Consider the following 66,198-nt stretch of genomic DNA (forward strand, 5'->3'; position numbering starts at 1 on the left):
GTGGCCTGTGTTATCAGTTTGTGCTTGACAGATGAGCTCATGGTATTGAAGTGTTTTTAAGTAGATTGAGTAAAGAATAGTTCACTGCAGTGTAGTACAGAATATACATGTGGTAATGTCATTAAAAGTTTGAATCAGTAAAACAGAAAAAAAAGTAGTTTTGAGATTTTAGACTATGATAATGTAATTTAAATATCTAAACGGTATAAACCCAAATGACTATGATAACTAATAAATGCGTCTACTGTCTAAAAATGCAAATCTAAAATTATAAAAATGTAAAATGGCAGTAAAAGCATAATGAAAGGAACACAAACAAGCTCAATAAACAATAAAAAGGGGGTTAAGAAACACTGTATTAGGGCTTTGATTGTTTTAAAAACAGAATACAGATATTTTATTTGCAGATTGATTGAAAAAAATCCAAATCAAACTAAGAATTATTATTTAATGAATTATTATATGCATATAATGAAGCTAGTTTGTATGCATGCAGCACATTACTTAGCATGTCACTTATTTTGTTAGTAATATTTGGCTGTGTTCAGGGTCATGTATGGGTGCAAGCAGAGCTGCTACACAACAATAAAAAATGTGTTAAAAAATGGAGAATGCAGCTTTGTTGCCTATTTCTGCATTTAAAATCTGCACTTGTTCTCACACTTTTCCATAACCACAATCTAAAACATAAATGTTGTCTCATTGTGAAGTTGCAATATCCAGTGTTGATTAACAGAAATCATTATATCATTAAATGTGCAAGCCATTATCCAGTTGTGCACCAAAGGTTAGCCCAAACATTCAAATACTGTAATGGCCAAAGCCGTGCCCCTATTCCTCTCTTTTGTCCCCACTCCTCCTGTGTCTTCCATGTCCCCAGTTTACTGCTCTTTGTGCGTGCGTGTGTGTGTATGTATTGTTTCTGTCTACCTGCTCACCTGAACCCTGCCTACCTGCACACCTGACTACAATCAGCTCATCAGCTCTACTGCATATCAACCATGGTTCTTCTCCCATTTGTAGCCAGTTGTCTTTACTACCCTACTACTGTGGAAGCAATGCTCAGGCCTCTAGCTTAGGAGTACTTTTTCTCATTTTCTGGTAACCTGAATTATTGTTTGTGTGCAAGGGTGTAGGTTTTGTGTCCACATTAAGGGGGAATCATATGAAATGAAGAGTCACTCTGAGCATCGAACGTTTAATTTCCTGCATTCTGGTGAATTTTATGCACCGTGTTCCTGTTCTGTATCAATTTTTGGTGTAAATGCCTTTATTTATTTATGTCTGTTAAAAATAAAAGTCCTCTCCTACTTTGACTTTTTTGTTTTTTGGGGAGACAAATGCGCATGTTTCAAATATTGAATGGGGCATGTCCCCTGTGTCTCCCCTGAAATCTACACCTATGGTTTATATGCTTGTAGTGGTCAGTACTGTTGCCTCACTGTAAGAGGGTTCTGGGTTTGAACCTGCTGGTCTAGGCCTGCTCTCCCCGTGCTAGCATGTTTGTCAGGCTTCCTTTCACAGCTAACTGTGACCTCTAAATGGTCCTGTATGTGAATGTAAGCATGAATGGTGTTTTAGGCCTCACCTTCACCCAATGCCAACCCAAATGTAAGCCGGGCACTGGCTCCAGCCCTCAGTGACCCTGAATAGGATAATAGGTCATAGATAGTACAATAAACCTATTACAACTTAATCTACCTCTGTGTTAGTGTCCTGCCATTGGGTTCTCCAAACTACGTTACAACAAATATTAGAACCTTTTGTTGCTTGAAATGTCTTTTGGACTACACTGGACAGCATACTGTTTTCTGATGCATTTGTTAAAGTTTTTTTGTCTATCCATAATAAGGATAGGCATATTTGTAACACTGATATTTTGGGGTTTGCAAAAGAATGAAAATTCTTACATCAAATTTTTCACTCAAACTCTTAATAATAATAATTTGTCAGACTTACATACGTGCTTTTCATAGTCCTCAAAGATGCTAAGATGTTAAAAACTAAAAAACAAAACAGTTAATACTTTGATAAAGACAACAGAATAAACTGCAAGATTAAAATCAATGTAAATCTACTGAAATTTAATAATAATCATGTATTTGTCCTTTTAATTCCCTTTTATTAGTTCTTCCTGTTTTGCCCTTTTACATCCGTGGACTTTTTGGTATTGTATATAATATATATTTTTCATTTACAATTACCTTCAATAGCTCTTGTTTTTCTATAGACACCACATCTGTGTATGTTTTGTAATTGATATCAAGAAATGAGTGCATAAAATATAACATGAAAACAACAACAATATTTTGAAAATCTCAACTCTATGAAACAAATAGAGCTTTATTGGCCAGTAATTGGATTTTAATTGCAGTAGACAATGGATGTATGAAGTGCCATTCCACAAAGTCATTATTTTAAACAATTACTCTTCTAAATATTTAAACAATGGTTATCAGATCATACCATTGCCAAGAAGATGTAACACAAGTGTGGTGGTGGTGGGGGGGGGGGGGTTGTTAAAGGGTTTAATCAAATCGAAACAAAACAGAGAGATAGCAAGTGGATTAAGGTCACCTGGCTAGAATGCCCTCTTCACATCAATGTTATTTCGATAATTAACAACTTTGGAGCGAAGCATATTCAACTGTCTGTGCACTGGTCACCATTGGCATGAGAGACTGCCAACTCTCATGGCGTTGCGAGCTGAGAGTATCACCTCACAGTTGTCTTGCCATGCGTTGGGCTTCCTCGTGCTCTCTGTGCAGCAGTGGTGGAGCTGACTTTGTGTTCGATTAAATGTGTTGAAGCCATCGCTGCCTGCGCTCAGTCTCAGAACAGCCTCCCCTCTCTCATTGTGTTTGTTTCGGTGCTGGTCTGAGAGCCCTGATTTCTGGAGCAGAGATTTGGCAGTCACAGCAAGTGATGACAGAGGCAGTGGTGAGATCGCACCCGGAACCCCAAAGGAGGCTCACATTTCAGGCGGATGAGGGGCTCGTTCAATACACAGAAGCACTGATCAGAGGAGCCCGATTATGCCATTGTTCTGAAAATCACATTGTTCTGCCGCCACAGCAAAGCTACTTTTATATGTTTACTTGCAGAGGGTGGGTGTGTTGGAGATTTGTAAACTTCTGAACTTTTTGAAGACACTTGGCTGCCAATTTGAAATAACTGTATGCCTGAAAAGTCTGGCTCTCAAGATGTCATCCTCCTGCTATCTTATTGTCACTGTTAAATCAGTGTAGGTTGTTTCTTCCTCTTGACACATGGGGGTGGGATGGAGCATGGCGATGTTTGCGCGAATGGTAACTCGCAATTCAAGGGTTAAGGCAGCATGAAAGAATCCATTCTCGGTTTAATGACCCAGCCTTGCTGGGCGAGGACGACAGGGAACATGCTCTTGACTTGTACTGAATTTGCCAATTAACACCTCCAATAACAGGCTGCCTCTGAACATCACCAATGTAGAGAGAGGAGGAGCAACTCTCATGCACTTTGTTTTTCAGCCTCTGATCCTGTAATGATAAGGTCTGTGATTTCTCCATGCACTGAAAATCATTTTTGCCTTATACACTGCTTGTAAAAGAAATTTCCTGTCCTTCTGCATGAGCTCAATTCTCACTTCATGAGCAGTGCAGCCAGCGACTGGCAATGATGTTGGAAATATTTTATTTTTCCACGTGCTGTACAAATCCTTATGTAGTTGTTGGACATTCTATTTTTCGCACATGTCCATATGGCCGTGCGCAGCTTCAATTAGACACATGGCTGGTAGCTAAGATACACCGTGCTTGATTGGCTTTGTCCCTTATTATTGTTATACATGAAAATACAAAACAACAGTCCTCGATAGATGTATCTGAAAAGATCTGTCCCCTCAAATAAGGTTCCTTGTCACCCCTCTGGTTTCACACATGCTTATCAGACTCCCAAACAACACCTAGTGCAGGTGTGAATATCAAAATCCCCAGTGAAAATCACAGTGGGTCCTCGTGTGTTGTCCTCGGAGTCCTCTTACATGCAGCAGTGGCTTTTGCATCGGAGGCTGAGATGCTGCTGGCTAACGGCAACTGCAGAAACACCTTTGGCTAAGTGTAAGGTGGACATCCTTACACCAAATGTGCTTAATGACTGAAAAACTGCCACCCAGATCTAATTGAAAAAGGCGCCTGAGTGTACAGTAGCTGCTTTTTGCCCGGTACAATTACACATTACACAGTAGTTTCACAATTCATTAGCAGGTACTTTAAGAATATACAATAACTGAAAGATGGCTGTGTAATTGATAGTGGTTCACACCAAAGTGAAAGTGCAGTGATCCATCTAATGATAGCAATAAAGTAGAGCAGGTTACAACGACGAAGTTAACACTCGAGGTGTGAGCTGTGTACAGTTATGACGACAAAGGCCTCATCCTAGCACTTTGTCAACATAACACATACAAACACTTCGAATATGTTAGTCATATTCATATCGGTTGAGCTGATTCACAATCCTCGAGGTTAGCGGATCATAGCTCTTGTATTCTCATGCTGACCACCTTTGTGTCAGGAGCAGTCAGACGTGAACCTTGTTAGAGATGCTACATACAAATCAATTCATTTATGCAGTGTTAAGAAACCATCTGGCTTGATTAAGAGCTGAAAGTCATCCTGGCAGGCCAGTTTCCTGACTGACACCTCGTAGAATTGGTGGGAGGATGGCTTCATTTACCGTCCGTGCTCGACTCAGCGACATCATCTCACTGTAAGCTCAGATATGAACCGAAAGTCTTCCGCAAGCTCCGTTCACCTTCGAGTCTTTGTTACAGCATTAAACAGATTCAGCATATCTGGGTTGTTGTTTATTAGTCTTAGATAGTGAGATATAACACTTTTTGTGTTCTCTTTGTGGAAGCTGTGAAAATGGCACGCCATATGTAATACACTTGCTTGCTGTTGGTCTTGCCAATTCCCCCAAGATCAGTCATTCCTGTGCCAACGCTCACACTCTCTCTTTGTCCTTGTGATTCGATTGAGCTTTGTGGATTGGACGGCTTTCTTTTTCCGATGCTGTGTCTGGTGTTTAGTTGTTGATTTGATGTCACTCTGCGGCTCAGTTAAAATAACCATTTGAACCAGAACATATGGACATATACCTCCAAGCACATTTGTAATAATCAGTCAAAGATAGTTAGATAAAACAGGAGAAAAAAAAGAAGTACGCACAGTAAACCGGAAAGCAAATGTGAGACAGGTAAACCAAAGCATGCTCCTGCAGTGTTTCCCCCCTTCTAATTCTGCACAAAACAAATTGGCTGCATATTTTGTTCACACCTTTTGTAACCTGGGGATAGTGAGCGCAATTCTCCCCCGTCATACCTGTGACAACAACCTGCAAAGTGCTCCCAGTGCCCTAATCTGCGAGGTAGAGACCTGCTGCTGCTGCATGTAGGTGTTTTTTTCTTCTTCCTTATCTGCTTGTCCTTGTGTTTTTTTTGTGTGTTTTTTTTTTTTTTACATTTACACACCCACCACAATCATACAAGGTAAAAGAGAATATGCGAATGTCTCACAAGCTACCAATTTTTTTTTTCTAGGAAACATGGTAGTGCTCAGTGGAAGGCAATAAAGGCATACTGATGGTGTTTGATTTAGAAATGGCAGTCAGACCATGATTTTAGCATCAACAGATGGCCAGTAGATTGGTTTAAATGAGTAACACCACTGCCTGCTTTAGAGTTGGCTCAAGTAGTAGAGTAGTGTACTACTGTCTTATCATATCTCCTTGTGTGAATGATGATGTCACCGTGATAGATGCTACTCAAGTGGGATCAGACCTACTCAGTGATGCCTGTAGAGACCAGCTCTGGGAGATCCCTGTCTGGCTGCATTATTCAACAATACTCCTTACCTCTCCCAGGGAGAAGGGACTGTTGAATATTTGAAAGATAGAATTTGATTTTTTATTTAAGTGTATACATGTGGATGGAAGCGAGGTGGGGGAAGAAAATAGAGATAGTGCCAGTCGGTGCAGCCTGGATGGTCACCAAGGCAACTTGCCGAGTTTTTCTAACTGATCTACGGGACTTCTTGGCCATCTCACTTGGGGGACGTTTTGGAAAAGTGGGCTTTTTCGAGCGCCTTTTGACTGCAACTACGAGTTGACAGATCATTGATCATTTTAGTCTTATGGCCACCAGTTAGTTTTTAAATTTGATCATACCATCTCACACAGAGCTTTTCAGTCACCTATTTCTTTATAAGGCTGTACCTGCTGTTACGCCCATTACACCTTGCTGAATATTTCTTCAGCTCAAACTATGCCTTAAAGGGATACTTTACCCATTTTCAGCCAGCTTTGTATCATTACTGTGTGGGTAGTATGTGTAAATTAACGGTGGTAAACTTCCCTACATCTTTTGGCCAGATCTCCTTGCTTATCTTAAATTTGCTAAATGGATATGAATTTCACTGGCTCTAGGGCTGTTACTCAAACTATAGATACTACTAGTATATTATAGTACTTCTGCATTATTGTTTGCCCGCCACCACAGACACAGAGAATATAGAAGTGGACCCTGTATTATAAAAACAGAGGCCGAAGATACTTCAAACAGTAAAACTAAGCAGTGTTGAAAAAATATAAATCAGGATTCTTTTACTGTATTGCCTATTTCTCACCAAAAATGTTTTCAGAAACATATTTTAGTGCACTATTTGGCTGTAATACAAATTTGCTTGTCACCAGCTGGCTGCCATATTGTTTCCTGTGAAAAGAAGGCCAAGCTTTCATTGCTTCACCAACCAGTGGGAGTTTTTACCAGTCCGGTGTGTTGCAGTGCCTTCTAGTAGTTGTGGATTTTGTACTTTTTGAGCAGAAGGAAATGTCATAGCCCTTTATTTCTGTTTTCTTCGGTCATATAGCACTGATTTCAAAAGTATTTGCATTTCTCTGCTGCACAGACAACTTCGTTTTATGAAAAGATTGTCTTTCCAGCAGTGAAATACTTCTATAAGTAAGACTTTAGCACTATAAGGGTTTTCTAAAATCAAAAATTATTCTAAGGTTCAGAGTCTCCTCTGGACTCTTGGACTGTTTTGTTAAATTGAATGTATCAATATTTCAGTTGTAACATAAGAAATGAAATCTGCTCATTGATAATGTACCAGACATTGTGCCAGACAGTGATAGCCTATTTGCAGAACGACAGCGTAAAAAAAAAAAAAAAACCACAAACATGGTGGCAGAACCACTGCTCAGATCCTGACGAGCCAAGCTGAGTATCGATCCATCTGGCTCTGAAGACACTGTCATGTCACCTTTGCATTTAAGTGTTATCTTGTCAGCTTCAAATGATCTAGCTGTCAGATCTGGAAAAAGCCGGCCTGTGTGATGTTGCTTTGTCTCTAATGTCCAGCTGTTGCTACAACAGCCTGCACCGACACGATATTTGAATCCAGTGTTTACACTGTGATTTGCATATGTCTAATATCTGATGATGTAGATATATATGTCTTGATTGTATGCTTTTTTAACCAAATGCTGTTCAATTCCACATAACACATGACAGTTGTTTCTTAACTCCACACTCAGTTTTCATCTGTCCTTGGAGTCACCCACTCCCTCAGATAATTAAAAATACAACTTACAGTGAATGTTATCGGAAGCTCAAACCGAGTGCAAATTGCTTCAAAATTGATTCCTTCTTTACTGCACATGTTACAGATAGTAAAAGGTTGGGAATCCAGCTATGTGGTGAAAGGGCACAAAGTCTCTCAACCAAGGTGTGGTAACAGGGTGAAAATTTGAAAACAAATTTGCTCCCTGCTAATGTAGCCCACATCGCCCCTAATGATAACACACCCACTGCATTGCACTCACAGTACTAATTTTCATGTTTTCACTCACACTCACTGCAAACGTTTTTAGGTGGTTCTATGATTTATCTTCTCCTTTTCTTTCTTTTTTTTTTTCTCACACACGAATCAGCGTCCAACGTCTAATTTTGTCCCATTTCAGCGGCTTCATGGTCATTTAAAGAGTGGATCACTTCCTATAAAGGCTGCTGGAGACGTTGCAGGCCGGAGAGCGTGTCAGGCATAGGGCAACAGTAGGACACCGGCCAGTAGTTCACACTTGTTGGAGCATACTGGAGAGGCTGTGGAGATGGATTCTTTCTTGATTTTACGGTACTGTTTGAATTTCTCATCTTTCTAAATCAGTGTGAAATGGTGACACTGTGTGATATATTCTTCCTCTCTATGTTGTTTCTGAAAGATGTCCTGTATGGATTAAACATTCATTTCACCCCCTCCCTCTAAAAAATAAAAAAAAAAAAAAGAAAAGAAAAGCAAAGCAAATGGAACACTACATTTATTACCATTGGTAAAGTTTGTCAAGAAAAATAAACTGGTGTTTGTTTGTGACAGCCTGGATGTGAGCGGCGGAGACATAAATCATGTCACATTTATTTTTCCTCTCAACTTGGAACATGGTTCTCTTCCCTGTAGAATTCAGAACTGATCATTAACCTTTCCTTTAGTTCCTTCCCTTGCCTGGTCACATTTCCTCTCTATTTGGTTCCTGGCCCCATATGCCACTTTCCTATTGCCTGCCTGCAGACAGCAGGGAGTAGCTCTATTATCACCTTCCTAGAGCTGTCTTTGAATGTGAGAGGCAATTCCATTTCACTCAGCCATGGGGAGGAGGAGGAGGAGGAGGAGGAGGAGGAGGAGGAGGAGGAGGGGGAGGGAAAAACACACACAAAAATTGGTTTAAGGTTACTTCTTACAGTTGAATGTAAGACTATGCTGCTTTTCTGCCCGTATTTCCTGGATTTAAGGCGTCTGTTGCAAAGGTTTTTTTGTGGAATACTTCCAAATCAGTACAAAGGTTAAGTGCCGTGTATCATGTCTGGTTGTTGTGTGAACACTTTATCGTCAGGTCCATTTTGAAAGTCATCTTTTGAAATATTAACAATCCTAAAGCAGCTATATTACACTGCTGTGAAGCTGTGCTAAACATATCAAAGATATGCCTCCACTCTCAAGTGTGTTCTCTCCATTTTGCGACATTTTACTCAAAGCCTGTGTTATTTTTGGGCTTCCCTAAGTCTTCATCCCAGCTTTTATCAGCCTCTAGTTCTTTGGAATGGTAGGGCTCTTGACAATATTGCTCCTGGATAAATTAAACATGAGTTACGTAGAGTGATAATCTGTGGGCCTCTCTTTTCACACTGCATTCCCAATGAGCTGTGTGTTGGCCTGGTGTTGTTGCCTGTGATTTTAATGAAGATTATTCTTGTAACACGACAGTCGCCTGTTTGCTCCTATTCTCCCCCAAAATATTTTCTCTTCAGACAGAAAATTTGGTGCTCTTTAGAGGAGGATCTTTGCAGCATTTGTGTTTTATTTGAAAAGTATCCCTGTTGCAGGTTAATCACCAGTTTATTCATAATTAAAGATATTTAGGTACCACGCTTTGGATGTTGATTAATCAGATAACAGATTTCTGCGTTGTTGTTTTTATAGAGCACACATTCATCATCATGTCTGACGTAGTTATCGATTAAACAATACGCTGGCAGACACAGCTGTGACTGGGTAATTAGTACTTATTTTCATCCTGTCTAAGCAATGCAGGATCACAAAAAAAGGGAAAAAAAAGCTTCAGTTCCTCCACTGGAGCCTTCTTGTTTTCTATTGTTCAGCTTTATAGGCTGATAGTGCTCGAGGAAAACCTCAGAGGATCCTCAAAGGAGTAAGTGCACACTTCATGGCCACTCTTAAAATGGAACTGATGTTTTATAAATAATTTCAAAGTTACAAACATCAGCCTCACAATCACAGCAATTCAATGATATTCATTTGGCATAAGTCAGTTTCATTTCTGTGTGCTTTTCATCAGAAATGGCTTAAAAAGTAGAGTTAGTGGTGAATTTTTCATGCCGTAGGCTTACTGGGGACAGTGGCCATGTTCTTCACTTGCAGACGTCTGACAGTGCATGGCAGCAGAAATAACAAAATGGTCACAAACCCCAGCTGCACTCCCCGGGTCACACAGGCTCTTTAAAATTTAAAGAGACTAGCAACAAACCAAACAGTTGATAACGGGTCAGTAGCAGGTGATAAAAGAAGTTTTCATAGGCACATTAGCTCTTCCACTAACTTTGTGATTCTTGACATTATATCCTCACCATTTGTTAAGCCATATAATACACATCAGAGAGCACGAGGCAGCTACTCTCTAAGAGGGTGTGTAGTACCCAGAGGAGTCAAATATTTCACAAGTGTTACTTTGCCACAGAATTGGTATGAGACTAAATTCACACATTTATAATTATGCATTAATTTTACATTACCGTCATCTGTATTAACATTAGTTCCTTGAAAAGGGGAGCGCTCATGTGAGCAGTGTGGGATGCTCATGGTGTATTCTCCCTTAGAGTCATACTATTATTTCCATAGGAGTGTGCTAATTACCACACTGACATTGTCCTGTGATGTAGAAACAACTGACAGGGATAGAAAGACGGAAGATAAAAATATCTACATCTGCTTTATCCTCTGCCTATTAAAGAGATAAATAAATGTGGCACAAGAATATTAAATAGCATACTGATGATTTCTTACACAGGAAGGTGGTTACGACCTTGTGAGAAATGCATACTGAATAATAAAAAACAATTAAATAGATTGAAATTGAGTGCGAGATCATAAAACAATAACTGAAAATAACATACAAATAATACAGTTCTGTCATTTATATTTCTGCAAACTATAATAAAAGCCAAATTGCAGTGTGACTTTAATCACCTACAATAAAGTCATTGGAGAATGTATTTAATAGAGGCCCCACGATACAATATTATCATGATATATATGTCACGATATGTGTAAATAATGTTGTGTGTATTTTGATGTAGTTTGTGACATATTCAAACTGTCTTTGAGTACCATGAAAAGTGCTCTATAAATAAAATGTATTATTAGTATTTTTACAACATAGCTGTAACATAACATACATATGTAACATAAAATACATTGTGATATGTTACGATTTATTACCCGTCTTCAACTCCAAATTTTGCCCCCAAAGGAAAACTTAATCAACATATGTTTTTTAGAAATTTTTTATATGGTTATGTTTTCAGTCTGTAGATCTCACTTCAGTCATTTTTACTGCAGCAAAATGTATCTAGTGGATAGAGAAAGCAATTGATTATATTATTCTAGCAGGTTACCAAAAGCATAATTTGTATTTGCAATTTGTATAATTTATGTATTTTAAAAAAATCTATATTTAGTGTCCGTGTAACAATACAATACTGTCACACAAAAATATTGCGATACTATGCAGCATTGAGTTTATCCTCACCTGTAGTATCTAATGAAAATACTGCAGGAATAAAGAGATAGCTTTAATTAATCAATTAATGGCTTTTTAAATAAATCTCTTTTGTATTATTCTTTTCTCCAGATATACAATCACATGTAGAAATATTTGGGTGAATAATCTCCAGAGTGCAGGCTGCAGGTATGGTATATTAGCTCTGGGGCTGCGTCACATGTTTTGCCACTGAACATCACAATCACCTGTCCTCAGGTTAATTTGCTGTGAGCTTTGTGGTAAAGAATCATGGTTGGGTCTGGACATCAATAATGAGCAGGTGTAGGAGTGCACTTCTGCGTACGACGCGTGTCTCTATGTGTCCAGGGAGGACGGCTAATAAGGGTTTAAAAGCCACAACTGTCCACTCCGCCCCTTAGCAGGCCTCCAGCTGTCTTCCCTGTCAGAGAGCACCCTGATTCCCTCTGACAGAGGATGGCAAGAAACCACAGGGGGGAAGAGTTATATGAGCAAAGCACAAAGCAGCACCACACTTGATCAGATTAGTCATGCTGGTTAATTAAAGACTTAAGGTAAATACAGGTTTTGTCTTTTTCTTTAAATCAAAAGAGCCTCGAAGAAAGGAAGAAATTCTTCACTTTGATTTATTGATGTAAATTGCAATGTGGCATCTGGCAAACAACATATAAATAACTTAAAGGCCATCTTAAATGCATTCCCATGAAATTTTTAGTGCCGCTGTAATATAAGCCACTACCTGTCATGAATCCCAAATAACCTTGGCTCTATCCTCTTAGTTCAGCGCAGTGTGCCTCATTCCTTATTACTGGCCTGACAAGGAAATGTTTACCCATCCGACAAGAGACAAGCCATTTCATAGTCGGAAAAAGCAATTTCACCTGACTGGAGTAGCACACTATGTCCCCATATCCTTGCTGGCTATAATTTTGTTGTCATTTTGTGTGCTGTGATCATATCATTGAAGTGACAGTGCTGGGCATTAGGTAAAGTCCCTAAGCCGGTGCTCACTTTCAGGCTTTTTCTCTCCTTGTCATTCACATTGATTAGATTAGACCCAGGTGGCAAGCAGATTCCTTTTGGCACAACAATAAAAAATGGTGATGCAGCGGCTTGAAAAAAAAAGCACATTGTTTTATGCTCAACTGAACATCGAACTGGTTTCATGAAAAATGTTTATTTAATAATATTTTTGTATTTTTTCATAGATTATTGATGGCTATCTCTAATGGTGATCCTTCATATAGGTTTGTTGCAATTTTATTTATAATATTTTTCGATTCTTAGCCTGCACTGACAAATTGTATATGCATTTATTAGCATTTAAGTCAAAACTTGGAGTATAAAAAAAAATTGAAGTATAAATTGCTTAAATACAGCTCACAGGGAGGGACCCAGTGCATTAAACTCAGCTGGTCAATGGAGGGTTTATACAAGGCAGGAGGAAGAGATCCTAATCTGCACTATGCTATCTCCCCCGAGGGATAAGGCTGGCCACGGGCATAACAAATCAGCCCCCCCCCCCCTCCTCTCTGGTTATGTCCACTAACTGGCTGAGCCAATAGAAAGAAAGGACTCCTTCTGATAAATAAGGCACTGGATCACCTGGGGAAACAACCTGAGCTGCTGCACGGGTGATTCAACAATTGGTTTGATCAGGTGAGAAGAAAAAAAAATCCCATTTTGCTTATTAAAGATCAGTGATGGAAGTGAACCATAATCCTGTAATGAGGAGAGCAGAGAGTGGCCTCCTTCGCTTGGGCACAGACAAGCCTGTGCTTGCATTTTTCACAGGAATAGATTGCTGGACCCTATAGTCCTACTGTAATGACCCCTCTTGTTAGCTTCAGAGATTCATGGCAGTTCCTTGGAGATACAAACTCGTGGATGTACCCGCCAGTGAATCAGGCCTTGATTGGTCTTCTCTTAACCCTGTCTGCTTCAGAATGCACTGTGCACATGTGCAGGTTAATGACACTGCGGTAAACAACGAAGAGGAAATCAGTTTTTGAATCAGTGATGTTGCACAGCTTTACACTGAAAGGTGCCTCAGATTTTTTAGCAACCAAAAACACTAGGACTGATAGGACTTATTAATAAAAATGCAGCTCCATGATAGAAACCACTGTTTTAAAAAAGACCATAGTGTTGAATCAACACTGTGGGGACCAAATTCCCCTAAAAAGCATCGAAATTTGACTAATAACAATAATAATTTGACTAACTAATTTCCTACTGTATTATAGTTTTTATATGCAAGTACAGCCACATACAGCTGCATTACTGAAAAAATGATCAGTTAGTCCCTAAGGAGCAGGTTAATTAAGAAGTAGGTGCTTTAGTTTGCACTACATACTCACAATCACATGTTTTTGTTTGGGGTTTTTAAAAAAACACCAACATTTTTTTAGCTTTTTATGGTATTTTTGGTCTTATAGTTAATTTATTTTGGGGTATGCGCAATACTTCGCCTTAATTTTTGTGTCCAAATCATGTGATACCATGCTGTCTAATGTACATTGGTTGCCCTAATGTGTTGTTAGACCTATATATTAAATGTTATGCAGGTGTGTCTAGCACTTTTTTTTGCCCAAGACAAAATATATTACAATAGAGTTAATCTTATCTTATCTTACAGCTGTAAAGTATACCAATAGATGAAAGCTATTTTCTACATATAGTACACATGCAGCACAGCATAAATGATTGACACTTAACTCAGACTTCTTGCAGGCTGACAAATAAAGACATTAACATTAGTTAAACACGCCCATGAGTCTTGTTCTGCTGGAATATGGCACCACCAACACCACATACCTCACAGTATGAGTTTCATAAAGGTTGCATTGATTTATCACTCAGGTGCAATGAACGAGAAATGTATAAATCCAGTGCAATGTCAAAAACACCTGCTTGAAAAGCAGTTTGTGTCAACTTGATAATAACCTTGTTAGTGAGGTTTTTTTTTCTGCTCTCTGCTTGGGACTTCTGATTCTTAATTTTATTTTTTAAATCAACATCAACCTGAAAGTTTCATTGCGCTGCAGTGAGGTCTAATAAAATGACACTTTGTAGCTTTAAATGTTTTTCTTTTTTTTCAATTCTCTTATGTACTAAACTATACAGCTGCAAACAATACATTTGTAATTGTCTCAGACTTGCATCTTACTGAGATCAAATTCAATCTTTTTTTTAAACCCAATTTTGTTGGAAATCTCAGTCAAATATAAATTTCAATAAGCCTCTAACTCTTACAGTAAGTTCTCAAAAAGACTAAAAAAATTTAAATAAATAAAACAATTAATCGTATCAAAAATAATCCTAAATCAGCATCCCCTGACAGATTTAAGATTTTCCCCTTTACTTTCTTTGAGATATATTTGCCACAGCAGCCCTGCTATCAGCCCACTGGCTCATAACTTTAAGGGCATCAAATATTCATCAGCACTGGGACTCATAAACACATCTTCAGTGGGACGCCATGATTTCACGCTATACCACAAACATTTTAAGGCATCAGATGCACTGCCTGTCATGGACTGTCATTTTTGGCGTGTTAATAATATATCTTGGGTTCTTCGGCAGACATACTTTGGCACTCATGGCGCATAAATAGGTAAATAACGCGGATAAATAGGTAAATAACGCAGCTGACAGGAAAACATTATGACTGTTATTCTTTCATCTTTTTGTTTTTCTCCCATATATATATATATATGTACATATACACATTAATAGAGCCGGTTGAGTCCATATGTTTTAATCAAATATAGGTCCGTGTCACACTACAAACAAATCACTTTGCTCACAGCGCTCCTCAGATTGTCCTAATTAAGAGCTGTCTAATTAAATTACAGCCTTGAGTTAACCAATCGCAATACTTGTTTCATTAGCAAAGCGGGGAGAGTGATGGAAAGAAAGTCCTTCCTGATTGCAGGATGGTGTCAATTGGCTAATTTGCTGCCTTCGGTAGCACAAGTCATAGCAAGGCGTTTTCGTAGTGTTAGATTGGGAAAGGCGCGCGCAAAAGCTTGTGATATAGGTTGAGCTAATAGTGGTTTTCTATTGAGCTATGCAGGTCGAGAATTGCATCTCGCCAGCGAGTGATCTCTCCAAGAAATTTATGAATGTGGGCAGTGGCTTCTCGAGCTCCGATGGATCAGAGCTTTCGTTGCAGGACCATCCTATTATATCTGCAAGTGACAACCTGGAGAGAAGTTCACCTCTGAAAAAAAACTCAAGGGAGATGACGAATCAGTCAGAGGCAGACAATTTTCCCGACTCCAAGGACGCATCAGGGGACGTCCAGAGGGGCAAACTCTCTCCTGGTCTTCACGGAGTCTCTGACATCCGTCATAATTTCGATGGATCTGCAGGAGAAAGGTGCATCTTTTCTCCATCCACACAGCCACAGTCAGTCTCTGCAGCTACTAGTGCCATGTTCCCTTACCCGAGCCAGCATGGACCAGCGCATCCGGCTTTTTCTATTGGAAGTCCCAGCCGCTACATGGCCCATCACCCGGTAATAACTAATGGAGCTTACAACAGCCTTCTGACCAACACTTCTCCTCAAGGCTACCCGACAGCAGGCTACCCTTACGCGCAACAGTATGGACACACTTACCAAGGAGGGGCTTTTTACCAGTTCTCCACGGCGCAAGCGGGACTGGTTCCGGGGAAAGCGCAGGTGTATCTGTGCAACAGGGCCCTGTGGCTCAAGTTTCACAGACACCAAACAGAGATGATTATCACAAAGCAAGGACGGTAAGTGCGCCTGCAGATTTTTGGCCATATCACTGTGAAGCTTTTCGTTACTGTTGTGTAGCCCATTAACATCGAATCATTATTTCCCGCAACAGAAAGGACTTAAGGAGAAAAACGCATCATTTAATCTGCCTTTTGTGCCTTTTTTTGTGATGAGAGACGTTTTCTAAATGCGTGTCCCTTTATTTTCCACAGACGAATGTTCCCATTTTTAAGCTTCAACATTTCTGGCCTTGACCCAACTGCTCACTACAATATATTTGTGGATGTAATACTCGCTGATCCAAATCACTGGCGATTTCAAGGAGGCAAGTGGGTGCCATGTGGGAAAGCGGACACAAATGTAATAGGTACCAGAATGAATTTATTTTTACAATTATTGGACATTTAACTATTTTAATTTTCATAAAACTTGTATTTGTTTTCATATATTTTGACTACCATATGTGTTTTAACATTTAGCAATCCTGGCAAACGAATTCATGTATTTTTTTATTTTAAAAAAACCAAACATATATTATATCTAATTCTATGTATTTTTGCGTATTCTTTTTAGGAAATAGGGTTTATATGCACCCAGACTCACCAAATACCGGAGCGCACTGGATGCGTCAAGAAATATCATTTGGAAAACTAAAGCTCACAAACAACAAAGGTGCCTCCAACAACACGGGACAGGTAATGCAACAGAATATCAAATGCTTCCATTACTATTTTTTGTTTTTTTGAATATTTGTGAAACAGATATCGGAAAAATGCATTGATTTTTTTCTTTCTTGTTTATTGTACAGCCTCCTCCTCATGTTATTATTATTATTTTCATCTGGGCTTATTTTCAGTGCAAGAACACTGGTGCAGCGTTATAACAATAGGAATAAAATAAAGATAAAATCGAGCTAAATCCATGTATGTGTCTGCTTTATTCATCTATCCAAAGTTTGAGGCTGAGTTTCTGACGCGCGTCTTTAATTGAATCTCCAGATGGTGGTCCTCCAGTCCCTCCACAAGTACCAGCCCAGGCTCCATGTGGTGGAAGTAAACGAGGATGGGACAGAGGACACCAGCCAACCTGGAAGAGTCCAGACTTTCACCTTCACAGAAACGCAATTCATCGCCGTCACAGCTTACCAGAATACCGACGTACGACCACTTCACATATCACACAACACTGCAAATGCCCCTTCAGACAAGTCTCTTATCTATCTTTAAGAATTTAGAAAATAGAAAGAGAATGTTCTGCTTTTTAAAATTCTAGTTATTTTTGCTTATTTGTTGTGTAACAAAGCAGAACGATGCGCATTTCAGAAAATAAGAAATATTATTTGGGTGATTGACGCTGCCGTCCATTGATCTTCGCTGATTTTCTAATCAATGCATTTTTTTTCTCTGCAGATTACGCAACTGAAAATTGACCACAATCCGTTTGCAAAAGGTTTTCGGGACAACTATGACACGTAAGATTTAATTTTATTTATTTATTGTTTATTTTGACTACATTTTAAATTTTGGCAAGTGCAGCCTCTTTGCTTTGTTACGTGTTTCTGTAATTTTAATCCATAAAAATCTAAATAAACAATCGTGTTTCATCGTATTAATAATGTCAAATGCAATTCTATAATTCTGCTGTAATATTTTGGGAATTGCTATCCGAATTAGATTGGGCTGTTAAGATTTAACAAGGAATCTAATAAACAAATAAATAATGTGTGTTTTTCTGTTTTTTTCTTTTTCTTTTTTTTATTTATCACAACCGCAGTTGGGGTTTTTCAGTCTAAAAGACGAAATGTCATGTAAATATTTGTCAGAAATAAACACCAATATCCAAATGTTCGCTCCCTCATTGTCTGCTCATTGTTCATGTAGTTCACCCTGCATGTAAGAAAATTATATGCTGCGATTTTAACATTAACCCAAAAAATTTAGATGAGGATGTGAACAAAACCTTAACTTTTTTTGTCAGTGCAACTTCGCATGTATTACAGCAGTGGGCCTGTTATGGAAACGCTTGCATAAAGATTCGTTTTGATGCCATAAATCTTTTTAAAACTGCAGTTTTCTCTAGAAAGGCAGATTGTTTTCCACATTTGAATCTGCTAAATACAGTAATTGGTAAAACTGATATTGACCTACTTTTTTATTTATTTATAGAGAACCAGCTTTAGCGCTCTGTTTAGTCACTGAATTGTTTCTCTGTTTTTCTCTCCATCTTTTCAGTGTCTACACAGGCTGCGACATCGACCGCCTTACTCCATCACCGGGTGACTCTCCGCGTTCACAGATCGTGCCGGGTGCGAGATATGCCATGCCTAGCTCTTTCCTGCAGGACCAATTTGTCAGCACTTATGCCAAATCTCGCTTTCACCCTGGCGTGGGGACTGGTCCTGGCACGGAGCGCAGCGTCCCACTCGGCAACAGCTTGCTGTCCCCGCAGCAAACCGACGAGCCCACTGTTGCCACCCCCCCGCAGCGATGGTTTGTCACCCCTGCCAACAACCGACTGGACTTTGCTGCCTCGGCATACGACGCCGCTGATTTCGCCGGTAACGCGGCCACCTTGCTGTCCTACGCAGCGGCCGGAGTGAAGGCTCTTCCCCTGCCGACTGCAGGCTGCTCCAACCGGCCTCTTGGCTATTACGCAGACCCGTCAGGCTGGGGAGGACGCACGCCGCCGCAGTACTGTGGCGTAAACAGCAAATCCAGCTCGGTCTTTTCCTGCTGGCCCGCTAACTCGATCGGGGGCAGAGCGGGAACCAACTACCTGACCGAGGAGGGGGACTCCATTCCCACAGAGAGGTCACCGATCGGAGGCTCGGAGGAAGCCAAACCCAAAGACATGACATCGGAGTCGAGCTGGATAGAGACGCCGTCCTCCATTAAGTCAATCGATTCGAGCGATTCTGGGATCTTTGAACAGGCCAAAAGGAGGAGAATCTCACCTTCTGCCACACCGGTTTCAGAGACAGTGTCCCCGTTAAAGTCTGAGCTGCTGGCGCCGAGAGAGTGTGAGAAAAACTGCACAAAGGACATTGGTTATTACAGTTTCTATCCTCACAGTTAAAACAAAAAGTAAATCTATCAATCAATCAATCTATCTATCTATCTATCTATCTATCTATCTATCTATCTATCTATCTACAGGTTAATCAATTTATGAGATTAAAAAAAAGGGACTGTCACCTCCACAGTTTATGGCCAAAGTGTAAATTCTTCCATGGCTTGGACGCCTTGTCTCCAGAAAACACTGTAATTGTGAATATAATGTACATAATATTTGGTGATAGTGATTGGATGTACACAGAGTAGATTAAATCATAGTGTTTTAAACAAACCTCTTCTGTTGAGTAGCCTAAACTGTTAGTAAAAGACAGATATCGAGAATCTTGTATACATGAAATGTTCTTGTGTAGCATATGCTGGCATATTAATCCCTGTCAGTAAAAAAAAGTGTATTTTGTACTTTATCAAAGCTGTAGGCTACCAAAAGTTTATGACGATCACTGCTTCATCCATGATATCTGTGGTTAAAGAAGTTATAAATGTTGGTAATGTAGATTTAGAGTCTTTTTTATTTTATTTTTTAATTATTTCAGCCGGTTATTTTTCATAGCATGTATGCTATGCTGTTGTGGAAATCTCTGTATCTGCTGTAACGTGACTGAAACATAATAAATGATGTTATCATGTAAACTATAATTCATGTTTTTATTTTACTAATTGATATCATGCATCTATTCAAATAATTTTCATTTAAATAGACAAAGAGTTTATTTGGCTATTTTTCTATGAGCGCACCGTCATCTTCCCGATGGCAATGTAAAGCTATGAAAGCTGTGAAGGAGTATTTTATCTCGCTGTGAAAAATTGAATGATCACAATTAGCTGATGCTCGTAAGAGACTTATTGTCCTTTTTTTAAAAAAAATATTAATTTGAGAGCCTGTCCTCACGTATGTCTATTGCTTGGTCGAGAAAATGAATAAAATAAAATAAAATAAAATAAAATAAAATAAAATAATCCAGCATTCAAATATCCGTTCAAACGAGACCTCCAACTGGCAAAAACGGCACAGCATTTTTTTTAAAAAAAGTACAATTAAAGAGCGCACAAAAATAATGCGAGTTAACTTTAATGTGAGGTCGTAATAATGTAAATGGAGATTCACTTTTATATGTCGATGCCTAATTTTTATATCCGCCGTAATTCAAAGTGGCCCAGGTGGTTTTAAACGATTATGAAAAGTGCCTTACATTTTTCTGATTCAACAATAAGTATTGTTGCAACAACATTTGGTTGGAATTACTTTGTTTGCCAATCTAAGAGGGTGAAAACTTTTTTTTGATCATAGTTACACTGAAAAAGGAAAAGAAAAAAAAAACTGTGAATTTGACAAGTTTTCTGTTCGGCAGCCAAAGGAAGTGACACATCACAAGAAAGTCTTGCCTGTGTGAAAATGTGCAAGGGACCAGAACAAGACAGGGGTAAGGAAAAGCTTTACATGAAAGCACATAATTTTATAGTTTTTTTAAAATACATTTTTTTTATTATTGACTGCGGATTTTTTGAATTGCTGATTGGATGACTCAGCTATGTATGCTCTGTCCTTGTCATATTTTAATGGCGACACTGAAAGAGTATTAATCACTCATATCAAATTAATGAAGATAAAAAATATAATTAAAACCGATGCATAATAAAACCAATGTGCAATTAATTGGAATTTCAGTGTGAAGGAGAAGCTTACAGCTGTCGCCACAACGTGTGGCATTTAGCTTGTGTGTTTGAATGGGTGTGTGAGTGTGTGTTAACTCACTCTGGCAGCCAGAGTCAGGCCTTCCCAGGGATAAACAGTAGATGGCGATGCAGCTCCTGTAAGCAAACAGCTTTTTACAATCTGGCCATAGTAGGAGGACAGTCTATTTCACATGCAGCTATCAGATTTTTTTTTTTTTATTAAAATGTTTAAATAAACAAACTATTATTTATATCTCAATGAAAGGCTACATGCTGCAGTTTGCCACTGGATTCAACCACAAATGGATTGTGATTTACACCAGATGGCGATACTTTACTATTATTATAACAGCTAAAGGAATCCCTGCTGTTAGAAAGACTGAGAACTGCAGTGCCAAAAATGGTTTCAGCTGCAACCCACGAGCTCTGATGAACACATTAAACAGGGAAGTCTCCCTGGAAATAAACACTGTAAGAACTAAAGGTCACAAAAGTTTAAAAAAAAAAAAAAAAAAAAACCAAAAAACCCAAAAACAACAACACCTCTCCTGAGATAAATTTTAAATGTATGGGTGGCTGAAACCAGGGGCACCGTAGTGATTACCAATAACCAAAATTGCAGGGGGGATCCGAAAACATGGAATGCAAAGTTTGGTTTTGGTAATTAGTGCAATAACTCAATTAAAAGCAGCTGAATAAATTAACTGAAAGACTGAACTTAATAAATAAATAAATAAATAAATGGTGGAAGCTGTCCAAGGCCCCTCTCACCCATTAATGGTGCAAAATGGTTTAGTCCAGCCCTACTGTACTTTGTCATGACTGTGCCCATGTAGGGAAATCGGGATTTCAGAAAAGAAAAGGAGGAATGACTGAAAGCAAACTGACTTTGTAAAAAAAGCAAAAAGAAAAAAACTGTGGGAGACAGACATGGATCAAGAGAGGAAGAGCGGGGGGCCCACAGAGAATACCTATCCATAAGGCCCGGAAGCTGATGTTACGCTCCTGGCGCAGTCCTGCAGCCATGAACAAGGTTGGACTCTACTAGAAGCCTCCACTCAACCTCAAGTTCAGTTATATTAATACAAACACATTCCTCAACATGGAGTCTATTAACAATAATTTGATGGATATTAATTTGTTTATTCTCTTGTATTATTGGGTGAGTAGAGTTGGGTCGGTGTGTGTTTGCTGTCTTGCTCATGGGCATTTTAACAGGGTACCAACAACACAGCCACCACTGCCCATGCAAGTGTTTAAAGTTGATAATTTCAGGGGCCTACAGTTGGAGGAGAGGCAATTTTAAGTATATACCGCCTCCTATTGCTCCACCACAACATCCCAAAATACTGAAACAAATATCACTTTATCTGAATTTGATCAGTTTCTGTCATTATGTTAGATTTTGTTTTATATTGTAGACATCGTTTTGGATTTTTTCTGTTTGTTTTTTCCTTGTTTCTTGTTACTCATGTTCTGTTTCCTATTTTATTTTGTAGCATCACTCCTCATGTGTCATTTCTGGTTTTACTTCCTGTATTTGTGTTTTCCCTGATTAGTTTCACCTGTCTTTCCCTGCTCACCTGTTCCGTTTTAGTCTCGTTTGCTCCACCCTTGTGTTCCTGCCACACCTTTAGCTATTTCTTAGCCAATCCCCGTGTTTCCCTCCTTCTGCTGTGTCCACCTATCACAGCTTTGTGCCGTTGTCCTGATAGTTCTCTGTGTATATCTACCTGTGTGTCTCACTTTGTCCCTTGTCAGCTGGTCTGGTCCTTGCCGTTTGCCTTTCCTCCTCTTTGTTCGCTTTCGTCTTCACCCGAGTTCTTCCGCGTTATCCGGTTTCAGTTCAGGGTTTTATTCCTGTTTCATTTGTACTTTGTGTTTTTTGTTTCCAGCTTCTTTTTTGGGCAGTATCGACATTGTTGTTTGTACGCCTGGCTACTGGTTTTGTTATGCATTTGGATCCTCATCCTCAGTTCCCCTGTGACATTTTCAGTCTTTGCTGTCTCTCCTTGAAGATAATAGGGTACAAGCACTAACATAAAGTTTAAGGGACTGTGCTTTATTTATCATAGTAGGGGGTGGCCATAGTGTGACATTGTTTCTTTTTTCTTCACAAAGCCAACAAATATTTTACTTTGAGCCTCCCAGAGTGACTTTGGGATATGCACGACCCTCCCTGTACTATGAATAACCATTTTTTACAGTATCTGGCTATGACACAATTTTAGAGATTTTTAAAGAAACATTATTGTCAACCCACTAGGATGTTTGAGGGCTCTGAGGATTTTTTAATATAAATACGACCATTTAAAGTTGGATGTCCCTCCTCTAAGGAAAGTCCAAAAACATAACACCATGGCCAGTGCCTAAAAAACCTACTTTTATTGCCTCCCCCGGTTCTATAACATTGCCACCGCTCTTTTAAATATCGAACAGTCCCTGTTAAAGGATGCCTCAGACACAGGACTGCAGCTCCGCATCATTTAGGACTAAGTCAAAATTTTACGGGTTAGACATCCTCTAAAATTATTATATAAAGAATTGTATTATTTAAAAATGTTGCAATTATCTGAGTGGCTGACAATGTCAGTCATTCTACCTGGCTTATTTTGGAGCCAAGAAGTAGGCTACAAGTGAAATATTGTATGGAAAATGGGGGGAACAACACAAAACACAGACTGCAGAGCAGAGTTTGAGTGCAGCATATTCTGCTAAAACGGTCCTCATGAGCGAACCCACATAAAAACACATTGTTATATAACACGCACACTTCACAGGGCATTAGAAAACGCGGTCTCTCTCCTCTGCGTCTGAAACTAACACTGTGACGCGTCAGCTGGCAGACACGCGCATGTTTCTATGAACGCGGAGGACAGCGCGAGAGGCGCAAATCACCACCGAGCTGCTGACCGGCGATCATAAAAACATGTGACCGCTGCGTGGTCGCTCAGTTCCTGCTACACCTGCCTGGGATTACACACAGCGGAGGTCTCAGCTCCATCTGGGTGATAAGGTGATACTGCTGCAGGAGGATGGACTCCACAGAGCAAGGAGCTCAGATAGAGCCGCTGCTACAAACGGTAAGGAGCCCTGATCTCATGGGACAAATATTTACTTATGGAAATTAATATTTCAGGACGCCTTTTTATCCAGACTGTCAAACTTAATCTAGGTGTTATAGACTGTCAGATGATGTCATTTAAGAGATGTGATTAAAAATGCAACACTTTATTCAGGAGGCAGATATATAAAAAGTAACTATGTTTCCGCAGGTGATAAAGTACCTGTGGAGCTTTGAGCAGATGTACTTCACCTGCAGAGCTCTACAAAAAGAAGAATGACAGTGTGATATTGTTTTAAATTAACTGATGATTTACAGATTTCTTTTCAGTCTCATTTTTAGTGAGCCAAAATGTGTTAAATCTTGGCATTTCTGAATTGAAACAGGCACTGCCAGCAGATTTTATGTGTAAGGATGTTAGTGTTCTACAGCAGGAACATGCAGGCTGTAGGAGTGATTAGGGGATGTCCCAGTACTTTGTGCTATATCATTTCATATATGCCAAATCCCTGTAAGGACAGATGTCCGATTAATATCATGAATTCGGGCAGAAGTGACCTTTAGTCATTTTAATGTTGTCATAAAACTGTGACATAGATTAAGGTTTATGTGAAATGCTGCCAGTGTACAGTGGGGTGATGCTGCTCTGATAGCTGCAGATTCAGGCACTTAGCTCACACAGACATCCTCAGGAAAATTATTATTTTTCAAAGTTATTTTTTGAGAAATTGGTAAATATGAAAGAAGTCTCTCTGGGGAAGTTCTCAGACATGCGTGGGCCCATCCCCACTGGTCTCTGCACATCACTCTGGAGATTTGTCGTCATTATCCATATGCTGTTTACATCAAAAACAGATTTTTCCATTTAGCTGGACGTTTTAGACGGACTGAGCTTCTTTGCTCGTACTTTTAAAGCCATGTGGCCTTGGTTTCAAAATGTAAGGTCGTAACCTGGCCTTAACAGTCACTGAAGATTTAAGTATCAAAAAAATCATTTCAGAGTTAATCTTCATCTTATTTGGAGCAACACATGTTTCAATGCGAAAGTGTTTTGATGGCCAGAAAAACCCTTCCACTTGTTAACCTTAAGTGATGATTTATTATCTTACAGGTCAAATCTGTCTATTACTCATCAGTTGGGCTTAGAAGTTTGGTGACTTAGACTCACTGGATTTCATGGCTGCTTATCATAAATTGAAATTAAAAGCTGGCAAATAAATTTGTACATTTTTGTTGCATTGAAGTAGCTGATTTTTCTTAAATGAAATTCTAAATTCTGTAAGTGGACGACAGACTCACAGAAGGAGCTGAAGAAACACTTCTTGGAGTGAATGAGTTGATTTCATGTGACATGACAAGCTACTTTACATACACATACAGCTGGACAATACAGTATACGGTACTATGTACCACATTGATACCGTGACATGAGACTCAATATAATCCTAGATTTTGAATAGCATAGTGTCTTAAGTGTTGTCTTTTTCTGGTTTTAAAGGTCTAGTGTGAATAATTTAGTGGCATCTAGTGGTATCTATCTAGAGCTAGTGTTTTATTGTGCGCTATAGGTAACTGTAGGACAATTGTGGATTCCGCAGGAGAGGACCATCTTTGTATGTAAATATAAATGACTCATTCTAATAATGAAAATACGACCATTCAGATGTTCAGGTTGTGATAAAAACATAGTCCTGATGATTACATAATATTTCTGCAAAAAGAATCTCTTAATTCCTTCACAATAGACCTCTGAAGACTACATTACATTAAAAAAATGTTTTTATCATCATTACGGATGATTATTTATCAAAAAATTAATTATGAAAATATTTGGTGAAAGGATCAATGGTCAGCCCTACAACAGTGTTGCAATATAAATATCAATATCAAGGTATTTGGTTGAAACTTTCGTGATATTTGATATTTACATATTGCTCAGCCCTAGAGGGAAGTAAGGAGGGATCATGAGAACCATGTAAGGCTGCCACTCACCATTTTCATTATTGATTAATCTGCCCATCATTTTCCAGATTAAAAGATGAATGCATTTTTCAATAAAATGGAAGAATAGTGAAATAGTGTTCTGGTAAGATCATCCTGATGATGTGAGCACAGCATGCTGTTTCACTCTCTGTATCAGTCTGGACTTGCTGCCACCCCAAACACTTTCAGTGGACAGGAGTACTCAACTTGACAGACAGTTGATCAAGCAAGCTTTGCTAAATCCAAAGAACGGCGAAAACGTCTTTAACTCTCAGAAACTCGGCAAGTGCATACTGTTGTTTTTGTTTAATCAATGTTATTGAATCTGTTTCTGCAATAACTTCAGGTATTGCTGGGTTTCTAATGTTAGAGTTAGCGCTTGTTGCTTTGGGAGCCACCATTACTGTTCTACAAGCAGCGGCCTGCATTTAATGTGATTTTCTACAACGCAGTCCCTGATTGGCTGCTTACATTGTCACCTACGGTGCAGATCTGTATTTGGCCCATATTGGATTTTAATTTTTGGGACATAAGGTGGGGAAGCACAGAGTCCAGACTGATTTGAAGGGTAAACAGGAGAATGTTGTTCTTTAAGGATGGTCTTACCAGGCTGGTGAACAGAGTCTAAGTTGGCGCCCTCAACTGATGAAAGTATCAAATTCTCTCATTAAAGAAACATGAAACCAGCAAATGTTTGATTCAGGGTTCCTACAATTTAAGGAACGTGACATTTAAGACTTTTTTTAATGCCACTTTAATACCACTAATGAGATTTAAGACCAATTTCACTGAAGCCAGTATTGATGGAAAAAAATGAAATTGTTTTAATTAGTTAAAGTTAGGTGGAATTTTATTTTATTTTTCAAATATTTATTGTAACATAAAACATGACTCTTTGGTAATGTTTATGCAAGACGCATTCAATAAATCATTGTTATTTTTTAAGCTACCCATTATTTTGAGCATGTTTTAGTGCAATGTCAGGAAAAAAAATCGTACATATCCCATCTCTAATGTCTAAGCATTTTTAAGACATTTGAAATAAAAAAACTATTAAAATGCCAATTAAGGCCTAATTTTTAGATTGATAGATTCAGCCCTCTGTGAATTTTTTGCTTAAAAGATTATTAAAATGATTATTTGATTATCCAAATAGTAAACAGTTAATCTTCTGTTCACTGACTAATCGATAAATCCTCTATGCAGAGCCAGAATCAAGCTCTGCCTTTGATGAGATGCCGCTGGGCAGCAGCAATGATGTCACCATTATAATCTGATAATGAGAGACTGGTGGCTGTCGATAGATGCTCATTCACAAATTATAGCCGTTTGACACAGCAGAAGGGCATCAGTGTCTGTCAGGCATGGTGTGAAACAGGGCAGCAGGAGTTTGCACTGCAGAGCTCGGCTTTTATTAGACTGTGTTGTACTCTGTCTAAAGCAGTTACATAGCCGGGGACACAAAGGAAGAGCTCATGCATGCTGAAAACGAGAAGGCTCCTTGGCTCTTCAAACAGGTAGGAAAAGGAAATATTGAGGTTCCTGAGATATCTAGGTGGTTTTAACAGTGGTGTGTTTTACAGGACAGGACAGACAGAAATGGAGAACAGCTTTCTCCTCCTGACCACTACTGATCCAGCTTGCAGCCTGGCGATGGACGCAGACATTAAGTCTGCCAAAATGAGGGCTCAAAGCTATAAAACACCTTAAATAGCATCTCTCAAAAAAGAAAATTTAGTACTAATGTGTCCTCTTACAGGATGTTGACGTTTGTAGCAGAAACATTTAAGGATTACAGTGTATTTTGTGCCACATGAAAGCCTGTGCAGTTAATGATATTGCTGCCACTGATGCTTCCAAAATTGCCACAGCCATCTGTAGGGATCAGATCCAAGTATGTGCCACATCCTGTGATTTCACTTCAGCTGTGTGGTCTGCCAGCCCTGTAACATGATTTTGCTGGTGAGCACATGATTATAGTCTAAAAAGCAATAGTGGAGTGTAGTTTTGCCTGGGGATGTAACTGGACCACTATATTTAAACTCCTCTTTAGATTTCTGGTTTTCTTCAGAGGCTACTTTATCTTGAGTAGTGAGTTTATTAATGCGATCTTGTTCTGATCATCATCATGTCCAAATAAGTAAATCAATCTGTCATGAATATGTGTTAGCATCCTTGCATCTCTCTGTCCAATCATCCTGTTTAACAGTAAATCGAACACCCGAAATACACTAAAGCAACCAAAACACTTTATATACATCTCAGGATTAACTCTTTTACCTGAGCACTGACAACATGGTAGGTAGCACTGCACTATGTACCACGATTGTCTTTGAAGTATTTTTTTTAATTAATCTCTTTATTTAGAATAAACTAATATTCCATTACAACAAAGAGCTATCTTCTTGTTATATGGATTGCGCTGCCTTTTTGAAATTGTCATAGCAATTTGTAAGTGCACAAACTTAAACTAAAGCAATCACAGTGATGCAATAAAAACTTGACATATTCACAATACGTACTCGTTTAGGAAAGCTACAGAAATACAATGCTAGTAAACCCTATGGATGTATAAAAAGAACTGGAGACAGCATTGGAGGTGGGTTAATCAGTGGCTCATGAGGCAAAAAAGTTTGATTTCCGTCGTATGAAATTACCGGATCCATGGAGCCCAAAGAGCAAGAGCAATAGAGACTAATGGCGGTCTGGCGGCCAACTTCTGCCGGCCTAACAGCAAACTTACGTTGGCACAGCGGCAGAGTAGTTAACTTCTAGTTTCACCCTCTGCTAACTTGAATGGGGGTAAAATGATTCATTCATGCGACTGTTCTAGACTTCTAGACATAATATCGGACCAAATGAATCAAAACAAACAAGTGGCGGGTTGTGATGTTCAAATGCATGCATCCACTGATTTACAGTTGTTTCTTTCAATGGGAAACGTCTTCTTCTTGGGCCTCGTGGCATCATGTGACGGACCCGGAAGTTGTATTTCCACTTGTTGCCACTATGTGGAATTGGCTTCAAAGCCTGGCAATGTTCCATGGGGCTTGGTCAACCTTGTCTTCACGTAACTCCCTCTGCACGCTGTAATTTGTTTGATTTTTAAAATGGAAAGGACCCAAGGAGCACACACACACACACACACACACACACACACACACACACACACATTTTTGCAGGACACATTAACCAGTCATGTCTGCCCTTATATATTTTGCAACAGAGGTGGCTTGGTCTGTGGCTGTATTTTAAGCAGCAAAGACGCTACTAAATGATCATAGAAATATTATAGAAACACTACAAGCAACAGTGTGTCTCTATGACCCGCTCACTCTTCTGTGACTATGTTGCTGCTTGTTCTGAAAGAAAAAGGAGCTGAGAATTGAGTGCTCCCTCTGACACCAAGTGATGGCCCAACTACACCAACAGAGCATGAGGAATCATTGTATCCTCTTGCTGTCTAAAGGCCAAAATCGAAAATATGTTCCCTGGCTTACCATGGACATGGAGGGGTTGATACAACGCCTACCATGCATACATGAAGGGGCCAGGAAGTGGATTGTTGCTTTTGAGGAGGAGACGTGCAATAAGTTTTGGCCGTAGATGACCTCAAAGCTATTTGGGGCAAGCTAGCTTCAGGGTTGGTCTACAGAAAAACGTCATCCCTGGGGCACTCTTTTGAGCTTTTGATATCCAGAGCCATGGTCAGGGTCATAGGAGTTCTACCTCCATCAGATAAAGGATCAGTGAGTCAGGCAAAGTAGATTAACATATTAAACTAAACAACCCCTCTGCCCCCGTATTCTCTCTGCTAGTGGAGGATGGAGAGGGGGATGGCAGGTTAACAAGGAGGATGCACTTTGGTCATTTTGTCAACAAGGGGAAGGCACTCCCCCTCAAATCACCAGCAGAACTTCTCTCCTCTATTACAATGCACCTGCAAATTAATCATAAAGTTTTCACCTCCATGAGGAAAATAATTCAACTGTGTTATTGAGAAAGGGAGAGTAATATGGAGGGGAAACCATACTGAGATGGGCTTTGAACCACTCTGTGACTGGAACAGAATGGTGAAACGTCACATCACCCCATACATTTACAAAATGCCCCTAGGTTTCCTCATCTTTCATAGAAATAATCAAGGGGTAAAAATAGGCCCTGTGTATTGACTGTCCAAATTAGGAGTTCATGCATTTTCATATTTTTTTTTAAGTTGAGCTAAGGTTAAAAAAAGGGGTATTTGGAAATACTCATTAAAAAAATGTAAAAAACAAAACAAAACAAAAACAAAAACAAACTGTACTACTGTTTTTAGAAATGTAACTGTGTTTACATATAATGATATGTGAGTATGGTACAGATGGGCTAATGTATCTAGTGTTTTAGTAACGAATACTAGGTTTAATCTGAGCAGGGATGTCGATCCATGCCCGCTGTAGCCTATTTGTAGAAAGATTATCACCATCCGCCCTGTGGCCTGGCCAGCACATGTGGTGCTGCAGCTGTGTACAGCAGTGCCCTTCATTAACATAATGCCTTGATGGTCAACTGGTGGTCAAGATGGCTAAGGGAAAAGCTGAAATCAGGCAAGCTTTCAGGATAAAAATGACCATTGTAATGAGTGCTTTGGCTCTGTTTGTAATTTCCAGGAGACTGGATTGACTCTGCAGAGCTCTCTCGTTGTGTGTTTATTTGCTTTCTCAGTCCCAGCTGTTGCTGCATGGATTTGCAGGAAATGACAGCGTCAAATGAGTTTTACTCTTAAGTCCAACGGTGCACTAATCAGCACCAGCAGTGTTTATAGATTTTACAGATTGCTCTGCGAACACTGGTGTAAATCAGCTGTTTGATGACTGTTTTCAGTAGCAATGGTGGTTTTCTTTATTATTTTATATGCATTAATGTATCCTGTTTAACCACACTCCCGGCTCTGCTATGGCAGTTGTTTAATCTGACAATCCAACACTTTGGTCCAAAGTGTAACCCTCGTGACAATTGTTAAAGACATTCATGATCCATAATAACTTTGGTAATCCCCTGACTTAATCAAGTACCACTACATCCCAGTCTCATTTACCCATTGCACAACTCCTCTGTGTGTGACCACATAAATAACTCCTTGTAGCTTGGTAGCACTGGCATGTTAACCCTTTGAAACCAAATTGTTTGACTTCTTTTAAAAACAAAGGGGAGAGGCAACCAGCAACTTAACAAGACACAGCCCAATATTCAGAAAAAAAACAAGTAAAAATGTTATGAGAAAATGACCTAAAAAAATAAACAAAAACAAACAAGAAAATGACCTTGAAAAGGTGCTAAAATTAAAAAAGAAACCAACTGTATTTATTTTGTATATTTTATTAGATATTTTTCTGTAAAATAATATAAAATATAAAATACAATAATTAAATATAAATATATTTATAATTAAATACATTATAAATATACTTTTCTGGGCATTTTCTCTATTTAAAAAAAATCTGTAATAATCCTCTCCTCTTTTTTTAAAACAAAATTTTCAGTAAAATTTCTTAGAATTTGTTGGACATTTTTTGCCAAGTTTGTCATTTTTCTTTTTTTCCCATGTTTTCAGAAATAGTAAAACCAATTTTCTTAGTTTTCAAAGAGCAATCTACGTTTCTAAGGGTTAACATACAAACATAATCAATGTAATTCTAATAAAAGGAGGTCAGGGAAGTGGCTGTGTGCTGCTTAAATGAGGGTGGTTTATGGACACTTTTCAGACTGACTACATTGGTCCACAGTTCAGTTTTTCCTCATGTAAAACCGAAAAATACAGCTGAAAAAAACTTTTCACACAGAGAGATATGGGCCAGATATGGGCCTATTGTTGCTCCTTTTGGCTCTTGGGCGAAAAACATCCACTACAACTGCAGTTTTCACAACTAACCAGTGCCAGTGGGTGTTTTTCCGCCCTCCGGCCTCAGGGGGCAGTAACGAGCCCACAGCGGCTCTATGCATCACAACGACACAAAAAAGACGCCACGCAAGAAACGTGATTGGATACGAGAAGCAAAGGTAAGAGGCGTTTTGAAACTGTTTATGTCGGTTTTTTACAAGAGAAAAGACTTAACATATGAAGACAAACTGGTTTTCTTCGCTAATGTAAGTCTGGTTAACCGTCCCACTTCCGTTCAAATACGGCATAAACGCTTCAGTGCGCTTTTTTTGTGGATCCGTTCAGGACGACGTTGAAGTTAGCTTCCGATTGAAAGTTGACGGGAATGTTAAGGGTGGTGTATGCTAGTTAGTATAAAGAAAAACAACGCTTTCTATTTTAATTGCGATATTTTGTGAGTAAAATCGTATTCTGCAATTACACCAGAGAGAAGTCTCTGTCAGGTAAATGTAGTACAATGTTTTCCTCTGAAGTAGAAGTAGAAGTAGCCCACACAGTAAGTAGCTAGGTACCAACCTTTAGCCTACTGGTTTTTGCACTTGTTGCTCTTTAATGAAAACGTGTGAGACATTTTATATTAAAGCCTTAATGCTGTTTGAAACCCACTTTCAAATGTGCGAAAAATGCAAAAAGGGATATTTGAATTTGGCTAATTTTATGTAGATTACACTATACAAAGTCCACCCACTAGCCTATACCTTATTCATGTCAAACACTGGCTAAATTATCCCAGACAGGCTAAACATTTTTAAAACACGGTTTCAGATTTGTGAAATCATTAAATCTATTTTTTTTAAAACGCGGAAACCACATTGAACCAAGTTTAGATCAAATGCCACTGTTATTATATTGGTCAGATCTGGACTAAATTATCCAAGAGATGCTAGGGACTTTTTAGAGCACAGGACCAAGTTTGGGAAACCTGTGTTTTATTTGTGAAAATGCAAAATAGCAAAGCTACTGATTTATATTGCCAGAACATGGGTATTGTTTCACGTCTCAGTTTCATTTAAATGGCCATAAAGAGCTTCTGTTCTTGCTTAAAAAACATAAAAATGAGTAGAAAAGTTCAAATGCTTATTTAAAAAACAGAACAAAAAAAAAACAACTTTTGTTCTCTTACCTTTTTTCTATCTCCCTAGTCAACCTGTCTCTGCCAATGTTAGTTTCAATACTACAAGTACCATCATTCAGACAACTGCTCTTTATTTGATCTATACCCTACATAAAGACATTTTGTCACAATTATCAACATTTTCTTTAAGAAATCAGTCAATTCATCTTGTTTATCTATTGTCTAACTGCCATCGATGTAATGCTGATGTAATGCATGTAATGTATATGTAATGCTGAAAAGTAGAGCTTCAATGATTAACTGATTATTTCACAACCAATAAATAAATCACTAACTAATTTGATGACTGTTTAATTGGTTTGAGTAATTTAAAAAAACGTAATCTGATTTCAGCTTCTTTAATGTAAATATTTTCTGTTTTTTTTCCTCCTCTATGACAGTAAACTGGATATCTTTGGGTTGTGGACAAAACAAGACATTTGAGGATGTCATCTTGGGCTTTAGGAAACACTTGTGGACAGTTTTCACAATTTTCTGACAATTTATAGACTAAACTAATTGATTAATCCAGAAAATAATTGACAGAGTATTTGACAGTGACAGATTTTATCCCTCTTGAAAAGCTCAGAAACATAAATGAATCACATCTAGTGTTTTTTAAGTAAAATATGTATAAGCAGGTTTGCATTCACAATGACAAATACTGATGTCTGTTGGTTTTGCAGACTTTCTCTTACCACCTACTCCCCCTCATCTTCTTCTACGAGTAGCATAACTTACATAAGCAGGCCAACATTCACACCACAGAATGCTGCAGGTGCTCTCAGTGACCTGACTCTAATCAAGTAGCGCCATGTGCTCTAAGCCATCTCCTGCTATCGCAATGAATGCACGTCTCTTGGTTGTGGTTAGGTAAACTTATTTCTAATGTTGGGTGTCCAGTGCTTCTGAGGGGTATGAGCCTGGTGGTTCTGTTGGACAGGACGGTCCTGACACAGGGATCATTCAGTATTCTGTCTCATAATCTGACAAAAGCTCTGCACTGAGGATTATGTTCTTTTCACAATGAGTGTTTTTTTTTGTCACTTTTGTGTATGAATATCTGTGTGGCCTGTTAAATATTTTTTGATAATCTCCATGTGGACCAGTCTTATAACTTAATCAACTTTTGCAATGAGAATTAGTGACATAATATCAGAGCTGATACTCATAAAAGTGTTTTAATTATTTGGGATGTAGCCTGAGTTTTATCTCCTCCAGTTCAGAAGTGTAAACGATAAGTGTGGGTGGGAGAAGAGGAAAGAGAACTCAGTGATTAAAATAAAAAAAGAAAAACAAAGGCAGATAAGGAGAAAGCAAACTTTCTGTCTAAAACTTTTTTATGAGTGAAGCAGTGATTCACCTTTTGAGCTTGCATCCCTTTAACTAAGTAGTGCAGGTCACTGCAAAGGAAACACCTTAGACAGAACTTTAATTGTAGGTGGGTAATTTGTTGTTTCCATTATGGAGAGCTTTTTGTTTGGACTAAGATAATACTCTTTCCTCTTCAAGATGAGACGTGCAATTAGTTTCCATGGCAACTGCGCTATCAGGTTGGATAATGTGTTTGTTCATAATGCCCTGGACTGCGAGGCAACACCAAGTCAACAACATTGTTTCATGTTGCGTTCAGGATACATGCGGTAATTGTGTTGTTTCATTTTCAAGTTCCAGCGAAGATAAGATATATTATGACTGTGCTCTTCAATAATGTTCATAATGTTAATTTTGTGTTTGTTTGTGTCCAACAGAGGAATGATGACGAGGCTGTGGTGGACCGAGGAGGAACATGGTCCCAACAGGGAATCAACTTTGGGCAGGACGATCTTGAAGGTAGCTGGACTACATTGATTGATTGCATCTGGAATACACAAGGCTTCAGAGAAAGGCTGCTGTAGCTGAGTCCGCCCACTCTGTCCTTAAAACTGCTGCTTTCCTCTTGACAGCTTTTTCAGAGTTAAAAGACAAGAGCAGAGTGGGAGGTAGAAACTGTGGGTGAGCTGACTTTGCATCAGTGATTTCATAATCACTGGGAAAACATGGACAATCAAAACAAGATACAAACAGCATGATTTAGTAAGTTTGGTCCCATCTTAATCTGCAGACAAAGATAACAATACACAGGTTTTCACTTGTAGCTTTTCAGTCAAATTAAAAGGCTTTTTAGTTTTATGTAAAAGTATTCCTGTTACTTTTGTCTTTAAAGTAATCACAAGCCACTACAGTAATTTGTTAAATGTGGCCATAATGTTGGGTTCCTTTATGTGTAGCACGACCCAGTTAATGTTGGTACTGTGCATCACATGCACAGCTGTTAATCTTACTTTACTAAACTTTACTAAACAAATGATTTAATCAGTAAAAAGCTCATTTTTTGGCTTCTCTTGCTAACAAAAAAAGCCTCAAAACAGTGAAAAATAAATAAATTAAAAAATGTTTTGACATGCGTAAGCAGTTGCAAATAGTCATACTTATTATGGCAGTTCTTTAATTGTATACTATGTAGGATTGTCAGTTTGTGTTTCTAATCATGCTCAACAGTAACAGTAACAGCCAACCCTAGATTCACTTTCAGATGGTGTTTCGCTTCACTTCATTTTTTCAGCGCTGTGTGTCTTGGATGCCTGCTCCTGGTCTGGCACCTGACCTGGTTGCCACCTTTTTATGAAGCCCTGACCTCACCTGACAACACATTCTCGTCCCAGATCGTCAAATATCACTTCTTAGTCAGTGGACTCTCAGGTCTACATATGATGTGCAAGGTATCCGCTTGCATTTGTTGTTAACGTTCTGGGACGCTTGTCATTTTATGCCTGCATAGAGTCTTTTTCAAAATAACCTTACAACGTCAGGAAACACCTTGTATTTACATTTACTTCCTTGTGCAACAATAGCACGTGGTTTGGTTAAGAAAAAAAAAAACACCAGGGTTTGGCTCAACATTTATATGAGAAGTGAAAAGTGGGCTCCCAGGTTTTGTTGGACCCATTCACCTCCCTTCCAACTTACCTTTTAAGAATTTTCCAGGTCCTTTTATTACGTTAATACAACAAACTGACGCTCCCTAGCGGCGTATCATATTGTTGGTTACTGATGCCAAAATCACTGACCAAGTGGCAGTATTTGACAAGTTGGGAATGAGAACCAGCTGCACCTGAGCGCTGTGAGGTTACATGCTCAGAAATGTTCTGAGCACAGAAAATAAATACAAAAAACAGACAGAGGGCAGATTCTCTGCAGATAAATATACTGAAAATGAGTCATAGGTGATAATTGAGAGGGATTACTTCTCTATGAGCCTACACATTATTTTTTAGGAAAATCCTGCAGTATATCTTATACACGTGTTAAACCCAAGTGTATCTTATATATTAAAAGTTGGATTTATTAAATAGACTTACAGAAAAGGTCCAACAGTTGTCAATAATAGATACAGTGCTTTTAAAATGAAAATATTTCGAACAACATGCATTGGCAATGGCATTATTTTGGTTTTGAGCTTAAAAAAAAATTAAGTAATATTTTTTTGATTACAGAATACCTTAATGAATGACTTGTGTCATGCATATACCCAGCATTTCATCATAACTGTACTGTATCAATCATTGTGGAAAACACTATATGTGGTTGTCTGAATCTTCATGTCATACAGCAGTTAGCTGAGTGGGCTGAATTACGAGTGCAAACACAGACAGGCTTTCTCTATCTCTCTCACTCTGTTTTTTTTTTCACACTCACGCTGTCTCGTATCTGCACAAACACAAACACCAACACACATGCAAAGTTATGCAAGACGCAGAGATGGTAAAAAAGCATGAATTAACAACCAGGCAAGATGAGTTTGTATGCACAATAAATTACAAACAAGAGCGGTAGATGCAAACATAAATCCCTCATTATTGGATAATTGCAACACATTTTACACATCATGTTGTTGAACTTTATTCACACTTTCTTTGTCAAAGCCATATGCACTCCCTGCATGAAGTCTGCTTTAATGTATTGCCCCCATTAAAGGATTTTATATATAGACACTATACCGTACTGTATATGCTATAACCTCCCTATATCACACTGTGATTTCATGCCGTACAAATTGTAAGTATCTATCAGATTACTTTTTCTTGCATGTTTAGAGCTCATTTGAACACGTGACTATTCATGCATTCATTTCTTGTTGGTAAAAGATTTTATTCAGACCGCGTTTTTGTGTACCACGTATGAAGTGGACACATTTTATTGTAGCAAGACCATTTATGTGCACGGACCTAAAGGAGATCATGATATGTCCTTTTTATTTCATACGTAATGGGGAACAAGATGATTATTTATATTGCAGACTATTAAAGAGGGCTTTTTCTGATAATTATTGTTGTGCAGATATGACAGGTGGTATTAACTTACTGCTCAGTGTTGTGTGATGCATTATATAGCAGCAGCAGTAAGCATTATTATATATCTGCTTGAGCAATGCACCTCATCACAATAAAAACACTGCGGACAACCATGATAAATAATATTAAGCTTAATGGAGTAACATAAAGAAGCAGTGCTTAATCGTGATCACTGAAATCATAATGGTTATCTATGGTCACACACACACACACACACACACACACACACACACACACACAAAAACATTCAGGCTGTGCAGTCCTCTAACCACTGTGGGATGTGTCCCCAGGCCACAGGACTCTTTACATCGGGGTCCACGTCCCCTTGGGCAGTACCAGGCACCGCAGCCATCGCAGACACCATCACCATGGAAACAAACACAGGAACAGGAGGAGCAGGGACCGGGCCCCCACCTTGGTGGAGGGAAGAGAGTCTCCTGTTTATGGTACGAGCAACAATCATGGACTTGCATGATTATATTTACTTTTATCTCTCTATGCATTATAGCGTTGAAGGGAAAAACAGTATCCCCAACTTTGAGATTTTGGGCTATTCTGCTTCCATAACATGTCTATTTTAGTGGCTTAGTGGAAAGAAAAAATCTCAGCCATCTTTGTTCTCGAAATGTATGCAAAAACTGCAGATTTAAGAAAGTAATGCCTTGTTTGCATTATAAAATTACATTTCAGAAAACTTGTAATACAAAAAATAGTTGTCCTTATGTAAGAACTTAAGCAAGTTTCATAGTGATATCCATGAGTTAAAATTTTACCGTAGTCACTTGTAGTGTCTTATTTTTTGGTCTTAAAATACATGGAATTTTACCAGACATTCTAAAAACATGTGAAAATTGATTTTTAGGGTTGTTGACATGATTTATGGAGTGATTAAAAAGAGATATTCAAAATCCCCTCTGTGGAACCAGATTTCTGTTCTGTAAAATATATACAAAAAGCAAATACTTAATTAGATAATGTTTCATTTGCATTTTAAAAACACACAATTTCAGAAAAGTTGTAATACAGAAAAGTAATAATAATTGCCCTTATGTAAAAAATCAACTGGCAAAGTTTCATGGTGGTATCTATTAGTTAACACTTTACCCTATACACTTGTTGTGTCTTTTTTGGCCTTAAAAAATATATGGAATTTCACCATACACATATTTTAGGGCCATTTTCTCAAAATATATATTTTTTCCCAAAATCTGAACCAGAACTGTCAATTTCAGTAGCACATACATACACCACACTTTCCAATTTTATTTCTGACCACATTGTGAAGATTTTTACAGAGGGGATTGTCCATATATCATTCATAACCAGAGTTATTTGTATATTGTTATTACATTTATTTGTAAAAACACTGTGAAAATTAATTTTTCAATTGCTGTTGGGAGTATGTTCTAATTTGTGGAGTGGTAAAAAGAGAAATCCAAAATTCTCTCTGTTAAAACCTTTGAATCTAGTGACATGTCAACAAAATAAAGCAAGAAATTTAACCTGGCTGAATCCAATGTTCAGATTTTTACTCTGTAAAAAATATGCAACAAGCAAACATTTAATTAGATAATGCCTAATTTTCATATTTAAACATAACATTTCTAAAAACTTCTAATACAAAAAAAATATTTAGCCTAATGCAAGTAATCAACTGGGGAAGTGTCATGGTTGTATTTATTAGTTAAAATTTTACCCTATCCACTTGTAGTGTCACCCCTTATGATGTGAACATTTTAGTCAGAACCACCTGCTACAATCTCTTGTGTTTCCAGACACTCCCTCCCAGAGAGTGCAGTTCCTGCTGGGCACCGAGGACGATGATGAGGAGCATATTCCCCATGACCTCTTCACAGAGATGGATGAAATCTGCGTGAGGAACGGAGAGGATTCAGAGTGGAGGGAAAGTGCCAGGTACTGTGAGACCGTCATGTCATTAATGTAGCATCTACACGCAGTCATGACCCACATGTCATTACTGAAAGCTCTGATTGAATGGAGCAGTCATGCCCACGATCCCACTTATTCTGATGAGAGCTGTAGCTCACATCACAATAAGTACTCACAATTCATTGTTGTAATTGCTCTGGGAATTAACTTCTATTTTCTATCTTTCTTTGATAACTGTCAATGTTAATCAAGATGTAGAATTTATTTATCATATGAATTCTGGTCTTGTGTTAAAATGGTAAACCCAACATATTTTATTTATAGTGATACCCTGATGAAAGGCAATAAGGAAGAGGAGTAAATTAGCTTAATGTGAGGAGAGAGGGACTCGGAGTGAATTAAACAGATGGCTAGCCAGTTTGCCGTCTGCTGGCCTCTCTCCTGATTGGTTCTCAAACTCCTGCTACAGGTGGCTGAAGTTTGAGGAGGATGTGGAGGACGGAGGAGAGCGATGGAGTAAGCCCTACGTAGCTACTCTTTCTCTACACAGCCTGTTTGAACTGCGGAGCTGCATTATCAACAGCACCGTGCTGCTCGACATGAGGGCTAATAGCATTGAAGAGATTGCAGGTAACAACTGTAATGAGACAGCTGTTCTGTTAAATACATCTGAAATCAAAATATAGCCTTACAAAATAAACTAGCTTGACTTGAACTTTTTAGGGGACAAATGTTTTGATTTAGCTCTCACTTCACACACTTGAGATGAATATTTGACTTTTTATCCCTCTGTGCCAGTGATAGCCATTGCTAGAGGCATTATGTTTTAGTGTTTTATGTCCCATTTTCTTGAACGGAATATCTCATGAATTTCTTCAAATTTGGCAGAAACGTCCACTTGAACTCAATTAACTGATTTTGGTGGTCAAAGGTTGAGGTCAGTGTGATGCTGCGTTAGTGTCATTCTTATTAATGTGATATCTCAAGAAAACCTCACGGTCTTTCTACAAATTTGGCATTAACATCCAATCGGTTTCAACAGTGAACTGGTTAGATTTTAGTTGTTGAAAGTCACTGTGACCTCACATAACATGTTTTTGGCCATAACTAAAGAATTCATGATCATGAGAAAATTTCACGTGTCTCAAATGATAAAATGATGTAGTGAGGACATTTTATATCCAGAGGGTCAAAGGTCAACTTCACTGTGGCATCATAATGTTCTACAAAAACACTTTTCTGGCCATTACTCAGCGTCAAATCTCAGAAACATAATGGGAGACATTGGATCAACTACTGATGAGATGACACTAATTTTGGGTGCCTGCCTTGTAACTGTGCTGATTGTACAGATCTTCTGTACTGCCAAGTTCAAGATGTGTGTGTAAAGCATCCATGTTTTCACATACATGGACATAAACTGTAAGTGCAGCTTGACTGGTGCACAGAGGCAAACAACTGTAAGGTGGTAATTGTAGTTTTTTGAATCTGTGACTTTGTGTTATATTTGTCTGATGAACTGTTGAAATGTAGGAATATGAGCTTAATTAATTTTTTCACTGCATTAGTCACACTCAGCTAAAACCGTGAAACGTGATTTCAAATAGCTTGTCTGTGTCTGCCTTAGACATGGTGTTGGACCACCAGGAGTTATACTCACCGCTGGGAGATGAGCTCAGACAGAAAGTGCGCGAAACACTGCTTAAGCAGCACCATCATCAGAACCAGAAGAAGCTGGCTAATCGTTTGCCAATTGTACGCTCCCTCGCTGACATGGGTCGACGAACATCAGAGCTCCACTTGGATAAGAATGGTGAGAAAATCTGATCTATAAATATTAACAATTGTACAGTGCTTCTTCAGTCCTGTGATTATTTTAAAAACTGGTCTGAGAAGGAAGAATGAGTTTTGGGTTGAGCTAGTCACAAGTTGTTGACACACTATAAGCCAACTGTGATTTGGTTAAGTGGTCGGAAGACGAAAAGGTTGGGAACCACTGTTTTCATGGATTCTGTAATAAATCTGGTCAGTAATGTTTGAAGGGACAGTTCAACCAAAAATAAAAAATACATGTAATTATCATATTTATCCAACTGAGTTGCCTAGTGTTGGAGATATTACCTGAAGGAATGTCTGTCTTCTCTCAAATGTAACAGAACTAGAGGGCACTCAGCTTGTGGTGCTCAAAGTGACAAAAAATAAATTTAAAAATGTCAAAATCAATGTCTCTTTGCAGAAATAATAACCCTGTGACTCAAGAAAACCCACAGGGTCTGTATAAACAACACCCGTCAACTAATCACCGAACAGAAGGAAGTGTGCGTCTGCTTACGGACGAGAGGCTTGTGCTCATGACAGTGTGAGATGTAAACCTTAGTGGCTTCCTCCTTGGCCGAGCTGTAGCATTAACCATCTCAGAGGTGCTAGCTGAGCTAGAGGTAATTGCACGCTTCCTTCAGTGTGACGATTCAGGTGTGGTGTCGTTTGGTAGAAAGAAAATAGTTCTTACATGAAACTGCTCACAACAAGATCTGTGGATTATCTTGAGTCGCAGGGTTATTAGTCTTTCTGGAAAGAGATATTACTGTTGAGTTTATCAAATATACCTTTTTGGTGCTTTGAGCATCACCAGTTGAGTGCCGTCTTGTTCCATTATATTTGAGAGAAGGCAAATATTTCTACGGCTGACAGTCAAGATAATAGATAGCACAACAGGTAAGAGGAAAAATATGCATTTTTGATTTTGGGTGAATTGCTCCTTTTAAGTGTAGGTTATTTGAAAATATGCAATATGTGTGCATGTCTTTTGCATATGGTCTTAACTTGCGTATTTTCCATCGTCCCTTCAATCCTAATTCCACCATCTGCCCACCCACCTGCCACAGCCCGTCTGAAGTCAACAGGTGCTCATTTATACAGTGTGCTCGTGCCCCTCTACCAGCATATATAAGAGGGGAATATTCTCATGATTTGTGTTGATACTTGCAACTCAAAATAGGTTGGGTTTGTTGGAATGAAGTTGTTAAGTTAAAAAGAGGATAAAAAAAAACAGTGTGCAAAAGTAAATTCTATAAATGTGATAATTTGTTCGGTGTTGATCTTCACAGCACAAGAACTATTTGGTTGAATTCGGGGCTAAATTTAGTTTAGGAGAGGCTTGTAATTGGAAGAATTACTTGCCTATATCATTGCCAACTTTGTCTTCTAAGCTCCATGTTTGCCAGAATTCCACATGACAAAATTAGTTATGCAGAACACACCAAATTGTTCGTTAAATCATTTTGTAGTAATTTAATTCCACTGGTGTGGCATTTTCAAGCTTATTTCAGAGCAACAATCTCTGATAAGCTCCACGCCATGTTTTCTGAGCGTATTAAACACTATAATTAGTGTTAATTTTTGACCCTGCTGTTTAATGAATACAGAAATTAGGCCAGACCTGTCAGGCAGCTTGGCAGTAATCATGTTTTTATGAGCCTGGGTTTTTCTGAGACAATAACAGAGATGAAAATCTTTGTGGTTTCATCTACAATAGCACTTGTAAAAGTTGTCTGAGTGATTCTCACTCCTGTTTCCCTTTCTGGAGTTATTCTGTTCGTTGGTCAAGCTCATAATATTTAGTGAAATCATCAGTTGCTGAAATGCTGAAATGTTGACACATTTTTGGAATTGATTTATTATTCTCCTTTCTGGATTATCCAGGTCAGATGATGGCCTCACAGTCTCAGTTAGCGGGTCCAGACGGAAAAGGGGACGTCAGCAGAGACAACAGTGCTGTGGATTTCAGCAAGGTAGAATACACACGCTGTGTGGATGCACTGTAATACATACAGTACTGTGTTTCTCAAGTTATGTACATAATGTCAGAAATCAATTTCATACTAACTTATAGGGCTGCAAGTTATACTATTTTCATCATCAATTAATTTGACAGTTATTTCCAAATATTTAACGTATTAATCATTTTGCAAATTAAATGTCACAATAAAGTGAAACATGCCCTGTGTAATTTCCCAGAGCCCAATGTAACATTTTCAGATGGTATGATTTATTTTTGAATTGTCATACCAACAGTCCAAAGATTTAAAGCTTTCTAGTTTATTATCATGTATGACAAAGAAAATAATCAAGTTCTCACATTTAAGAAGCAAAAAAACTAGAAAATGTTTGGCTTTTTTGAAAAATGATTGAATTAACCAAAATAGTTTCCAAGTAATTCTCTGTCAGTTGACTAATCAATTATGACTAATAGTTGCAGCTCTACTACTTTACACATTTACTTCACATTTCAGACAGAAACATTTTATAGCTATAGTTACTAAGATAATACTATTAACCCCACACCAGGGAAATACACACATTACATCAACTCAAGATTCAGAAGCAAGAGAAGATTTAACTGCTAAGAAAGGATAAACATTTTACCAAAATCCAAAATACATAAAATAAAAAAAATATGAAAAAAAAGTTTATTTGTAAAGTAAGACTTTATATGCAAAACATGTCAGTGGTGGAACAGTTTTGAGGTACTTGCGCAGTCTTTGGGTTTTTCCATTTTTAAACCAGTTCTACTTTACTACATTTAAGAGGAAAATGTTGTACTTTTTAACTCCACTACATTCATTTGAAAAATATAATTCATTTGCAGTTTCAGATTATTGATACAAAATCTAAACCCACTAAGAAATTATCATGTATTATTATAGATAAAGCTACACAACAGCACATATAGAAACAAAAGCTACAGCAATAAAACACTGCCTACACGTTAATATATTTGCAATACAATATTATAAAATATAGTAGTCACAGAGGTCATTTTTCTTCATAGTGAGTACTTTTTATACTTTGGATCCTGCCTCAGTGTAAAAGGGACTGATTGCACCTTTATCATGGTGGTTATTGTATTGCAGAGCTGTCAGGATACTGTATAGTTGTGTATGACAGTATAGCTCAAATGTAATTCTTAGTAAAAGATACATTTGACGAATATGAAGCAGATGTATTTAATTGTGTATTTCTAACAACAAACAGAAAGCCATTATTAATGTCATTTTTAATGGAAATGTCATCTAGTAAAGGATTAAGATTAAAACCATGTTAAGTATCACGGCCACATGACAACCACACACAGCAAAGACAAAGATAAAATCTCTGGTGAAACCTTTTGTGTATTGTATAATGTATAGGAATTTAACCTTTTGTCCCGGTCAGTATCTTTCATAATTGTTTCATGTGATATTTTGTGTTCACTTAAACATTAATGAAATATGCTCGGCTTATATGGAGTGTATTTTTAGAATGTACCAAATCATCCACATTGTACCTTATACATTTATTAAACGGCTGCAATTAAAATCCGAGGCAAGCTGCAGCTGCATATCCTCTGCATGTTATAATTTACTTTATGCACACAGCAAAATAATCAGTATTAACTGTAAGACTTCAGCACTGTAACAGTGTTTGTGGAAGTCATGACCCATGAATACATCACAGATATTCTTTTGGATGGTCGCCCTAGAGCCGCATGAACTCTACGAAGGAACAAACAACACTTCAGTCACCACTTGTCAACTCTACATAATTATCGCTGAAAAATTAGCACTTTTAATATTCCAAATTTTTCTGTACAATACATCTCCACTGCATTAAAGAGTGTAAAGCAGATATAGCTGCTGTAAGAGAATCAGTTTCACAGTCAGGGTCAGCTTTTATACACTTTCAGGTATCAGACTTGTGGTAAATGAAAGATTCGCCAGTGAGTTATTATATAACAGTTCAAACCAAGATCCATATTTCTGTAATCTTTTGTAATCTTTTTGCTATTGTGACACATCTGTAACTTATTTAAATGTTATGTCCTATGATACACGAAGCCTGGACAGCTGCTGGACTATATTTAGAGTAGAATCCGGTCCAACAATTCATTTAAGGCTTAATTGGAGCAAAATAACGTTTTATATATAGATTGCACATTAAGGCATGAATGATGAATTAATGTAAAGCTTTCTTTCAGTCAAAGCAGCTTAGACAATAAGCAGAGCGGGTAGGGTGTATTCTAAACACAGTACTTTGTGTCCTCTTTCAGATAGACCTTCATTTCATGAAGAAGATCCCAGCAGGGGCCGAGGCCTGTAATGTGTTAGTGGGAGAGCTTGAATTTCTGAACAAGCCGGTGGTGGCATTGGTCCGTCTTTCACCAGCGGTCATGCTCAATGGACTGGCTGAAGTCCCCATCGCCACAAGGTTACTTTGGGCTGATTCAACTCAGCCAGCTTCATCAGCTATAAATATCTTTTATCTGCCCAGATGAACTCTGTCTGACATTTAGTTAGTTCTGATTGAAATTTGATCTGACAACGTATTAAAAATAATCTGTTTTGGCCTTTAGGTTCCTGTTTATTCTTTTGGGTCCCTTAGGCAGAGGGCCTCAGTATCATGAGATTGGCAGGTCCATTGCAACACTAATGACAGACGAGGTAAGAATTCCATGTTAGCATCTTGCACGGTTTATTTATTCATTAATGTTTTGAAGAGTGTGGATTGTTTTGAATGTCAACCAGATGTCATACTCAGATTTTCTGCAGGCACTTTGCATAAATTCACAGTCCAGCAGAACTCAACAAATTCCTGAAGTGATGGAACATTTCTCAGCATGAAACACAGCTCAGAGCTTTTATGACATGCTTTTGGCGATTAGTCAGCCCTCATGTCCTCCTTTTTGTCTGGGATTTAGGCTGCCATCCACCATCGCTGAGGAGGAAAAGATGGGCTTTGATAAAGTCCAAACTTTGTTATACACCCAGAATTGGAATGAGTAGATTTGATGAGACTGGATATTTTAGAGGGGAGAATTGTGAGTCCATGATTAACATGGTTGTCACAGTCAGAGTTGCAGTGATATAGGTAAAGTATATCATGATATGAAATTGACAATAATCATACAGTGTACATTTGCTTATCTATGATATGATAGAAAAATGCAAATGGATGGAGATTATCGCCTTTATTTAAGTTATTTTCAAAAGAGAGACATTTTATACTTTCTTATATTAAAAACATGGTTTCAAGACTTAGTTATAGCGATAACAAAATTGTTCAACCAGAACTAACCCTTCTGTTTTCATACCTTCAAGGGTCACTCTGACTGATGACAATCATTATTATATTACCATGATGCAGTCAAAATAACAATATCTTCTGAGACAGTTATTGTACCGTGAAATCTCATCAGTTTTTATGGTATGTTTTGCACATTTAAATGGGGTTTAGTAAGTTCAAAGATACACATGTGAATGTGCCCATCTGTTTAATTACATTTAAGTTTGGCACACATTCCTGCATTTAAATATTCATCTAAAATTACATGTACACATCTTGAAGGATGCCAAATACAGTGGGAATGGCGAAGCTTGCACACACAATCCAGTGCTTGCACATCTATGCAGTCATTTAAAGGGATACTTTGCCGATTTTCAACCCGCTTCGTATCAAAACAATGTGGGTAGTATGTGCTGATGACCTGTGGCAAACTTGACGCAAATTGATACAACACATGTTTTCTGTCGTAGTTTGCACTGCCTATTTCCTGCCTAAAATGTTTTTAGAATGTTTAGTTTTTCTTGCATGCCTTCGGTAAATGAAGAATCCAAAAATGATTCTTTAAACAGCACCAGCTATATCAAAACATCCATTTAAAAACTCTCACACAACTCGTGCAGTATAATCCAAGTCTCATTTATCGAGTCGTATACACGCAGGAGTAGTGTATAAGCTTTTACATTGATGCTTTTATGTAGTTTTGCTATTGTAAACACACACAGATATGACTTGAAGTGATCGAGATTTTTCTCCATTTTTGGATTCATGCACCATAGAGGCGTGCAAGAAAAGGATTTTCTTCACAAATTCACTGTAACATGTAGAGAGTAACTGGTATATAAATGATGATTTGGGGGCGAAGTATTCCTGCAATGACCCGTCCCTATGTTTGTGTCTCTAGGTTTTCCATGATGTTGCCTATAAAGCTAAAGACCGCAATGATCTGATCGCTGGGATTGATGAATTCCTTGATCAGGTGACAGTCCTGCCTCCAGGAGAGTGGGACCCATCAATACGGATAGAACCACCAAAAAATGTACCCTCTCAGGTTAGTACAAGCTGGATGCCTTCTTTTTCAGAATTCACATATTTTTTAAAAAAACCTAACTTGCTGTGGATTGTTTAACAGGAGAAGAGGAAGAAAAGTAACATTTTACCTAATGGATTAGTAGAAGGTGAAGAAGAAGAGGAGGAAGGTGGCCACGGAGGTCCAGAACTGCAGCGTACTGGAAGGTGGGGAATTAAAAAAAAGGAAAGGAAAAGCTGTGCTTTTGTTTAAAGTGAAATCTAATCACCAGTTGAAGAGTGTGAAGTCTTTACACAGAGGTGAAAAAATATCAGAATAAATTAAAAAAAAATCCTCATTCTAGACTGTGGATATGCAGTGCTTCTCTTCATGCAGTCCAGCATGCAGCCCACTCACTATGCTCACTACTTGGTTGCAGTGAATCTATTTACAATTGGACTTCTCCGCCTCCACAGCTTCACACAACACTGCATTTATTTTGTTATGTTTTGTAACATATAGAAAAGCACTTAGAGCCTGCAGTGATTCGGGATTTTTGGAAGCATGCTTTTTCTTTTTAAGAACTTAGTTATTTTACATTTTAATAGTACATTAAATGCACATCACTACACACACATACAAAGTATAATACTAATAATGTATAAAGTAAAATGGATTAAGAAAATGAGACAGAAGAGGGATTAAAATAGATTCATGAAAGAAAGCGAGAAAAATAAAAAAGAAGAAACAAGGATTGGAAGGGTGATTGATTCAATCTTGACTTAAGTAAGAAGATATATATTGATTGAAGTGATCTATTAAAGGTTGACATATTTTGTAAAATTTTTCTTTTTTCCAGAGATAATTAAAATTTGTAAGTGTACTTTTTCAGTTTAGTTATTAAAAAAATCTTTTCATTTCTCAGAGTTGTTGATAAAACAATGTTTATTATGTATCTAATGGAAAGTATATTTTGCTGACAGAGGAAGTTAAATAATACCAGCACATGGAAGAATCTTTTGCGAATAAATTACATTATTTAAAAAAAGCGTCATTTGGGATAATACATTGCTAATGGGCTAATGTGACACCATTATTATGCTTATTATATGCTGTCTGAAATGTACAAAAACTTTACTAAAATGAAGCTGGTAGACTGAAAAATATCACTTTTCTGCAAAACTTACACCGTCATGCTGCTCGGTTATTTCTCAGTAAACTTGGTCTGTAGTTGTAGTCCTGAAGTGGTTTCCATAGAAACATCCTGCCTGGAGATGATATTTGTAGTTAAACGTTTCTGTCGAAGGGGTCGATCTCACCAGTCCACTCAAGGGTTGAACATCAGAAAGAATGCAGCAGGGCGAAAGCAGCTAAAGGAAAAATAAAAACATACAATTCTAGCACAATTTAACACATTTATAAGAACATTTATTAGAACTAAATTATGTAACAGTTTGCAGCTGCTTTGTTTTTGAAAATGAAACTACACCAGCAGCATTTTTCTTTTTTTTTAATGTTTTCCAGGTGGTTTGGTGGTCTCATTCTAGACATCAAGCGCAAGGCACCACACTACCTGTCAGACTACACCGATGCTTTCAGTTTACAGTGTGTGGCCTCCTTCCTGTTCCTCTACTGTGCCTGCATGTCCCCTGTCATCACCTTTGGAGGACTACTGGGCGAGGCAACAGAAGGACGCATAGTAAATCAAATGCCCTTTCCTCTAAATGTTCACAGTGTTTTGCCAAGACGATCTGCACACTGCTGTGCACTGTAATAGCCTTTCAGTACATTAAACCAGATGACAGTTGCAGGGTAACTATTCATCAGTAATCTCTCTTTCCTTTCCCTAGAGTGCAATTGAGTCGCTGTTCGGAGCCTCACTGACGGGAATAGCCTATTCGCTGTTTGCAGGGCAGCCACTTACCATTCTGGGCAGCACGGGGCCGGTGCTTGTATTTGAAAAGATATTATTCAAATTCTGCAAGTATGTTTTATTTCAAAATGACTCCAAACGTAAATCATCCCATCAATTCCTATTATTCATTTCACCTATACATTGCGTCATTTTGTTATTGCATTGATGTTTATCGGCTGTTGGATAACTTCTATGGAAATTAATGAACCAAACATCTGGCCTCCCTCTAGACCATTAAATGTTCTGATTTCATTGCAATAATGACTTTCTACAATCCACAAATGGTAAATAATCAATCTATGATTTTCCTACCTTTTAATCTCCACATAGGGAGTATGGGTTGTCCTATCTGTCTCTGAGAACCTGTATTGGTCTGTGGACAGCTGCCCTCTGCATCATGCTGGTGGCTACAGACGCCAGTTCCCTCGTTTGTTACATCACACGTTTTACGGAGGAAGCCTTCGCCTCACTCATCTGCATCATCTTCATCTACGAGGCCTTGGAGAAACTTATCCACCTGGGGGACTACTATCCCTTTAACAAGAACAACAACCTGGACAAACTCACCATGTACTCGTATGTGGACACTTATTCTCACACAATATCCTGTTCAAAGTGAAAAAAAGAGTATAATTACTAAGTGCATTTCTTGGAGGTACTGTAAATCCCTGACAGATGAGCGATTATACAGTCACCCAGATGTTCATGTGCCTCCACAGATGTTCATGCGTTGAACCTTCTGACCCCACCAATGGCACCGTGAAGTATTGGGAGCTCACCAATGTCACTGCCTCAGAAATCTACTGGGAAGCGCTGGAGGTCAAGGTACTATGTACGCTGAATTCAAAAAGAAGAAAATTTAAAGAAATAAAACCGAATCTGTCAGTCACTGAGGTTTTACACACACGATAGCAGGCATTAGTTAGTTACACAAAGATTGAAAAGAAAACTGTGTATTTAGGTTTTACCACCTTAAAGTGGCATGCTCTCCCAGATGGAGGAAGCTGAACAGAGGAGATTAAGGGCATGTGGGCTGGATTATATTGGATTACTCATTGCAAATCACTATAAAAGCACATTTTGGGTTTTTTTGTACTCGGTTAAGTTTTTCATGGATGCTCATTTGTGGAAACCTGCTGATGGTCGTATATTGCCAATCATATGGGGATAATGAAAAACCTCTACCTGTCGTTGCAGGACTGTATTGAAAAGCGCGGGGAGTTTGTGGGCAGCGCCTGCGGCCCCAAGGGCCCCTACGTCCCTGATGTCCTCTTCTGGTGTGTCATTCTTTTCTTTTCCACAGTCTTCATGTCTGCCTTCCTCAAGGAGTTCAAGTTCAGCAATTATTTTCCCACAAAGGTATTATTCTCCATATATTAACATCACATCAGAGTACATTATGATCTAAGCATAGTAGCACAGTGCAGTGATACTCTCTAGTGGTCAAATTTAGGTACTGCATTAAAGAAACGAGGAAATTGAGGAGTTTTGTTTCCTGTGGCCCTTTTTTTTTTTTGCATGCACACTAGGCAAAATCAGGTATCTGCCAGTCCTTGTAACATCTTAAAATGTCTTACATTTATTTTTGTTAAATAAATATTAGGTTTGAAAGTAATTAAATAATAATTGCATGAACATTTTAATCCATGTTTTTATCTATCTTGTAATTCCTTTTTTGTCAAAATGAGTCAAGCTCTTCTACATGGATGTCTACATTTCTGATGTAACAAACCATTCAAGCTACCACTGAACATAATACTGTTTTTTAAGATTAAACTTGCATTTACCTGTTGGTAAACTGTAGATTAACTGAACTCGCCCTAATAACCACATTCCTATGTAAAACCTACCTCTACACAGGACCACATATATGCTACTTACCTTTATACTTCCCTACAACACTTAATAAAATACTATTGACCTTGATAAGATCTTAAAAAGCATTCAGTTTCAGTGCCTGATACCAGTATACACCCTGATGATCACCCTGAAATAAATAAAACTGAGTCATCTTTCTCACATTTTCCTCTCTATCAGGTGAGGTCAGGAATCAGTGACTTTGCCGTTTTCTTCACCATCCTTACCATGGTCCTAATCGACTATGCCTTAGGAATCCCTTCTCCAAAACTAAAGGTTCCCAGTGTGTTTAAGGTGAGCAAGTCCTCAAAAGAGGATTTTTTTTAAACAAAATGTTGCACAACATTGTCCTTTTTCAACAAGGCAGACCTATTCTTTTGTCAGCCAACCAGAGATGATCGAGGTTGGTTCATCAACCCACTGGGGCCCAACCCGTGGTGGACTGCAGTCATCTCAGTGGTCCCAGCTCTGCTGTGCACCATCCTCATCTTCATGGACCAGCAGATCACAGCTGTCATCATCAACAGGAAGGAAAATAAACTCAAGGTACTTTCCTGCCCCAGCTTTGAAATCTGCGTGGAGACTTTCATTCAGCATTTCTGAAAGTGCTTCAAAATCTACTCGTCTTCAGCATTATTTACGTATCCTTTCCTCCTTCAGAAAGGCTGTGGGTACCACCTGGATCTGTTCATGGTGGGGATGATGCTCGGTGTGTGCTCATTGATGGGCTTGCCCTGGTTTGTAGCAGCCACCGTCCTCTCCATCACCCACGTCAATAGCTTGAAGCTTGAGTCAGAGTGCTCAGCTCCTGGGGAGCAGCCCAAGTTTCTAGGCATCAGAGAGCAACGCTTCACAGGCCTCATGATCTTTACCCTCATGGGCTGCTCTGTCTTCATGACATCTGTGCTGAAGGTCAGACTATGTCTTTTTACTCTTTGTGCATTTTCATCTGAGTGCTGTTATTCTTACAATATTATAAAGTGTGAATTAAAGGGACAGTTCACCCCCAAATCCCAAAAAGGCATTTTCCTCTTACCTGTGATGCTATTTATCAATCTAGATTGTTTAGGTGTGTGTTGCAGTGTGTCAGAGGTATCCACTGTAGAGACTTCTGCCTTCTCTTGAATATAAGGAAATTAGTGGCACTCAGCTTTTGCTGCTCAAAACACCAAAAAAAAAGAAAAAGAAAAACATTCGAAAAACTCAACAGCAATGTCTCTTTCCAGAAATCATGACCTGGTTACTCAAGATAATCCACAGACCTTGTTATGAGCAGTTTCATTTAGGAACTATTTTCTTTCTACTGGACTACATGCGCCAACTGCAGGAGGAGGAGGAAGCCATTAATGTTATATCTTGTGCCGTCACAAGCATGAGCCTCTGGTCCATGAGTAGATGCACGCTTCTGTGCGGTGATACGCTTGGTGGGTATAGTTCAGAAAGAAAATACTTTCTGCATTAAACGGCTCTCAACAAGGTCTTTTTTTGAACTTGACAACTTACACCAAAACAATTGACATTGATAAACAGCACTAAAATTAGGAGGAAAATATGTAATTTTGATTTAGAGTGCATTTTCCCTTTTAAGTATTCTTTTCTAAACATTTCTGTGCTTTATCCTAAATCATTTAATACCCCTGATAAATTACTGAATGGTCTGCTAAAAGAGAGCCATTACTGATATATGTTATTGTATTTCTGACATACACATTTATTGTTCTCCAGTTCATCCCGATGCCGGTGCTGTATGGCGTGTTCCTTTACATGGGAGCATCGTCTCTCAGAGGAATTCAGGTAAAATGATTTCAGATTCACTGTAAATCATGCATCTGTCTTGCTAACTTTATAATCACTACGTTGAAACACAAGCATTGCTGTATATGATATTTGATATGACTGACTCTATTTTTAGTGGACTAAAGCGTCATGCACATAACGATGTTACAATGTTTTCTCACATAGTTTTTGTTACTTTCTCTGTCTTAATGCTTACACCAGTGATCTACCCCCCCCCCCCCCCCCCCACACCCACACACACACACCAAAAAAAAAAAAATTGAAATGGGATTATTACATACTGTAGGACTTGTGCAGAATGTAAACTGTAAATAAATATGGAAATGTTTTGAGATTAAGAGCATGGCTAAGATTAGAAAGCTGGTTGGCCAGGTTAAATTTTAATTTGTAGATGCACCTACCGAATAATCTGTGTAGACTGCTAATTCTCAGCAAACCATGATAGGGGATTGCCATATTGTCTGGCTGCCCAGAGAAAAGGTGTTAATTGGCCACTAGTGTGTTCCCGGCATTTACAGAACACCTGGCTGTTCTTTAATTGCCCCAGTTACTCCTCATTTTCTGAACTTTGAAGTACTTTCTATTACTATTTTGAAAACAACAAAACAAATTTATATTTAGACAAAAACGTACAAAAAAAAAAAGATCCTTATTGTACAGGAGACCAGCTTGTTGTAGTTACACATGCAGCAGACACAGACGACGTTTAACTTGATATCTGTTTGTTGTTTAATACCTGTGTGTTTTGTGTTTTTGCTTTTTAAAACTTTTATTGTTTAAAATCATTGTTTTGAAGATATTTAAAGCTGCAGGTGATTATTTTCTGTTGGTTTGTCACATTTAGGAGTCCTGTTTGGTAACATGTACATTAATTGCTACTATCCTTATCAAATAGTGCATTATGAAGATAGACAGGTTAACTTCATGTATTTCTGATTAGTATTTTTTATGACAACAATCTAACAAATGGCGAGTGTGACAATGTGAAAGTGTTTGCTAACAATGACGAACCTACAGAGAATTTTAACCTTTCACCTGCAAGCTCTTCTTGGCTTAATAGAGATTTATAGCAAGCTTCAGTTCATTGTTAAGCTATCAGGCCTGCAACTTTATGGTTTTGGTTCACTCTCACCTCTGTGATAGTACATGTAGAAATACAACAGTGGCATTTTTAGATGCAAAAGGTCACGCTGTTTCGCATTACTGGACCATTAGGACTTGTCGTGGCCTTGTTTGGCAACTTTAACACGTCACAAAAAGTATTTCATGATATGTTTTTATAAAAAAAACATTTGAGGCGAGAAATAAGCCATGTGACTGATGAATCAGTCATCTTAGTTCGACAGTGGTTTAAGTATTTCAGGAGTTTAAAGGTTGCGGGTCACACCAGATGCCCTTGATTGGATTAAGTAGCCTAGATTCAACTTTAAACAAGTAAAGAAAGGACGTCCTGTCCCTTGAAACGCAAAGGCATGGTATCACAATGAAATAAGTAGACAATTATGGGAAGTATGTAAATGATGATTCCTGTGGACACATACAGATAGAGTCATCTCTGGCCCTCACAGGTAGCCATTTTCTGTGAAAAAGCTCTAAAAACGCCACTGTAGCTGCTCAGCACCAAACAGCAGACAGACACAGTTCGACTAGCTGGTGAACGTCGTGGAGCATTTAGCTGCTAAGGAGCCAGATATTTAACTGAGGAGCTGGTAGAGACCAAAAACAGAGATCAGAGAGTGAATGTTAGACTTTGGACATTGGACAGGTGGACTCCAAATATATCGGTGTTTTGTTTTTCTTCTGCTGCGCCCATATGGCCTGAAACAGTAAGTTACTGGAGGTTTAAGAATTGTTATATCATCTATCCTCTCCAGTTCTTTGACCGACTGACACTGTTTGGCATGCCAGCCAAACACCAGCCAGACTTCATCTATCTGCGGCATGTTCCCCTGAGGAAGGTGCACCTCTTCACCATCATCCAGCTCAGCTGCTTGGTTTTGTTGTGGGTCATCAAGACCTCCAAGGCTGCCATTGTCTTTCCCATGATGGTGCGTAAACAATCCAGTTATAGCATCTGCAGGACCATTACACAGGCAGCATACCTTTCACCACAATCCTAATTGAAGTGTTAACAAGGCTCAGTGTGAGAGCACACATGTTTCTGGGATCAGTCAGGCACCTTCCATCTCCACTCTGAATAATACAGGAGTTATTTTAGGAAGACAGAATAATGTGAACGCATTACTCCCTGGAAAGGTTTCATCTTGTGGCAGCAGATCATCTTTACCAAAGCAGTTTCTCTCTTTGTTGTCATGTTTCTTATACATGTTCCCGTTCACATAATAAGCTTTTTTTCAGGTTTATGTTTACCATGGCACCTGCAATACACTGTCTGACCTTCTTTTAATGTGTTGCTTGTCTGTACCTGTAAAGCTCTTTGGAAAAGTGCTATATAAATAAAATGTATTATTATTATTATTATTATTATTATTATTATTATTATTATTGGTGCTTTGTAAGTTATTTTAGATTGCTTTCTGCTAATTGCCAGATATGTTTAATCGTGGGTCAGCACATGGAAAATAGAGTTAATATCAGTCTTTGTCAGTTGAATTCAACACTTTCAACTTCTAAATTCATAATGGTACTTACATTTAAACTGATTTGTCCTTCATCCTTCCTGCCCAGGCCGCTACTCACCTCTGCATATTTGCTGCTTCCTCTTGTGTCTGCCTCATATTTAAATCAATCTCCCACTCCAGTGTATATGTATCTTCACTGGCTTTTTGTGGACTCAGAGATTTGTGTTTGTCGATTCTGCAGGTGTTGGCTCTGGTGTTTATCAGAAAGCTGATGGACTGTTTCTTCACAAAGCGAGAGCTGAGCTGGCTGGATGACCTCATGCCAGAGAGCAAGAAGAAGAAGCTTGAGGATGCTGAAGAGGTGCTGTTGCTCTCAACAACAGCACCGCTATGTGCTGTTCCATCACAACGTGCAAGTCAATTATATTTATCTTACTAATATTTTCCTGCATTTAAACTGTAATTCATTCAACCCTCAGGAGGAGGAGCAGAGTATACTGGCAGAAGATGAAGGAGTAGTGCAAGTGCCGTTAGAAGGGTACAAGTGAGTTGTATTATACTTGCAATATTTTAAGTTTTATAACATTTACATTTGCGTTTTTTGTTTTGTCCTTTCATGCACAGTAGATTTTAATCTGTTGCATAAAGACGAGAGTAAATTGTCACCTCTTTCCACAGAGGAGTACCCATCATCAATATCACAGATGAAATGTCAAAAGGTTCTTTTGGAAACACCTGGAATGCCAACAACTAAGACATCTGAGAAAAGACCTCAAACATTATGGTAAGTCTTATTGCATTGTTGTAGATACACTCAGTCAACGGTTGCAGTTGGTGGTAGGTTGACTGAGGTTAAAGAAAAACCCAAAAAACATCGTCAAAGCAGCTTCAAAAACTAAAAAACCGCAGTATTGTTAAGATCAACAATGATTGGGTCTCCACTGTGTTTGTGCACTAACAAGCTTTGGTTAACATTTCAACAAGGAAACAGGGCTGCCTCATTAATTTTTAACTTCTTTTTATGGTAGAATGTGTTTTGTATTTATCTGTGACTGTTTTAATTTACAGAAATCTTTTTAGAAAGCATTATAAGAGTCTTATCAAAGTCAGACGCATTTTTTTTAACTTAGATATAAGATAAAAATGTCACTATGTAAAAATGTATTCTATTCAAGTGTATTTTATGCACTGAAAAGGTCATACAGACTGTGGAATAACTGTTTAGATTAGTATTATTTGTCTTATTTTAGATTTAAAAGAACAGTAAAACATTTTGGGACATGTGTCTAAGGATTGCTCCAGGGATGACGTTTTTCTGTAAGCCGACACTGTTCCCTCGTCACAAAGCCTATGGCAGTTTTCCATTTGGATTTTGGATTAGTTCAGAAAATAAGCTCTGTGGCAAAGAGATATTTTTCATATGTACACGTTGATAATACTTCTGTACTTTACTTAAGTATCATTTTTGATTTTCAGGAATTTTGCTTGTAATGTAATGTGATGGTACAACTTTTACTTAAGTGACGAATCTGAGTTGCAAGTTTTCTTTAAAAGACAGTACTATGTATCCACTAACCTGTCTTTTTTGTCGTGATTCCCACAGTTCATTACAAGGCTCACAGTATTTCACGACACGGGTGTCCATGATGAGGAATGGAAGATAAAGATGATGGAGGACAGTGTTGTAAGTCTTTACACTGTCCTGTCTGTGTGCTTGTTAACAAATCTTTATTGTATGCTGCGGTAAATCAATCCCTCATGTTTAGTCTTGTAAATATGTGTACTGTAAGTGAGTAACTGTTCTCTAATGTGTGACAAAAACCGGTGATACCTAATATTTTCTCGTGCTGTTAATGTCAAATCGAACTTTCTAACTCTAGATAGGCTACTGTATTACTACACTGATTGTTAACTACAAATGTTTGTCATGCTAACAGACTGTTCATGCTTTTGTTATTGGATCAATTTGTACTTATTTTGTTACATACTTTGTATTTTAAAATATTATATTAACATATCCTTGGATTCTTTATCTATTTATATACCGGTTCCCTGTAATTCTCTAATCTTTAAGTTCTATATAGACATCAAATATGTGAAATTAAATACGAAGATCTAGTATATAATAAAAAAAAGCCCAAAGTCATGTAAAAACTTTATAAAAAGCCGTACATGACTGTGCACATACATGAAAACCAAAAACTACACATTTCTGATGTCTGTTCATGGGATGGGAACACTTAATGATTGTGATGAGAGTGAGTGCTTTAATTTGATTGATAAAAGGCAATACACGTATATCTTTTAAGAACCAAATGCAATAGCATTTTCTGCCAGAACTTTAATTCTCTATTTATATGAGAAATTATTTATCTATATTAATTTTGTGAAATAAATGTTTGTTACAAATTACAGAATACCTTGCATTCTAACAGAGACTTACAGTATTTTGACTCCTGGTGTCAGTGTGTTGCTTATATTATAATTTATCTTTTAATAATTAATCTCATAATAATGCTTGCATAAAGTTTTGTGAAGCTTCAACATAAAGGCATTTCACCCAATTCTGTTACACATCTGAGGGTGATGCTGAAGCTGTTAATAGTGTTGTTTGAAAAGAACCGTGCTGATTTAAAAAAAAATACTTAAACACAATTTTATTATTCATATCTTGTCAATGTTATTTTAACTTAATAAATTTCTCAGCACTCTTTGTCTTGTCATTGTCACAAATAGATTGAAACCTATTGCTGTGTGCACAGCAACAATTGACGGCAGGGCACACAAAACAAGAAATGAGCAATGTAAGTTATAATGTACAGCAACCTTCAAGGTCACACTGTTATGATTCAGTTTGCAACAATGACCCCCCCGCCCCCCTTTGTCTATCATCCCACTTATTTCTTACACCTACCAGTACCATTCTCTTCAAACAAGGGCTGAAAAGCTAACAAATTTCCTGTAGCTTGCCAGAAACATGAGATATCAACATGTCAAATGATTATTTTCACACATTATGTACACCAGAGAGGAAAAGTTATAGTGAGCTTCGACCTCTACAGTTTGTCTGGTCAGAATAGCAAAATACCTGCTACCAAGTGTCAGGACTGATGGATGGATAGATGGATGGTGATGGATTCCCCGCAGAGGGAGCAGAATTTAAATACACTCTGTCTTTATAGCAGTGGTATGATATTCAGAAATAAAAGACTGTAGAATACTGTAATTGACACAACTTTTTTTCATATAATGGTTTGTAAGATATCCTATGAATAAACGTCCCACAGATGATGTTGTGATGATGATGTCCTATTAAATGTAAGGTTGCTAAATTTAAAGTATCTTTGGTTAGGTTTAGGCAAGTAAAGTTATATAGGTTAGGCTTAGGTAGGTTTAGGTAAGTGAAGTTACACAAGTTTGATTTCAGAAAAGAAACACGGTAAACCTTAAATTAATTCAAAGTTCCCATGGTGTCAAGAAGCCAGTCCTCTGGAGGGAAGTCCTATATGCTTGACCCATCCATATCCACACCGACATGCTGAGTTGTAACAGTGGATGCACACCACCTTCTATGTGGTGATATGGTTGGTGGGTGTAGTTCTGTCAAAATAAAATAGTTCCTACAAAAATTTGCCCATAACAAAGTCTGCGGATTATCTTGAGTTGTTATATTTTGACATTTTTCGCAATACTATACTATGTTGTTTTTTTTCAGTTTTTGGACATGCTATAATATGATGTTTTTGGCAGTTGTGGGCCATTATTTCAACGTACTATACCATGAAGTGTCTAGACATGCTATCCTATGTTGTTTTTCAGCCCTTTTTTGACATGTCATATTTTGACATTTGTCGCCATACTACACTATGTCTTTTTTGGTCATTTTTTCGACATACTATCATATCATGTTTTTGGTTATGACCATTTTTTTCAACCTGCCATACCATGACGGGACTCAACATGCTCTTCCATTTTGTTTTCAGCCCTGTTGCGACGTGTCTAAATTTGACATTTTTCGCAATACCATACTATGTCATTTTTAGTCCTTTTTTGGACATGCTATAATAAAATGCTATATGGCAAAAAAGTTTCTGGGGATTATTTCGCCATACTATAGTACTGCTTTTTTGGTCAATAATGACATTTCCAAAAAACTCCTGAAAAAAGCATAAAACCACATCAAATAGTGTTCCAAGACACGCCAAGCAAACAATGTTGTGAAACGGCCAAAACCCCCCTAACATGACATGTAGGAAAAATGACCAAACACGCAATACTATAGTATGGCAAAAAAATGTCAAAAACTAACATGTCCCAAAAACAGGTTAAAAGTGCATGAAATAGCCTGCCGAGACACGCCATGGCATAGAATGTTGCAAAAACGGCCAGAAAAACCATAATATCGCATCTCAAAAAAATGACCCAAAAAGCAACACTGTAGTATGGAAAAATTGTCAAAGATTACATTTACAAAAACATCTGAAAAAATCCATTAACTGCAAAACACCATGTTTTGGCACGACCAAAAAAGCAAGGCTACAGTATGACAAAAATGTCAAAATTTGACACGTCCCAAAAACCGCTCAAAACAGTATAAAAGAGCGTGCTGAGACACGCCATAGCATTTGAAAGTGCAAATATGGTCAATAAAAACAAAATTTTGCATGTCGAAAAAACGAACAAAAAAAGCAAGGCTATAGTATGGCAAAAATGTCAAAATTTGACACGTCTCAAAATTAGCTGAAAACACCTCAAAACAACATAAAATAGCGTGCTGAGACACGCCATAGCATTAGAACGTGTAAAAATTGCCCCAAAAAACATATTTTGGCATGTCAAAAAATGACCAAAAAAGCAAGGCTATAGTATGGCAAAAATGTCAAAATTTGACACGTCTCAAGATTAGCTGAAAACACCTGAAAACAACATAAAAGAGCGTGCTTAGACACGCCATAGCATTAGAACGTGTAAAAATTGCCCCAAAAAACATTTTTTGGCATGTCAAAAAACGACCAAAAAAGCAAGGCTATAGTATGGCAAAAATGTCAAAATTTGACACGTCTCAAGATTAGCTGAAAACACCTGAAAACAACATAAAAGAGCGTGCTTAGACACACCATAGCATTAAAACATGCAAAAACGACACCAAAACACGATATTTTGGGTTGTCAAAAAAACGACTGAAAAAGCAAGGCTATAGTATGGCAAAAATGTCAAAATTTGACACGTCCCAAAATTAGCTGAAAACACCTCAAAACAGCATAAAAGAGCGTGCTGAGACACACCATAGCATTTGAAAGTGCAAATATGGTCAATAAAAACAAAATTTTGCATGTCGAAAAAACAACCAAAAAAAGCAAGGCTATAGTATGGCAAAAATGTCAAAACAAAAATTTGACATGTCCCAAAATTAGCTGAAAACACCTCAAAACAGCATAAAAGAGCGTGCTGAAGACACGCCATAGCATTTGAAAGTGCAAAAATGGTCAAAAAAACACCACAAATTATGGCATGTCGAAAAAATGACAAAAAAAAGCAAGGCTATAGTATGGCAAAAATGTCAAAAATTTGACACGTCCCAAAATTAGCTGAAAACACCTCAAAACAGCATAAAAGAGCGTGCTGAGACACGCCATAGCATTGAAAGTGCAAATATGCCTAAAAAACACCATAATTGGCATGTCGAAAAAAAAAATGACCAAAAAAGCAAGGCTATAGTATGGCAAAAATGTCAAAAATGACATGTCCCAAAATTAGCTGAAAACACCTCAAAACAGCATAAAAGAGCGTGCCAAGACACGCCATAGCATTTAGAAAGTGCAAAAATGGCAAAAAAACCATAATTTTGGCATGTCGAAAAAATGACCAAAAAAGCAAGGCTATAGTATGGCAAAAATGTCAAAATTGACATGTCCCAAAAATTAGCTGAAAACACCTCAAAACAGCATAAAAAGAGCGTGCTGAGACACGCCATAGCATTTGAAAGTGCAAAAATGGCCAAAAACACCATAATTTGGCATGTCGAAAAAATGACCAAAAAAGCAAGGCTATAGTATGGCAAAAATGTCAAAATTTGACATGTCCCAAAAATTAGCTGAAAACACCTCAAAACAGCATAAAAGAGCGTGCTGAGACACGCCATAGCATTTGAAAGTTGCAAAAATGGTCAAAAACAACCATAATTTGGCATGTCGAAAAAAACGACCAAAAAAGCAAGGCTATAGTATGGCAAAAATGTCAAAATTTGACATGTCCCAAAAATAGCTGAAAACACCTCAAAACAGCATAAAAGAGCGTGCTGAGACACGCCATAGCATTTGAAAGTGCAAAAATATGGCCAAAAAAACATAATTTGGCATGTCGAAAAAAATGACCAAAAAAAGCAAGGCTATAGTATGGCAAAAATGTCAAAATTTGACACGTCCAAAATTAGCTGAAAACACCTCAAAACAGCATAAAAGAGCGTGCTGAGACACGCCATAGCATTGAAAGTGCAAAAATGGCCAAAAAAACACATAATATTTGGCATGTCGAAAAAAAATGACCAAAAAGCAAGGCTATAGTATGGCAAAAATGTCAAAATTTGACATGTCCCAAAAATAGCTGAAAACACCTCAAAACAGCATAAAAGAGCGTGCCAAGACACGCCATAGCATTGAAAGTTGCAAAAATGGCCAAAAAAAACAAAATTTTGGCATGTCGAAAAAAATGACCAAAAAAAGCAAGGCTATAGTATGGCAAAAATGTCAAAAAATGACACGTCCCAAAAATAGCTGAAAAACACCTCAAAAACAGCATAAAATAGCGTGCTGAGACACGCCATAGCATTAAAATGTTGCAAAAAACGCCAAAAAAAACACATAATTTAGCATGTCAAAAAAAATGACCAAAAAAAAAAAGCAAGGCTATAGTATGGCAAAAATGTCAAAATTTGACATGTCCCAAAAACAGCTGAAAACACCTCAAAACAGCATAAAAGAGCGTGCTGAGACACGCCATAGCATAAAATTGCAAAATTGGCCAAAAAACACACATAATTTTGCATGTCGAAAAAAATGACCAAAAAAGCAAGGCTATAGTATGGCAAAAATGTCAAAAAATGACACGTCCCAAAAATAGCTGAAAACACCTCAAAACAGCATAAAATAGCGTGCTGAGACACGCCATAGCATTAAAATGTTGCAAAAAACCCAAAAACACATAATTTGCATGTTCGAAAAAATGACAAAAAAAAAAGCAAGGCTATAGTATGGCAAAAATGTCAAAATTTGACATGTCCCAAAAATTAGCTGAAAACACCTCAAAACAGCATAAAATAGCGTGCTGAGACACACCATAGCATTAGAAATGTTGCAAAAACGGCCAAAAAAACACATATTTGGCATGTCGAAAAAATGACCAAAAAAAGCAAGGCTATAGTATGGCAAAAATGTCAAAAAATTTGACACGTCCCAAAAAATAGCTGAAAAACACCTCAAAACAGCATAAAATAGCGTGCTGAGACACGCCATAGCATTAAAAGTTGCAAAAATGGCCAAAAACAACATAATTTTGCATGTCGAAAAAAAATGACCAAAAAAAGCAAGGCTATAGTATGGCAAAAATGTCAAAAAATGACATGTCCCAAAAATTAGCTGAAAACACCTCAAAACAGCATAAAAGAGCGTGCTGAGACACGCCATAGCATTTGAAAGTTGCAAAAACGGTCAAAAACACCATAATTTTGGCATGTCGAAAAAATGACCAAAAAAAGCAAGGCTATAGTATGGCAAAAATGTCAAAAAATGACATGTCCCAAAATTAGCTGAAAACACCTCAAAACAGCATAAAATAGCGTGCTGAGACACGCCATAGCATTAAAAGTTGCAAAAAGGCCAAAAACAACATAATTTGGCATGTCGAAAAAAATGACCAAAAAAAAAGCAAGGCTATAGTATGGCAAAAATGTCAAAATTTGACACGTCCCAAAATTAGCTGAAAAACACCTCAAAACAGCATAAAATAGCGTGCTGAGACACGCCATAGCATTAAAAGTTGCAAAAATGCCACCCAAAAACACCATAAATTTTGGCATGTCAAAAAAAATGACCAAAAAAGCAAGGCTATAGTATGGCAAAAATGTCAAAAAATGACACGTCCCAAAAACAGCTGAAAACACCTCAAAACAGCATAAAATAGCGTGCTGAGACACGCCATAGCATTGAAAGTTGCAAAAATGGCCAAAAACAACATAATTTGGCATGTCGAAAAAAAATGAAAAAAAGCAAGGCTATAGTATGGCAAAAATGTCAAAATTTGACATGTCCCAAAAAATAGCTGAAAACACCTCAAAACAGCATAAAATAGCGTGCTGAGACACGCCATAGCATTAAAAGTGCAAAAATTGCCAAAAAACACATAATTTTGGCATGTCGAAAAAAATGACCAAAAAAAAGCAAGGCTATAGTATGGCAAAAATGTCAAAAATGACACGTCCAAAATTAGCTGAAAAAACACCTCAAAACAGCATAAAAGAGCGTGCTGAGACACGCCATAGCATTAAAAAGTTGCAAAAATGGTCAAAAAAAACACCATAATTTGGCATGTCGAAAAAAATGACAAAAAAAGCAAGGCTATAGTATGGCAAAAATGTCAAAAAATGACACGTCCAAAAATAGCTGAAAACACCTCAAAACAGCATAAAATAGCGTGCTGAGACACGCCATAGCATTAGAAAGTGCAAAAATGGCCAAAAAAACAACATAATTTGGCATGTCGAAAAAAACGACCAAAAAAGCAAGGCTATAGTATGGCAAAAATGTCAAAAATGACATGTCCCAAAATTAGCTGAAAACACCTCAAAACAGCATAAAAAATAGCGTGCTGAGACACGCCATAGCATTAAAGTTGCAAAAATGCCAAAAAACATAATTTTGCATGTCGAAAAAATGACCAAAAAAGCAAGGCTATAGTATGGCAAAAATGTCAAAAAATGACATGTCCCAAAAATTAGCTGAAAACACCTCAAAACAGCATAAAATAGCGTGCTGAGACACGCCATAGCATTTGAAAGTGCAAAAATGGCAAAAAAACATAATTTGGCATGTCGAAAAAAATGACCAAAAAAAGCAAGGCTATAGTATGGCAAAAATGTCAAAAATGACATGTCCCAAAATTAGCTGAAAACACCTCAAAACAGCATAAAATAGCGTGCTGAGACACGCCATAGCATTTAAAAGTTGCAAAAATGGTCAAAAAACACATAATTTTGCATGTCGAAAAAATGACCAAAAAAAGCAAGGCTATAGTATGGCAAAAATGTCAAAAAATGACACGTCCCAAAATTAGCTGAAAAAACACCTCAAAACAGCATAAAATAGCGTGCTGAGACACGCCATAGCATTAAAAGTTGCAAAAACAGCAAAAAAAACACCATAATTTTGGCATGTCAAAAAAATGAAAAAAAGCAAGGCTATAGTATGGCAAAAATGTCAAAAATGACATGTCCCAAAATTAGCTGAAAACACCTCAAAACAGCATAAAATAGCGTGCGTGCTGAGACACGCCATAGCATTAAAAAGTGCAAAAACGGTCAAAAACACATAATTTGGCATGTCGAAAAAAACGACCAAAAAAGCAAGGCTATAGTATGGCAAAAATGTCAAAAAATGACACGTCCCAAAAACAGCTGAAAACACCTCAAAACAGCATAAAATAGCGTGCTGAGACACGCCATAGCATAAAAAAGTGCAAAAATGGCCAAAAAACACAAAATAATTTGGCATGTCGAAAAAATGACCAAAAAAAGCAAGGCTATAGTATGGCAAAAATGTCAAAAATGACATGTCCCAAAATTAGCTGAAAACACCTCAAAACAGCATAAAAATAGCGTGCTGAGACACGCCATAGCATTAAAATTGTTGCAAAAATGCACAAAAACACAAAATTTAGCATGTCGAAAAAAATGACAAAAAAAAAAGCAAGGCTATAGTATGGCAAAAATGTCAAAAAAATGACATGTCCCAAAATTAGCTGAAAACACCTCAAAACAGCATAAAATAGCGTGCTTAGACACGCCATAGCATTAAAAGTTGCAAAATGGCCAAAAAACACACATAATTTGCATGTTGAAAAAAAATGACAAAAAAAAGCAAGGCTATAGTATGGCAAAAATGTCAAAATTTGACATGTCCAAAAATTAGCTGAAAACACCTCAAAACAGCATAAAAAGAGCGTGCTGAGACACGCCATAGCATTTAAAAGTGCAAAATGGCCAAAAAAACAAAATTTTGCATGTCGAAAAAATGACCAAAAAAAAAAGCAAGGCTATAGTATGGCAAAAATGTCAAAAATTTGACATGTCCAAAATTAGCTGAAAACACCTCAAAAAAACAGCATAAAATAGCGTGCTGAGACACGCCATAGCATTAAAAAGTTGCAAAAACGGCACACCAAAAACACATAATTTGGCATGTCGAAAAAAAAAATGACCAAAAAAGCAAGGCTATAGTATGGCAAAAATGTCAAAAATGACATGTCCCAAAATTAGCTGAAAACACCTCAAAACAGCATAAAAAGCGTGCTGAGACACGCCATAGCATTTAAAATTGCAAAAAAATTGCCAAAAAACACACATAATTTGGCATGTTCAAAAAAATGACAAAAAAAAAAGCAAGGCTATAGTATGGCAAAAATGTCAAAAAATGACATGTCCCAAAAATAGCTGAAAACACCTCAAAACAGCAT

General features: G+C 37.8%; 1 protein-coding gene across 1 annotated transcript; it reads left to right on the forward strand.

The window, feature by feature from the left end:
- The first annotated feature begins 15,550 nt into the window (after positions 1–15,550).
- LOC121949136 (sodium-driven chloride bicarbonate exchanger-like) lies at positions 15,551–57,382 on the forward strand. The gene is made up of 33 exons (XM_042494752.1): positions 15,551–16,116; positions 16,312–16,466; positions 16,673–16,794; positions 17,098–17,256; positions 17,509–17,570; positions 18,331–19,145; positions 22,609–22,685; positions 23,802–23,863; positions 27,339–27,411; positions 34,683–34,764; positions 37,616–37,771; positions 39,101–39,239; positions 39,685–39,845; positions 40,843–41,028; positions 42,918–43,006; positions 45,304–45,461; positions 45,607–45,694; positions 47,218–47,364; positions 47,446–47,549; positions 48,847–49,021; positions 49,173–49,306; positions 49,568–49,813; positions 49,957–50,062; positions 50,435–50,596; positions 51,275–51,388; positions 51,479–51,640; positions 51,755–52,006; positions 52,820–52,888; positions 54,766–54,939; positions 55,715–55,834; positions 55,953–56,017; positions 56,152–56,257; positions 57,077–57,382. Exons 1-32 carry the CDS (start codon positions 15,599–15,601, stop codon positions 56,225–56,227), a joined length of 5,208 nt encoding a protein of 1,735 aa, XP_042350686.1. The 5' UTR covers positions 15,551–15,598; the 3' UTR covers positions 56,228–56,257; positions 57,077–57,382.
- The last annotated feature ends 8,816 nt before the right edge of the window (positions 57,383–66,198 follow it).

The sequence above is a fragment of the Plectropomus leopardus genome, chromosome 10 (assembly GCF_008729295.1).
Source record: "Plectropomus leopardus isolate mb chromosome 10, YSFRI_Pleo_2.0, whole genome shotgun sequence".
Classification (NCBI taxonomy): Eukaryota; Metazoa; Chordata; class Actinopteri; order Perciformes; family Serranidae; genus Plectropomus; species Plectropomus leopardus.

Bases quoted from the DNA above. Each gene is read 5' to 3' on its own strand.
- LOC121949136 (XM_042494752.1), top strand. From the start codon at position 15,599: ATGACGAATCAGTCAGAGGCAGACAATTTTCCCGACTCCAAGGACGCA. The intron at 17,257-17,508 runs GTACGACCACTT...TTTTCTCTGCAG, and splicing joins CAGCTTACCAGAATACCGAC to ATTACGCAACTGAAAATTGA. The intron at 45,695-47,217 runs GTAAGAATTCCA...TTGTGTCTCTAG, and splicing joins CAACACTAATGACAGACGAG to GTTTTCCATGATGTTGCCTA.